The 72,089-nt window shown below is 35.6% G+C and overlaps 1 pseudogene; it reads right to left on the bottom strand.

Annotated features, from left to right (window-relative positions):
* Nucleotides 1-31,610: 31,610 nt before the first annotated feature.
* On the bottom strand, nucleotides 31,611-33,593 carry LOC145597173 (adenylate isopentenyltransferase pseudogene; annotated as a pseudogene).
* Nucleotides 33,594-72,089: the final 38,496 nt, after the last annotated feature.

Below are 72,089 nucleotides of genomic sequence, written 5' to 3'. Positions count from 1 at the left end.
CTAAAGTTCGGGATATGGTTTAGTCAAAGAGGGTCCATGGTTAATTGTCCGGATGCACCGCGCAGAAGCCTAACCGTGAAGGGTTGGCGCGAGTGGATGGGACACCGCGAGCTTTAGAAAAAACTCGCTTCCATGGTTTGGTGAATTCAACATCTCGGATGTACCCTTTGTTGCACGGAGCGTTCAATCGGGTATATGGAGCATGAATTACCAGAGGGTTATGTCCATATGTAGAACACATATGGGTTTCAGAAAAGTAAGAAAAAATTCAATCAGGAAGTAGGATCGAGCAAACAATACGAAAAACCGGTCGAAATTAGAACGCATATTTCTGGCTCGGTATTGGGGGAAATTGGCGCCAGCAAACAGAGACTGGCGCCAGCTTTTAACTGTAGCGCCTGGCGCCAATACTGGTGTCTGGCGCTACGGTTAAAATTCTGGCGCCAATGCTCTGGCCCCTGACGCTACTTCCCACATGCCTCAGCAGCTTTCTGTGCTCGATAAAATTTTCCAGTTTCGCGCGCTGTTATTTCAGTCCTAGTTGTGAAAGATATTTCTCAAATTTCCTACGTGTAAAATCCTATGTTTTTAACTCATTACGGATGGTCTTTCCAATGAGATCATTTTTATGCATATGACAATAATGTTAATCAAAATTACGCACATGAAATACTTAGAACTTTTCGAGTCTCATCCACTCATTCTAAATCATTGTCGAAACAAATTCAGGAATTAAAATAGAAATCCTCCCCAGTGGAGTCGCCAAAAACTGTAGGGAATAAATTTCAAGCTTTAATCCCACTAGCTTGAACCCCACTGTGATCATACACTAAAGTACGGTGGCGTCCAAAAGGGAAGAAGATAGAGCAAAAGAGTCGCCAACAAGTTTTAGGAACTTGTAAACCGTTCACGAGGTGAAGGTTACACCCCTTAACGATCCAAGAGATCGTCAACTCCATAAGGTCTAGAACCAAATAAGGGTTCAGGGATGAAGGTACAAATCCAATCTAAAAGAGATTGAACCTGACCTTATAGTAGGCCTCTACTTTATTCTGATCATATTCATGTGCGCTTTCTGACTAACATGCAATCAATAGATTTAACTCTAAACCTGTTTATCTATGTTGGTTGAATATTAATGCACAAACAAACTATTATTGGCGATTACTTGAATTATAATCATAATTAACCCTAAACAAGATTATTAATTATCTTATTAAGCGTGATTACAAGTACCAATTCCCTTTAAACATGCATAAAAGGAGTGATCAAGTAATAACAAATAAATATCATCAAGCAACATAATAATAAAAAATAATAATTATAATCATCACAAATATAATAATAATATTCATAATCATCATAAATTATAACAATTATAATCATAGTCATATTCATGTTAATATTAAAGCATAATAATAGCAAGATCCTAGATTCCTAGGCATGATACTAACAAGATTAATAGCAAACCCTAGCATGCCACTAAGCAATAAAAATCAAATCTTTAGCCCTAACATGATACTAACAATCATAAATATTAGGAAGAACATAAAAGGCATCATAACAATCATATTTAATATTAAAACTACCCTAGACATGATACTAGGAATATCATAATAACAATATAAACATGATTTCTACATCATAATATCAATTAAAACATTAAAGTACTTACTTTGATGCCTCATACCTCTTTCTAATAACAAAATACACACGTTAGTAACTTCAAGGAAAATAATTAACAAACAATTAAATTAAATAATTGAAAGAGAGATTTGGGACCAAACCCTCAGAAATTAAACCTTTCACGTCTAGGGCGAAGGCAACTTCGAATATGGCTAGGTGTTTCTAGATCTAATGAATGCGGAATTTTGTATGAAAAAGCAAAGTTAAGAAGAAAGAATTGAAAGAATTGAAAGAAAACTGATTGTAGATGAATGTAGATCACTACTAGAAAACAAGCAAATTACGACGGACTTGAATTTCCGTCGCAAAAAGTGAAATTTCCGACGGATTTCAGACGAATATAAATTCCGTCGAAGCTTTCCGGCGAATTCAATATTTTCGTCGTAAATCCGTCGGAAATTGTAAATTCCGACGGAATTTTTCGTCGGAATTTACAATTTTCGACGGAATTATAGTCCGTCGGAAAGTTCCGACGGAATTTTCCGTCGAAATTTACAATTTCCGACGGAATTATAGTCCGTCGGAAAATTACGACGGAATTTTCCGTCGGAAAATAATTAAAAAATTATACTTAAATTCCCAAACCCTAAAGCAGCCCCTTTCCCCTTTTTCTATTTCCGCCTCTCTTTCTCTCTCTAAAGTTTCTGCTCTCTCCTTCTCTCTCTCTCCCCTCCTTCGTTCCCCCTTTCTCAGTCCTCTGTTCTCCTTCTTCTCCTTCCCTCTTCTCCTTCGTTCTCCCCTCTTCTCTTCTCTTTCTCTTTCCTTTCTTCTTCTCTTCACCGCCCTTCTCTCTCCTTCGTTTCTTTTCTCTTCACCTACATCAAACAACGACAACAACAATGACACAACACCGACCCGACCGACAACAACAACCGCAACAACATACCACCACCAACATCAATCGCAACAGATTCGCAACACCAACAACCGGGCTGCATCAATATCAAACCCAACAACCATCGTCTTTTTTGGTAGATCTTGTTTTAATTTAGGATAGATTCGTTGATCTAGTTAATTTTATATGATATTGTAATGATAAATTGTAAATTTAAATAGATAATTGTATATTTATATATTTGATTTAATTTTTTTTTATTAAACATCGTTTTATTTTATGAAATTTTGATTAAATATGTAGATCTACTGGTTTTGTGTGTTATTTCTTGCTTTAGTCGTGTAATTTTTTTTTTGGGGTTAATTTACGGTTTTTGGGGGTATTTTATGGTTTTTGGGGCTAATTTTTTTGTTGTGGTGGTGTCGGTGGTGGTGTATGGTGGTGGGATAGGGTCGGTGGTGGTGTGTGGTTGTGGTTGGGTCCGGATGGGGGGAAGACTGGTGGTGTGGGGTGGTGGTGTGTGGTTGTGGTTGGGTCTGGATGGGGGGGACTGGTGGTGTGGGGTGGTGGTGTGTGGTTGTGGTTGGGTCTGGATGGGGGGGACTGGTGGTGTGGGGTGGTGGGTGGCTGTTTTTTTTTGTTTTTTTGAAACATTTTTACGACGGAATTTCCGTCGAAAAATTCCGGCGGATTATATTCCGTTGGAATTTTCCGACGGATTTTCTCTGGCCTGAAAATCCCTGCCGATAGATGAAATTCCGTCGGAATAGTGTTTTCGACGGAAATTCTGTCGGAAAAGCTAGTTTTCCTACAATATGTATTCCGACGACCCGTTACGACGGAAATTCCGTCGAAAACCCCATTTCCGACGGAATTTAGGGTGTTTCCGACGGAAAAATTCCGTCGTTATTTGCATGTTTTCTACTAGTGGATGATTATTGATCGTGAAAATTGGTGAATGTAGATGAATGAGGAGAATTGATGATCGAAAACAAAGTTTTTAATACGATATTTATAGAGAAAATCAGCCAAAAAGATAAATTAAACAAAACAGAGTCAGATGCACAAAAAACAGAGTTGGCGCCAACCCTGGCTAGCTGGCGCCAGGCGCCAACACTAGCGCCAGGCGCCAGACCTGGTTCCAGGCGCCAAGGCCTGGGGTCAGGCGCCAAGCCTAATTTTAACGCGTTTTCGAAAATCCGATAAGTTTGCCGTACTGGAGGATAAAATCATATAATTTCCTCAAAAATGCTATTTGATTTTAATTAAAACTCTGAAAAGTCAACAAAAGTCAATTTATCAATGCTAATTTAATTAGGAATAAAAAGAACCTTCTAGAAGAATCTAGAAGACTAAAACCATTCCTAATTGCATTAGGAATGATAAATCATATTAGGCCCTCCCCTAGATCATTGGGCCGTACATAAAGCTCAAACCGAGCCCAGTTTAGTAAATTGGCCATAACTTCCTCAATATTAATCGAAATTGGGCTCATAATATATCGTTGGAAAGGTCTTTGCAAGCCTCATCCAACTACACTACTATTGGACCCATATCATGGACCAACCAAACTGGATTGACTGTTTTCTTAAAATAAGTTTTAAAAAACAGAGAGAAGAGAAAAGAAATTAAAACTTTCCGCAACACTAGACTTTCCACACTTTCGCTTCATTCGATTATGATTCGACGTGAAAGGTACTCATCACTGGGTTTGGTTTTGGGGAGACACATTTGGGTGTCTACAGTAACACTTAAAAAAACACGGAGGGAGTATCGTTTTTAATCATGACCCAAAAGTTACCTTAGCTGATATGCAAGAGGATTATGAAACAAAGTCATGGCAATCAGTCTAGCAAAGCATACACTAAGGGAAGGAAGGAAATTGAGATACATTTTGAAAAGGCTCAGGGTAAGGGAAAGGTTGGTTCCAAGACTGGGAAGGTAACACCCCCGATTTACTAAAAAATAATAAACAAGAATTAAAAGAAAAATAAACAACCTTTGAATAAAATTACGGAAGCATACACTTAAATCGTAGGTATTACTGCCACACTCGACAACTCATCAAGTGATAAGGCTTACAAAATCCTAATAAATCTAAGTGATCTATTTTGATCTATTTATACAACTTTACAAACTCATTATAGCATACTAATCAAAACACTTGAGCTCCTTTAGCTACGATCACTTACTTAACATGCTTAGAAAATCTTGATAGCTCACCATTAAGGACAAATTCCAAAATAGATCGTCGCAAGGCCACCATAAGAAACAGACATGGCCGCAAACACAAGTAGCACAACAAAAACAATACACACGTCAGCAAAAAGCTGATGTAATACCCCTCATGATTACTTTAAATGAGTTTGATATACTACTCATATCAACAAGATGCATCCTCTTTTTAGGGAGCTCATAAGCTAAGATACTCCATAGTTAAGCGTGCTTGGCTGGGAGTAGTCTTGGGATGGGTGACCTCATGGGAAGTTTTCTCGGGGTGCGCATGAGTGAGGACAAAATGCGCTGGAAGGACTTGTGTTGGTTTATGGGGACAGTTGTTGCCCTTGAAGCGAATTTCATGACAATAGGCCCCTCCTTAATTCATTTGGGGTCGGGTGTTACAACTGAGTAATCATCACATATCAGAATACAAAGTTATAATAGGATAATCAACATTACTAGCCCAATTAAATAATATAGTTTGAAACTACGTTACACATTATACTCCGGAAGTAACCTTTGTCAAACCCAACCTCGAATAATAATACAATCCTTCACTCAATTAACTCATAACAAATAAGTGTGCCATGCTCTTTGTTTTATACCTAGCCTTGGACATGGGTAATTTGAATAAATAAACCAACAAGTATAAAAGCTTGAGTACTCTCAATAGCCAGAAAACACCTTGAACCAGACCACATACGGGCCAATTCCTACTGTAGGGGACCATAGAAAAATAAATAAGAAAGATTGTACCTCATTCTTAATTGATCATGATCATTATCTCTTTACCAAAATTCCAAGGACTAAGGTAATTAACATCGAGCCTCAAATTAAGAATAAGATAATAATTCTCAACATTTTGATCTCATACTTAATAAAAAATGTATTCACATGATAATAAATAATATCTCAATATTGGCACAGGTTCCCATTTCATATATGACGACATATTCAGTTTATAAATATCTCAACTCTTATAGGGCTAATACTAGTACCTAAAATTTATTAAATCTCAACCCAAAATAATAATATTAGTAACCCTAAACCTCGATATCAATACTCCCTATAGCAACAACATTGAAACTCTAGGAAACTAACACGTTAAATCAATGCGATAATTAAATCATATAATACCTCACACTAATCATATACTTATAATGTTGATCATACGAATAGCAAAATAAAATTTACACATGATAATATAGAGTACCACCAATAAACAAATTATAACATTACAACTCCCATAACAATCAAATTATAAACAAAAAACTCCAAAACATTGATAGTGTGATTACATATAATAAATAATACAATCAAATTAATCAAACATTATCAAAGAAGTTTGTGTGATTACATTCCGATTAGTTACAATCAAACGACAACATTCAAGACAAAGTATATGCAGTGTCGTTTGGATAATCCAATGGAGTTTGATTTTACAAATCCAATGGAGTTTGGAGAATGAAATATTGAATGGAGATGGGAGAATAATAATGAAAGAAAAACTTTAATGAAATATCAAGTTTGGAGCTAGATCTGGAATTCACGCACAAAAAAGATTTCGGCAAACTTTTTTTTTTTTCTTTTAATAAAATATCTTTTGAGGGTTAATAATATTTATAGGGTTTAAAATACTTTATGTATGCTTAAAATTGTAGAGTCCTATCTAAAAAAAAGGAAGAGTTTTTAAAACTTTACGAACTCTAAATAAAAATATGAGATTAGGAAAGTTATATAATATATAAAATTAAGCTATATTTTTATAAAATATATTTTATAAAATCATAAAATATTCAAGTATTACAAGGAATGTTAAGGGTAAGGAAAAACAACCAAAAGAGGTAGGTACTGGGAGTGACAAGGGTAAGAGAAAGGGGCAAACAATTAGTGTTAGTAGGTTCTGGGAGTGAAAAGTTACCCCCTTCTCCAATTTCACCACAAACTGTCTTCATGACTCAAACATTTCAAATTTTGTTGAGAGTTTTAACTTAACACTTGAAGCACACAAATGCAGGCTAGCTTAGTATTTAAATTACTTGAAGGTAATGTTTCAAGTTACTTGCATTTCACATGAGATTTGAATGAGTAATGTTTTAATATTTGCTCTGTTATTGTAGGTACAAAAAGAGTTTGCATGGTCAGGATAGCTTCAAGGCATGAGAATTCAAATGACCTTGAGTGATGATGAACTCTGCCCAAAGATAGCAAGGTTGGTAAGAGACATCAGCAAAGCCACTACAACCTACAGAGCTTACTAGTCAAGCCTAAGGGAGTATGAGATTCATGATGGTAAATCACAGTTCCCTCTTAGCTAGCTTAAACAACAAGGTTTGCTCATGTGAAGCTTGGAAATTGTCTAGCATATTACTTAGTAGACATTCTTTTCGAGCAAATAACTCATGCTAAAGTTGACCCTCACAAGTATGTTAGTTCTTGGTACTCTACAAAGACCTATAAACAAGTTTACAGTCATTTCATAATTCATATCCCAGATATTAGTCAATGGCCTCCATCTAATTCTAAGAACCCCTATCATGTTAAACCACCAAAGATGAAAAAGGGGGGATGGTAGGCCTACCAGAAATAGGAAAAGGGAAGAAGGAGAGGACTGGCCAGGCAAAAGATCCAAAACTATGTGCTGCACTAATTGTGGATGTTTTGGACATAATTCGAGTATTTGCAAAGGAGGGTTGATTGGAAAATATTTAAGGGATGAAGAAGCACATGTGATACAAATTCCAAGAGCAAGAGATCAAACATATGCTGCAAAGTTAAGGAAGCAAGAGCAAAATCAAAGGGTGAAGGGTCTGGTGCAACAGAGCTCACAAGCTCACAGTTGTCAAGCTCGCCACAAGACTTGTCACAATCCCAAAACTGACATCTAAATGCACTTATGACATATCTAGATGTTTTAGCCATTTTTGAATTATATTAAACTAAGTTCTATGAAACATTAGCCATAAGGTTTAAATACTTTTGATGTAGCTTTATTAAACAATATCCATAAGTCAGTATTCTCCTTTGATGTAACACTTGCAAACAATATGCTTGGGTTGCTTTGTTTTCGGTATAAAAGTTGTTATATGCAGTTTCTATATGGCACTGACTTTTTGATGCATTTTAATATGTGATATTGTTATTGCACTTTTAATTGTTCATACTTACATAAACAGGAAACGGTAATATATTCATAATTCATAAAGCAAACCATTTATTTAGATCAATTGATATTACATCTCAAAACTTAGTTCTCATTGCATCTCACAAACTCATTCATTTACGCATCTATTTCAAAACAATAACTAATAAGACCAAACACATAACAATAGTAATTTTTATAACCATATGAACAAAAGCAACAAATTCATCCGTCTTCTTCATGAATTCAGTTAATGCCCTTAAAAGTTGAACAAATGCTGCTTCTGACATGTCATCAGGTCTGCACCAACATCCCCTACAATATGTTCATGAGTCACCCACAAGAAGAAGTCACAAAGCCTGCATTTGTAGTAAGGCCTTCCAAGATTTGCTGCTGTAGACACCTAAAAATGTCTCCCCAAAACCAAACCCGATGATGAACAACCTTTCACCGCCACTATTGGTCGGGTTCAGTATTTAATCCCGAGAGTGCTTAGAAAATAATATTTGATTAAATTCAATTTTTGAATAGTCCATGGATTAGTCTTGATGTTTGGTCAAAACATAGGTTTAATTTCAGCCCAAACCTTTTTTTTTATTATTTATTTTGGCCCAAACTTTTTATTTATTTTATCTATTTTAGCCCAAATAATAATAAAATCAGAAAATGGCCCGAAATTATCAATCGGCACTTAAAATGCTGAACGAAATTAGGGTTTAAAATGAATTTAGACGGAAAAGCGGACTGAAAATTCCCGCGTTACGGCAACAGTCCACCGTGTCACGGGAAACTTTCCCGTCTGATGGTGGGGTTCCCCGTGACACGGGACACCTACTGTGACACGGGGGTTTCAGTGTCCTTTCCGCGTAAACCCTTAACGCGTTTTCTCCTCCCGTTCACTAAATATTTCCCGCATCACACAAATTTGTACCGTGTCACGGGAAAGTTTCCTGTCTGACGGTGGGATTTCCCGTGTCACGGTACACTTTGCCGTGTCGCGGGATACTTTTTTAGGGTTTTTATCATTTTAGGGTTCCGTGTGTTCCCTCAGCACATTTTCTCTATAAATACCCCCTCATTTATGATGTACGGGGGCATCAATGAATTCTCTAGTTTTTTCTCTCTTCTATGCTCTAGCCTAAACACTAGCCTACCCATTATTATTTCAAATTCCTTCTTCAAGCACTCCAAGGAGTCCATACTTTACTCGTGGTTCTGTCCTTAAGCCAAGGCGTGAAAGGTAGAACTGTTTGAGAATTTGGCCCCAAATCAATTCTATTTAATTTAATTTAATTTAATTTAGTTATTGTTTTATTATTATTTCCTTGAAGTTACTAACTCGTTTATTATTTTGTAGTTGCAAACAAACAGAATCAAAGTAAGAATTATGTTCCTTTTATTTCTATTATTTTTCTAACGATTTTGTATTGTTAGAATTATGGTTAAATTGCTTCCAATGTTAATGTTTATTTTATTATATTTATTCATCACTATTTTGCATGTTTAAAGGGAATATGTAATTGAAAATCACGTCTAATAAGATAATTTGGACAACCGGTTTAGGTTCCTTTTTAATCTTGTTATTTAATTCAAATGATCACAAATATTTTAGAATTATATGTTGCATTAATATTCAACCAATTTAGCTAAATAATAGTTTGGAGCGAATTGAATATTTTGTTTGTATGCCTTTGAGATCGCAGGAATCACTTTTCACTATAAGAATTGAGTAGAGGCCAATACGGGCGAATGTGGCTCCATGACTCACTTCGTACCATCATCCCCGATCCTCCTTTCGTGGTTCCGAACCATATGGAGTTAGTAATCTCATGGATTATGAATGGGGTGTAACCTTCACGGGTCAATCGTTGTTGTCTATCGTTGTCCCTTATTTTGGTTGCCTTAAATGATCCGTGAACGGTTTACAAGTTTCTTAAAAACTTGTTGGTGGCTCCCTACTTTCCTTGTCCCTAATCGTATATGTCAATTCCCACTTCCTATGAGTGCCAAGCATATTCACACCATGCTTTAACGTAGGCGCACTTCGAGCGACGCCTACAGCTGCTGAGTATGAGAACATGATGTCTGCAGATCTTGGAGTATTAGAGTTGCAGGTAATGCTTTTGAACCACACACCTCTTACATTTCTGTTTCTTGAAATAGATCTTGTGCCAGAGGAAGCCATTGCAGATTTGATAGTCAAAGTGACAAAGCAAAAAAATAAAAATAAAAATAAAAATAAAAAAAACGAAAGAGAATGAAATTAGAAAGGAAAGTGTGGAGAATAGCATGTATTTATAAGTGTTAATGTGGTAGGAATTGAGTTTTTATTCAAAAATAAGGAGAGAAATGTTGGAGGAAAAGGTTGGAGGGAGATTAAATGGGAGGGCATTGAGGTCTATTTTTTTTCAATTAAAAACGTTTTTTATTAACTAACTTAACGTTTTGGAAACTGTAGTAAATTAGTGATAATTATGAGTGTACAACTAATAGTCAAAACTTAAAAAAATGTATCAAAGATAAAAGTCAAAACTTGGATTACGTGTACCGGTGATGGTTTCCCCATTTATTTTTATTTTTTTTTATATAAAATATAACAATCGATGACCAATATATATTGACTAATTATCGATTTAGTTATTTATATAATCCTTAATGTAAAATCTAAGCATTTATACTACTGGAGAGGGCCCCCACTCTATCACAAGAATGGGATTGTGCGGAGTCGAACCCCGTCACTTGGGGGAACCATCCCTCCATCTCTTCACTCCTCTAAAATCTAAGCATATATATAGCTCACACATGAACTGGTTTATTTAAAATGGGAGTTTGACATTGTGCCTTTGTAGGTTATTATCCAATTTTGTATGGTGGGACATCTATACTCCTCCAAACAAGTGAGTTATAGGGAATGGACCTAACCCTATGATTGACCTTCGATAACTCCTGACTTACACTATATATTTCCTTTTATGGAAAAATATTCCAGTTATAGCAGTAATTGACACTATTTCATTCCTTCTAGACTTTTTAAGTATTACGTATTAGGAAACTTTGTCTTTATGTGTCTCAGTCTTCAATATTGAAAGAGACCTTCATTGTTCTGGATTTAAAAACATGTACCTCCAATTTCTGCTGTCAGCAACACTAAATGAAGTACTCCTATTTTCTTGTAGATGTGTTTTAGACTCCCTCCATAGTCCACTCCACAATAAATGGCATATACTCCATTGGCTACAAATGTTATTAAAAATCGAGTATTAAATATTAAATCAATAAGTAAATAGATTTAATACTCAATTGAATCCTATCAATTGAGTGTTGGTGTACTGGTGATTGAGACTACACTTGGTAGGAAGGATCTGTGTTCGATCCCCCGGTGAACCGGGTAGAACACAAAAAAAAAAAAAAAAATACTCAATTGAATCCACCTTAATAGAAACCTAAGGCTGAAATTTTTAATTTGCTATAATTGAATAATTATCAAATAGGGAAAAAAATATAGGCATAATGGTAAGAATATATAAAATCAAAGAAATTTAACTCAAATTCATAATATATTACAAAAATGCCATTAATAAATAATATAATCAATTTCTTTTATTTATTTATTTATTTATTTATTTTTACATGTGCTCAATTAACAGAATAAAGATTATAAACTGCGGAAAGATTTCATCAAATTACTCAAAGGAGAGCTTTACTAACTCCATTGTTACAAACAGGACAAACATAACTAAAGTACAACATCATTAATACTATAAATTGACAGCTTGAAAACACAAGTATACAACAATTACATTTTAGAAATTTTCCTTTTATTTATATAACATAATTTTTAATTTATTCTTCTATATACAACTTGTGTGTTGTACAAGCCAAAAGCCTATTATTATTATTATTATTATTATTATTATTAGGAAAATTATCCCTGGTACACTCCAGCTTTTGGCTTTTATCTTTTGTACACCTCATTAAATTTTCATTATCAGCGGTACACTCATAATTAACACATTAATACTACAGTAACTAAACCGTTAAACAAACGTTAAGTGAGGGTAAATGACGGGGATTTTGTTTAAACTTGACTTGACTAAAATGCCTCCCACTCAATAACTCTCCTTCCAAGCCCAATTGTATTCATTTACTCCAAGGAGTTTCAGGCTTGCTTTGTGGATTTAAAAAGGTTAGTGGTTATCTCTGGTTGTAAGTTCTGAATTTTTTGGTTTAAATTGCTAGGTTTTAGATGAAATTTGTAAATTCTAGTGAATGGTTGAATTAAGTACTGTGGATTGGTTGAATTATGCTCTAATGTTGCTTATTAGCCTTGGTTTATGTTTGTTTTGCATATGAATATGTATGCTTGCTTATTTTTGTACTCTTTTACTAACTTTATTCAAATTGATGACTTTAGTTTGCATGCTATAGTGTTAATGATTTTTGATTATTTTAGGTTTATATAAGGAGGCAAATGTTGGAGGGAAAGGTTGGAGGGAAATTAAATGGGAGGGCTTTGAGGTCTTTTACTATTTTTTTTTCAATTAAAATGTGTTGTATTAACTAACTAAACGTTTCATTAACGGTGTAGTTGCTGCAGTAATTAGATGTTCATTAAGAGTGTACCGCTAATAATGAAAATTTAATGAGGTGTACCAAAGATAAAAGCCAAAAGCTGGAGTGTACCAATGATAATTTCCCTTATTATTATTATTATTATTATTATTATTATTATTATTATTATTATTATTATTATTATTATTATTATTATTATTATTATTATTATTATTATTATTATTATTATTATTATTATCTCAAAAACAAAAGTCATACAACCTACAATAAATTAGTGGGAAGCCGAGATACAATCTGGGCCCCCACTCCTCTAGCTATTGCAAATCCTACCCTAGTGAAGATATGAGTTGCAGCACGAGCCCCAATGTCTTGCGTCGTCGAGAACCTCTGAATCCGCTTCAGTAACGCAACAGCCTCTTTCTCCAATTCCCCAAGCGAAGAAAAGGAGAAGGGAATGAAACCATATCTAATCGCTTGACATCGAGCTTCATACTTAACCCGTTTCCGATGAGTTGCATCAGCAACAACCCGCCCAGGAAAGAAGTCAGATAGCCCTGACTGAGTCAAAGGAGAAGACCCTGTCAAATCAACACAGACATCACGACCACGATCCCATGAATAAAGTAACACATCCGCGGGTCTGAGGGCCTCGTCGTTCCCTCCGGCCAACCCAATGTCAACCTCTTTTCTCGCTGAAATCCCAGAACGATAGCAAACATCAACAAGGGTATCCCGAACAATATTATGCCGATGTTTAATACCCACAATACCAGCACAAGACACCGCGTGATCACCAAAAATATCTCCAGCAAAAACCCTCGAACAAGCAGAGCACAACGTCGAGATAGAGAACAATGGAACACCCAACCGATAGGAAAACACACAACGATAAGTCTTGGCATTCATCGTCTGACCCAACCCTGAAATAGGAACCGCCCGAAGCCAAGCAGAGGTGTGATCACCCTGCTGTGATTTCCATAATGCTGATTGTCGAGGAGTTAAAGAATAAGCAGATTCTGCAGAAGCGGTAACCTTTGTGAAATATATATCTGCCAATTTCTTCATGAGTTTAGGGGCAGCGACCTCACTAGGGTTACTCAAAATGTCAGACTCCACTGTTCCATTAAACAGACTCAACGCATCCTCAAAGGCTCGTCCAAGACCAACAATGCCAGCATGCCGAAGAAGTTGTGTCTGCAACCCAGCTGACTGTAACCGAGAAGCAAGAAAAGCATAGTGACGAACATCACCTGCAGAATAAACACTAAGCCCTCCAAACGCAAATGGTAAGGTGGCAAGTCGCCACTGCTAATCACCAAACCCAGGCCCCGAAGCAGTAACAATACGCTCCAAGGAAGATCGAAGAGCAGTATCAAAAGTGCGCTGAGCCACCTCAAAAGTACTAGGAGGACAAGTACGTAACGCAAAGTAGAGTTTTGAAACTCCAGTACATGCCCTAAGTAACAACAGCTCACACTGAGGATCATCGAGCATAGCGACCTTATCCATAAGGGCAATGGTCTTGGTCACCCTCTGCATCACAAGCTCACCACCAAAACCAGAATCGGAACTAGCGGGACCTCCAAGCAACCTTACACTACGCAAAGGTCGAGCAATATTAGGTGGAAAGACACCCACCAGCCTGCTTCGAGGGTCTTCTGTAGGCCAGAAAACTTCAGTTTTTTCCACATTAAGACATAACCCAGAACAAGGTCCTTCCTCCATAATCAATTGCAGAACTTGCCCCACCACCAAAGTGTCACCAATAATCGTGCCATCATCCAAATACCAAGCCTGAAAACATACATTAAAAGTCTCTCTGATTTACACACCAGGGGTTGTAAAACCAAAGAAAAAAGCAAAGGACCAAGGGGATCACCCTGCTGCACCCCTTGAGATGACCATAAGGTATGGTCCCCATAGTACAACCTGGCTGGATTAGAATAGCAGAATTCTACCCATCGCGAAATGCCCGGACATCGACGACGTACCTCACGTAACATGACCGAACGATCAACCAGATTGAAAGCATTTTGAAAATCCACTAACAACATAGATAGACCAACATCAGAACCACGGTCCTCAATCAACCGATTCACCGCATGAAGAATTGCCTCACCACCTGAAGAAACCCCAACACCAAATTGAAGGCCATCAAAGTAACTCCCTAAAGACTGACCAACCATAACAACACCCACCTTCGAAACGAGACGCCGCCAAACCGTACCCACAGCAATAGGACGGATACCACCACCGGGCTTGACAAGTGGCGTAAGAGGAGCACTAGCAATGTACTCTCCTAATTCCATAGGACATCTCCCAGCTAGAAAGAGATTAACCACCCCAGTAATAGAGTCAACCAACTCATCTGAGACTGCCACAGCTGCACCACTCAAGCAATCCATAAGATGTTGAGCACGCAAACCATCTCTACCACATGATGTGCCACGAGGGAAACTCCTTATTCGATCCAAAACAACAGCAGAAGTTGTAACGAGATGAAGCTGATGAATAGGTATATCAGGCAAGGATGGAGCTGGAGATGAAGGGTGCTTTGACTGTAAATCTGCAAGAGTGGCGTCATTATAAGGTGCAACGCCTGAAGAAGAAAGAACCCGAACTGCAGCAGTGTAATGGCCATCGCAAATCTTCCTACGACACTGCTTTATATTACGCTCTTCCAAGTCAATGTCCTTATCATCAACCGACGACAAAGTAGGAGAATCCTCTGCCAAAATTTCCCTCACAAGCTGCAAATTACCACCCGCTACACTCCAAGAACAAATAGCACGGGAAATACTCTCTTCTTGATGCCGACGTCTAACCGAAGACCGAGACTCACGACTACTCCGCGGGCGAAAGATTTTAAGGATGCAAAGAGGTAACACCAACAAAGAGACCCAATTAGAAATGTCATCAGGCTTAGAGATCACCTTATCAAGAGCACCTTTCAGAACCCGAGAAAACCCCAAACGACACTTGGGAGGGATAGACTTAACAGTGCGAAACCCCTTAGAGAATAAACAATCAAGGAGAGCCACATCAAAACCACCGCTTTGATCTCGCACCAATCCATCCCTACGATCAACTCGAGCAGGAGAAGAAGAAGATTGTGGCTTGGTGAAATTATGAAGCACAAAACGAACAACACCATCACCTACATCAGGGGGTGACACATCCTCATCCCCATCATGACGACACTTAATACGTACCGTGTGCGTTTTATAGCAAACTCCACATAACCAAATCCCCATACGCCTAAAAGTAACTTCTGCCTCATTATAAACAGCCAAATTAGAAGTAAGAGAATGTCGGGTGATATCTCGCTCACCGATACAACAATGGCGATCACTAAGATGTTTGATTAGAGAACGTCGAGTAAGGCCATTTCCACTCCCATCTTGACAACCACTAAGTCCCACAAAGGGACAATGAAACTTCACAACGGCAGCCGACATAACTAACTTGAACCACCCAAAACAACACCCAAAACAACACCCAAAACTGCACCCAAAATTGCACCCAAAACAGCACCCAAAACTGCACCCAAAACTGCACCCAAAACTGCACCCAAGAGCTGCCGAAACTGCCGCAAAACAACACCCAAAACTGCACCCAAGAGCTGCCGAAACTGCACCAGAAACTGCTGTAAAAACAGCACCTGAAAATCGCCTGAAATTGCACCCAAAAACACCCCAAAACTGCCCAGAAACTGCACCAGAAACCAGCCTGAAAATCGCCTGAAACCAGCCTAGAAACTGCCAGAAACCAGCCCGGAAAACGCTTGAAAACTGCCCTTTGCACGCCTGAATTACACCCAAAACTAAACCGATTGTTGGCAACCAGAATACCCCATGAACACGACCAGAAAATTGCTTGAATCGAGCCCTGAAACGCTGCTTGGAATAAACGCGACTGAAAACCGCAAGCAAAAAGGGTTGATTCCACTCTACGTCGATACTAATAACCACCGGAAAAGCTGACACGAAACCCACCAGATTATTGACGTGGAAACTGCCGGATTATTGACGTGGAACTTGCCGGATCATTGATGAGATCGCAGACTTTGTCATTGACGAGATCACACCCTAATCGCACCCGGATTATTATTATTATTATTATTATTATTATTATTATTATTATTATTATTATTATTATTATTATTATTATTATTATTATTATTATTATTATTATTATTATTATATCTCAAAAACAAAAGTCATACAACCTACAATAAATTAGTGGGAAGCCGAGATACAATCTGGGCCCCCACTCCTCTAGCTATAGCAAAACCTACCCTAGTGAAGATATGAGCTGCAGCACGAGCCCCAATGTCTTGCGTCGTCGAGAACCTCTGAATCCGCTTCAGTAACGCAACAGCCTCCTTCTCTAATTCCCCAAGCGAAGAAAAGGAGAAGGGTATGAAACCATATCCAATAGCCTGACATCGAGCTTCATACTTAACCCGCTTCCGATGAGCAGCATCAGCCACAACCCGCCCAGGAATAAAGTCAGATAGCCCTGACTGTGTCAAAGGAGAAGACCCTGTCAAATCAACACAGACATCGCGACCACGATCCCATGAATAAAGTAACACATCCGCAGGTCTGAGGGCCTCGTCGTTCCCTCCAGCCAACCCAATGTCAACCTCTTTTCTCGCTGAAATCCCAGAACGATAACAAACATCAACAAGGGTATCCCGAACAACATTATGCCGATGTTTAATACCCACAATACCAGCACAAGACACCGCGTGATCACCGAAAATATCTCCAGCAAAAACCCTCGAACAAGCAGAGCACGACGTGGAGATAGAGAACAATGGAACACCCAACCGATAGGACAACACACATCGATAAGTCTTGGCGTTCATCGTCTGACCCAACCCCGAAATAGGAACCGCCCGAAGCCAAGCAGAGGTGTGATCACCCTGCTGAGATTTCCACAATGCTGATTGTCGAGGAGTTAAAGAATAAGCAGATTCTGCAGAAGCGGTAATCTTTGTGAAATACATATCTGCCAATTTCTTCATGAGTTTAGGGGCAGCGACCTCACTCGGATTACTCAAAATGTCAGACTCCACTGTTCCATTAAACAGACACAACGCATCCTCAAAGGCTCGTCCAAGACCAACAATGCCAGAATGCCGAAGAAGTTGTGTCTGCAACCCAGCAGACTGCAACCGAGAAGCAAGAAAAGCATAGTGACGAACATCACCTGCAGAATAAACACCAAGCCCTCCAAACGCAAATGGTAAGGTGGCAAGCCGCCACTGCCAATCACCAAACCCAGGCCCCGAAGCGGTAACAATACGCTCCAAGGAAGATCGAAGAGCTCCATCAAAAGTGCGCTGAGCTACCTCAAAAGTACTAGGAGGACAAGTACGTAATGCAAAGTAGAGTTTTGAAACTCCAGTACATGCCCTAAGTAACAACAATTCACACTGAGGATCATCTAGCATAGCGACTTTATCCATAAGGGCAATGGTCTTGGTCACCCTCTGCATCACAAGCTCACCACTGAAACCAGAATCGGAACTAGCGGGACCTCCAAGCAACCTAACACCACGCAAAGGTCGAGCAATATTAGGCGGAAAGACACCCACCAGCCAGCTTCGAGGGTCTTCCGTAGGCCAGAAAACTTCAGTTTTTTCCACGTTAAGACATAACCCAGAACGAGGTCCTTCCTCCATAATCAACTGCAGAACTTGCCCCACCACCAAAGTGTCTCCAATAATCGTGCCGTCATCTAAATACCAAGCCTGAAGACATACATCAAAAGTCTCTCTAATTTTACACACCAGAGGTTGTAAAACCAAAGAAAAAAGCAAAGGACCAAGGGGATCACCCTGCTGCACCCCTTGAGATGACCATAAGGTTTGGTCCCCATAGTACAACCTGGCTGGATTAGAATAGCAGAATTCAACCCATCGCGAAATCCCTGGACAACGGCGACGTACCTCACTTAACATGACCGAACGATCAACCAGATTGAAGGCATTTTGAAAATCCACCAACAACATAGATAGACCCACATCAGAACCACGATCCTCAATTAACCGATTCACCGCATGAAGAATTGCCTCACCACCTGAAGAAACCCCAATACCAAATTGAAGGCCATCAAAGTAACTCCCTAAAGACTGACCAACCATAACAGCACCCACCTTCGAAACGAGACGCCTCCAAACCGTACCCACAGCAATAGGACGGATACCACCACCGGGCTTGACAAGTGGCGTAAGAGGAGCACTAGCAATGTACTCTCCTAATTCCATAGGACATCTTCCAGCTAGAAAGAGATTAACCACCCCGGTAATAGAGTCAACCAACTCATCTGAGACTGCCACAGCTGCACCACTTAAGCAATCCATAAGATGTTGAGCACGCAAACCATCCCTACCACATGATGTGCCACGAGGGAAGCTCTTAATCCGATCCAAAACAACAGCAGAAGTCGTTACGAGATGAAGGTGATCAATAGGTATATCAGGCAAGGATGGAGCTGGAGATGAAGGGTGCTTGGACTGTAAATCCGCAAGAGTGGCGTCATTATAAGGAGCAACGCCTGAAGAGGAAAGAACCCGAACTGCAGCAGTGTAATGGCCATCGCAAATCTTCCTACGACACTGCTTTATATTACGCTCCTCCAAATCAATGTCCTCATCATCAACCGCCGACAAAGTAGGAGATTCCTCCGCCAAAATTTCCCTCACAAGCTGCAAACTACCACCCGCTACATTCCAAGAACAAATAGCACGGGAAATACTCTCTTCTTGATGCCGACGCCTTACCGTAGACCGAGACTCACGACTACTCCGAGGGCGAAAGACTTTAAGGATGCAAAGAGGTAACACCAACAAAGAGACCCAATTAGAAATGTCATCAGGCTTAGAGATCACCTTATCAAGAGCACCTTTCAGAACCCGAGAAAACCCCTAACGACACTTGGGAGGGATAGACTTAACAGTGCGAAACCCCTTAGAGAAAAAACAATCAAGGAGAGCCACATCAAAACCACCGTTATGATCTCGCACCTCACCATCCACATGACCAACTTGCGCAGGAGAAGAAGGAGCTTGCGGCTTGGTAAAATTATGAAGCACAAAACGAACAAAACCATCTCCTTCATCAGGGGGCGAAACATCCTCATCCCTATCATGACGACACTTAGAACGAAACGTGTGCGTTTTATAGCAAACGCCACATAACCAAATCCCCATACGCCTAAAAGTAACTTCTGCCTCACTATAAACAGCTAAATTAGAAGTTAGAGAATGACGGGTGATATCTCGCGCACCGATACAACAATGACGATCACTAAGATGCCTAATTAGAGAACGTCGAGTAAGGCCATTTCCACTCCCATCTTGACAACCACTAAGACCCACAAATGGACAATGAAACTTCACAACGACTCCGGACATAGGCTGCAAATACTCTCCCAAGAGACACTTGAAAACTGCCAATTAAACCCCTATAAAGCTGCCTGAAAACTGCACCCAAAACACACCAAAAACACCACCAAAACGCACCTGAAATACGCCGGAAAAAGCACCAGAAACAGACCATAAACTGCACCCAAAACTGCTACAAAACACAACCTAAAACTGGAGCAGCACTAACCTGAATTATGCCACAAAACAAACAGAATTTTGCCAGAAAAACAGCCCGCAAACAGCCCTCAAACTGACCCAAAAGCCGCCTGAAATATGCACTAAAATGCTCCAAAAACGCAACTGAAAACACGACTGAAAACAGAGCAGAAACAAAGCACCAAAATCCTCAAAACAATGCCTCAAAAACGACCAGAAAGACGCCTGAAACCAGCCCTCAAACAGCACCAAAATCACACCCAAACTGAAACAGAAAACTGACCCGAAACCTGCCTGAAAACCGCCTGAAAACAGCCCCAAAAACACCTGGAAAATACGCCTCAAAGTCGCCGGAAACAGGGGAAAACAAGCAGCAAAACACCGGACTGAAAATCGCCTGAAAATTGCCTGGAAATTGCGCCTCAAAACTGCACCAAAAAAGCCCAAAACCACCTGAATTTTACCCCTAAAATAGCCGCCTGAACCACCGGAACCACCTAACGCGAACACGCCTGACCTGAACGACCCTAATCGCCGGAAAATGCGCCGGAAAAGGACGTGGAAGCCTGCCCTGCCCTACCCTAATCGCCCCTAAACGAGAGAAATTCTATTATTATTATTATTATTATTATTATTATGATTATTATTATTTTATGGTTGGTAAGGAGAAGGACCCTACCGGACCGGAACTTCTCGCAAGTCCTCCCGGCCCGGGTTAGCGGGCTAGACAATTTGGAAGAGTGAGGAGAAGATACGGGAATCCTACTCTCTCAAATTGTCACTAGTGGGGATTGAACCCCTAACCTCATGGTTGGAAGATACTCTCTTTCCAGCCTATTATTAGTTGTACATAATGTAATTAAAATTGAATATTATAATTTAAAGGATTTTTTTGTCAACACCTACCTTTTATAATATCACTTTTGTGAATAATTACCTTACATTTTTTTTTTTTTTGGGGACAGGAATTTTTATTTCGGCTATTTCATTAAATGGCACTGAGCACTTTAATAATTCACCAAATGCCATCAAGGTTCGAGTTTTTAAGAAATTCACCGAGTGTCATTATTAATGATTAACGATCGTTAACTTCGTTAGTCATTAGGGTTTAAGCATGACACATGTCGATATGATTGGTTCATTTTAATCATTTATTTAAATTAATAAAAGTATCATTTTTTTTCTTGATTTTGTGGCAAAAATTGTTTGGGTAAAGTTTTGGGGGTTATTTTGATCTTTCATGGGTTCAAATTAAGCTCTAAATTGGAAAAAAAAAAAAAAAAAAAACGTAAATGCCTCGTTTTGTGTTTCGAAAAATATCTCGAGTAACGAGTCATTTTTTTTAACCATGAAAATTGATAGAGTAAGGTTTTGGAGGTTATTTTGAACATTTATGGATTCAAATTAAAATTAGAATTGGCAAAAAAAAATAGCGTAAATGCCCCCTTTTGTGTCAAGAAATATCTCGATTAACGTGTTATTTTTTAACTATGTAAAGTGTTAAGGTAAGGTTTTGATGGTCATTTGAGCTTTTTATGGGTCCAAAATAAGCTCGGAATTGGAAAAAAAAAATGTAAATGCCCCATTTTGCGTGTTAAGATCGTAATTTTTTTACCGAAAAAATTACAAAACGGGGCATTTACGTTAACTGTTTGCAAAATATGAACTTATATTAAGGATTAAAATGACGCCTAAAACCTTAACCGGTCAATTTAATGGTTAAAAAAATGACACGCTAATCGAGATATTTTTTGACACACAAAACATGGCATTTACGTTATTTTTTTGCAAATTTCGAGTTTAATTTGAACCCATAATGAATCAAAATAACTTCCAAAACCTTACATGATCAATTTTCATGGTTAACCCGTTAAAAAAAATTCATGGTTAAAAAATAATGAGTCGCTAATCGAAATATTTTTGACACACATAACGGGGCATTTACATTATTTTTTGCCAATTCTGAGCTTAATTTAAATCTATAAAAGGTCAAAATAACCCCCAAAACTTCACCCAAATAATTTTGTCACAAAAATTGAGAAATTTGTTTTTATATTTATTAATTAAAATGAAGCAATCATATCATGACATGTTTCATGATTAAATCCTAATGGCTAACGGAGTTAACGACTGTTAGTCATTAATGGCACCCGGTGAATTTTTGTAAAACTCGGTTACAGTTGGTGAATTTTGAAAATTTTGATGATATTTGGTGAATTATTAAAATGCTCAGTGGCATTTGTGAAATAGCCGTTTTTATTTTGGTACATCTACCAGTTGACAAATTATGTCAAAAAAAATTTACTTCCAAATTGGGGGTATAATAATTGAAGAGTTAGAGAAATTTTTTTTGGAGAGAATTCGATGTAAATTGGGAGTATAATAAGCACACTGAAACCAAAAATGCATATTCGAAACTTAGAATTATATTATATTAGCCCCAGATTGAAACCCTTCATTGAAAGTTTGATAATTTACCCCAAATTGAAAACCCTATTATAATTTGGGTGTAAATTAGGCAAATCAAAACTTAAAAGCATTAATATGGGCTTTAAATTAATTAGGTGTAGCATGATTAGGTGCTTAAAATAGGTTTTAATGTGGACTAATCTATGCAATTAAACTTCCTAAAGAAAAAACTACATAATAAGAGTTAATTTTGTTTGAAATTGTTCAATAATGTGGGTCCCATCAATGGAAATTTTGATGGAATCCGTCAAATGGTAGTGGTTCCAAAACAAAAACTCAATATAAGATAATTGTTTGCAAACTTTAAAGTAAAAAGTTATTGTTCGCAAAAATCAATCAATCAATAACTATATACTAAAAGATACACTAGTGATGACATGTGCTATCAACTGGTGTGTCCTTAATTATTATTATTATTTTTTTTTTATTTTTTTTGTAAAAAGATATTTTAAAATGATCTTATACTAAAAATATGACTACATGTAATTCATTTAATTGTAATTACTTAAAATAAAAGATTTAATATACTCCATATTTTTAAAAATACACTACTAACAGCTAAAAATAAAAATATCATAAAAAGATTTTAGACATATTTTGTGACATATTGTACTATAATAAATATTTTATTATTGATATGTTTTACCAAAGATTTACCTAATTATGTATAATTAACTTCATAATAAAAATGTGGATTTTTCTTGTCAAAATAACTTATTTCAATATATTCTTTTTTCCATTTTCATTTACTTCCTATTAAAATTATGAACATCTTAACATATATGGCACGAATCATTATTAAATTTCATTAAAACAAATGTGACTTCATACTATGATTTTCACTTGCCAATTTCCCTATATACATTATTTTTTTTATTAACTACATAGATTGGGAAAATAGTTTATCTTATAGGAGTAAATTAAAGTTTGAAATCATAAATATTTATTTTATTAAGGCATCTATTTGGACATGAATTAAGGTATTTTTGGATTATTATTGTTTCCTACAATATTATCCTTTCTAGATAGGGGTTGCTATATGGATTTAAATAAAAAGTTGTATTAAGCAGTTGCTTAAAATACGCAAACCTTTAGTCAATCTGGTGTATGTAATTAAATTGTACAAAAGTCAAATTGAGAGAAGTGACAGAGATTTTTATATTTACTTGGGGTAGGTTCAGCGTATAAATAATCAAGATTATTTTTACATAATTTGATAAATATTGTTCATTTAATTAATTATCATCGAGCAAGAAACACTTTTGTGTATGCTTTGCACACAAATGTATACAATAATATTTTTTTTTTTTTTTGGTATTAAAAAAACAATAATCTTCATAAAACTATAATTAGTGATATAAAGATGTTTTGTTAAGTCAAAATGATTAATGATAGTTTTAATAGTACAGTAACTGTGCATGGCCTGGCACGGGATCTAAACTAGTATTAGTTTAAAAGGTAGTTGTTGACATATTTTCCTAATTCAAACACCCACCAACATTTTTTTAGAAGATACATAATACAAGAATTAAGGATAGTTTTCTTTCAAGACTAAACTCTAAGGGCCTGTTCTCATACGTTGAAATTCAGTTCAGTTCAGTTCAGTTCAGTTCATTTTATTTCAGTTCAGTTCGGTTTATGTCTAATGATATTGCTAATGATATAAAGCCAAATTTCATTCTTTTAAGCTCTTATTACAACGACGATAATAATAATAATAATAATAATAATAATAATAATAATAATAATAATAATAATAATAATAATAATAATAATAATAATAATAATAATAATAATAATAATAATAATAATAATAATAATAATAATAATAATAATAATAATAATAATAATAATAATAATATTGATAAAATTCATTGTTCAAATGGTTCTATTTTTTTGATACACATTTCTACTGTTAAACTCATTGAGAAAATTAGAGTACTACACAACTTAAAACTAATTTTCATAATCGGTTAGTTATTCGTCTTCTTCTTGTCCACCAAGCTCCTCCATTACTTCGGCATTCCTCTTAATTGACTCCCATATCTGATCAATTATTTCTTGTCGTACAATATCCATAGCTGCTTTTCTGTTAGGATCGTACATAGTATGATCTTCTCTTTGCTCCATGACTTCAACTTGGTGCGTGAATGGAATCCCTAGTTCATGTAAACGAATAAAATTGTGTAGATTACAACAAGCAACGATTATTTGCAACTGAAAACGTAATTTTATTTTATTTTTTATTTATTTTTATTTTTTAAAAAAAAATTAAACAACAAAGTGTTTTGTGTTCTTTTGTCATAATACTATTTTATTTTTAAATTATATAGTACATGTGTTTAAAATGTTTTGGGGTTTCATGTTTATAATATATTTTCCAAAAATATTATAATTATAAAGTATATTTTTCATAAGTATTTTAATATGTACATATGTATATACACATATTTATAGTAATAAATAATCAATAAATAATCAAAGATCACTAATCCGTAGTTAAAAATCACTAATTACTAAGTTCAGTTCAGTTCAGTTCAGTTCAGTTCAGTTCAGCTCAGCTCAGCTCAGTTCAGTTCAGTTCAGTTCAGGTCAGCTCAGTTCAGTTCAGTTCAGCTGATTTCAGTCAATGAGAACATGCCCTAACTTATAAACAGCCATGGACTATCTAGATACTTTCGGAGGCGATGAACGAAACCCTAATTAAATTTGTGAGTTTGCACTCAGCTCATTTGGCTTGAGATCCATGGATGAGTAGTTGTTTGGGTGAAAAAACTCATATGACTTAACTTTGTAGATACATTCGAAGACGATGAAACCTTAAAAAAAAAAAAAAAAAAAAAAAAAAAAAAAAAAAAAAATTTAAAAAAAGGAAAAATCTAGCAAAGTAGGCTAGAAATACCGTCCCAAGGGAAATCCTAGATGGAACAAAAAAAAAAAAACCCTCCCAACCTAATAGCCACCGACTCTACATAAGCAATATGTGAAGAATATTAGCAAGTAAGAGATGATAGCTAGAATTATGCTTATTATCTGATTGATGTAGGTTGTATTTTGTGAAGAATGTTGGGTTGCCAAGAACATTTCATCTCTTTTCGTCGCTCTCAAGCCTCAAGTTGTCGTTGCTGGCTGAGGTTAAAGGCCAATGAGGTGGTGAAAAATCAAAGCAAGGAAAAGAAGCTGAATTAGATGCTAAAAACCATAAACATTACTTTTTTTTTTTACTTATCTTGTATTAGACTTAAATACCTTCTTATATATAAAATGATGCATAAAATATTAAAATCCTAAGAGTATTATCGTACACTCAAAGTAGGTTAATTTTATTAGTTGCATATATACTTATCATTTCATATATAAGGTCTAATCACTATACTTAAATTGTTAGTTGTAATTAAATGGCATAGTAGAGTGACGTTCTCAATGTAGAAAAAAAAAATTGTGAGTTAGTTAATGGTAAATAATACATTTGACATCGCGAAAGTGAAAAATAAAATCAAGAGTTCGTTAGCTTGAACCCCCTAACACATGCTTAAGTTGTTAAGTCCCTTCATAATGTTCATTCAAATTAAAAGAAGAAGATATATGTCCATGGATAGTAATGGCAAAGTGTTAGTGGACCAATTCAATCAAAATCTTAAGCTTATAAGTTTTTGGTTGAATTGGTATGATATCAAGAGCCAGTGTAATACAAAGGTTACGGGTTCAAATCTCACCCACCCCTCATTTCAAGTGATACATTAAGCGTAGGGTATGACTTATGAGGAGGGCTTATGCTGCATCCATACATCAAGCCCGGCCAACGGGCCCTTATATGAGAGAGCGTGATAGAGTATAAAACATATTTCTATGCCTCAACCATTAAATAATATGTATTATACTCTATCACAAAGTGTATTTTGGACCGTCTATGTTAAAGTTGTGGTGAATCTTAGTTACTCCCTCCTTTTATGTTTTGTTTGTTTTATTTGGAATGTTGAATTTGAGATGATAAAAGCTTTACTTATATAAGAATCGATAAATTAAGAAAAAGACATTTATAAAGCATTTTATTAGATTTTTCTCCATGTGTAAATCTTAAAATTTAACTATTTTTTAGCTACAAATTTTTATATGCGGCCTGTTGTTCCGTGCGGCAAGGGTTACTTGAGTTTCTCGGTCAGGGATTACTTGAGTTTTCGGGGTTACTTGAGTTTCTCAGTCAAGGGTTACTTGAGTTTTTCGGTCAGGAGTTACTCGAGTTTCTTGTTTAGGCCGCATATAAAAAATTGTGACTCGAGTAACCCCTGACCAAGAAACTCGAGTAACTAACCTCTGATTGAGAAACTCGAGTAACCCTGACTGAGTAACTCTTAACCGAGTGAATCCCTCGAGTAACCCCTAACCGAGTAATTCAAGTAACCCCTGACCGAGTAACTCAAGTAACCCCTGACTGAAAAACTCAAGTAACCTCTAAATGAAAAACTCAGGTAACCCTTAACAACAACAAAAAAAAAACTCGGCAACCCCTGTCGCATGGTGTGGCCTGCTACACCAAAAAATTACTATTTTTTAGCATTTGAAAATAATGAATATAAAATATGTGAATAAAATTAGTAAGAAGAAAAATAGAACTAATGGAACAAAGAAAGTACTTTATTTTATAACCCTACAAAGCTCCTTTACATATATTCGACAAGGGGTTATTGGAAACACTTCTGAAATAAACTCAAATCTGAATCTTTTTTTAATTCATATTTAAACGACATTTCTACCCAACTCTTACACTATGGAAATAATAATGAACTTATATTACAACAATTGATTTATAATTAATCAACTAACAGAATCAAGAGGTCAATTAACTTTATTTTAATTAGTTTCAACTAACTACTCAATGCCAAATTGCACCTTTCTCTTGGTAGCATAGTATTAGTAAAATTAATTAATACCGAAAGCTAACTTAGCTTAATTAATTGTTGAAAACAACATATTAATTAAAGTCATATAAGCATCTCTTAAGCATCTTACTATGCCCCATTATATCTCTTTTTAGTTTTCAAAAGATGAATTTCTTGGACTTTAAAAAAATTTAAAGAATATACTATCATGATAATTATTTTTTTCCATAGTATGTGTCCCTAAAATATAAATGGAGTTCCTTGACTAGCTAGGCCTACTAAACAAGTGAAACTACTGCATTCATGCATTGTCACCTCAATTACTACTAATAGCTACACGTTGGAATCTTAATGTTGTAATTAGCCCATATACTATTATTTTTAAATTTTCAATTTGCAGAGGAAAGAAATATTAATCAAAAATACATGTGAAGCATTTGTCCTCTAGATTCTCAATAACAAGAATCTCTTTTCCAAAACAGCCCAAATTCATAATTTCTTCCTCAAAAATGACAAATATTTTCTCTTCTGTTTTTTTTTTTTTTTTTTCCCCTACTCACTTCCCATTTAGTAGAGACATTTTTTTTCCTTAAATACCAAAAAATGTAACTATTTTTAAACTAACTACCTGTTTAATTTTTTATTTTAAAAATTCGGTGGATTTTCCGTCTGTGGGACCCACCCAACGCTTATTTTGACCCTTTAGACTGATTTTTCCACCTATTTTTCTCTTTAAAAACGCTCTCCTAACTTCAATTCACATTTTTCTCTTTGAAATTTGGTAGGATTTGGTGAAGGAAATGTGAATTAAAGTATTGAGAGCATTTTTAAAAAGAAAAATCGGGGAAAAAATCAGTCAAAATTAAAGGGTCAAGTAAGTGTTAGGTGGGCCTACAGACGGAAAATCCACCGGATTTTTAAAATGGGTGGTAATCTGAGCATTTATTTAATTTAAGGGGTGATAATTTAAAATTAAACGAGTGGTTAGTTCGAAAATGGTTACATTTTTGGGTGGTAATTTAAAAATTAACCTTTTTTAAATTTCAATTTACCCAATTTTTTTTTCCACCGATAACAAATGTTTATAAATTTAAATTTTATTACCTCACTATATTTACATACTAGTTTTGTGCCCCGTGCGATGCCCGTATTGTTTATGAAGTCTATTTAAATCTAACCAACGTGGCGCGACACTCAAATTATATTTTATCCAAAATAAAACTTTAACTAAACAATTTTATCCTAAAATTCTATTCAAAATAGAATTCTAAACTAACCTTTTTATCTTATGAAGTCAATTTGAACCTATCCAACGTGGCGCGACACTTGGCGAAAAGTTAGAATGCCAAGTGTCGCTGCCTCGTGACCTGGCTAAAAGTTTAGCTTTATATATTAGTTATATGATTTTCACTTACACTTTTTATTAACATATAAACAAATGTTGGTCAATTGACCAGATTGGTAAATAAAAAAGACCCTTAGCGACAATTTGGTAAAAAAAACTTACTCCGACGACAATTTGGTAAAAAAATCTAACCTTAAGCGACAATTTGGTAAATAAAATAATCTCAGGTGACAATTAACCCAAAAAATACAAAAATTTCCGATAAATTACTCGCGAATGCTTAATATAGTTCGTTTTTCTTGTTATTTTACCAACCCTTTTTAACGGAAATAACAATTTGAAGAAAAAAAACGTTAAGTATCAATTTTCACTTAAGTTTCATACCCCTTATTAACGAATTTTTTTTAAAAAGGGGTTGGAAATAAAAAGGGATGACATGTAAATTCAAAATTTTAAATGGAAAAGATAAATTTAAGAACACAAAAACAAATTAAAATAGGATTTTTAAAGAGTTTGTCGGGAAAAAATAGATTTTTTTGTCTAAATGTCGCCGGAGTTTATTATTTTTACAAATTGTCGCATATTGTTAGTTTTTTTTACCAAATTGTCGCCGGAGTAAGTGTTTTTACCAAATTGTCGCTAGAGGTTTTTTTTTTATTTACCAATCTGATCAATTGGCCAACAAATGTTATCATATATATAATGTTTTTAGATTTTCTCAACATAAGTTTTAAAATGAAATTTTAAAACATAATAAGGTATAAAAAACAAAACCTTAAATAGAGTATGAAATTAAAGGTATGTTTTTTTTGGACATACAAACAAATACTGAATTTATGGTTGGTCACCGATCCAACCACAAATTTATGAGCATACCAAAATTTTACAAATACAAGATTTAGAGACTAGATAAGTTATGCAATAGTGATCGAAACCAAACTAGGCTAGACCAATAAAACTAGTCAAAAACCTGGATCAGGACCAGTTTGGGCAAATTTTAAACTATTTCTACATTCAATTTTTTAAAAATATAATAATATTTGAAATAAAATATAAAAAAATAAAATTAATTTTAAGTATATAGCTCTCAATGTAAAAATCTTCCTAAACTATTAAAGGTGAAAATTCCTTTTCTTAGAAGTTATACATTATTTTAAACTAATAATAAAATCGAACCAAAACTAATTTATACAGGAGACTAATTAAAGACTAATTCTTTTCACCTAAAAAGGTAATTTGGTTTGAACATTTTAAGGTCTGGTCCGATTTAAATAATTTGATTTGGTCTCTGATCTTGTTTGGTTTGGATTTTCTATCATTGCATTTGTTAACAAATCTATCTTATCTTATCTACATTTTTCTTATTTAATTTGAACATAATCTGAAATAAGTTAAAGAGAATAAATCTAAACTGAAACAGATTGGAAACTTTTCCAATGACTGAAATAGTTCTCTTCAATCCGATCATGATATGAGGTCCATTTCTCCGTGTTTTTAAATAACTCTTATTTGAATTTAACTTTACAAGTCCTTTTCAAATTTGTATGAAAATAGAAAAGTTACAATTATCTTAATAAACTTTGTCCTACCCCCTACGTGCTCCTTCTAAGTTCTAACATATATACCCTTCAATTTGATGACATATCTTATTTTTATGATCGTTCTTGTACTAAAAAATTATTTTGTGGTACCAAATTGTACTAGGAGAATTTTCGTTTTGTAATAGCACAAATCGCGTCGTCCTAAGCCCGCTAACTTTCCTCATTTTCTAAGGGGTGTGAAAAAAATTGATGCATAGATGTGGGATAAAAGTTTATTCTTCATTTTGCTATCACCAGGCTGGAAAAAAAAAATGGAGTATTTATTCTTCTATCTAAGATGCCAATGTTGATTTAGACCTAAAGTATTGTGTTGAGAAGAGTACAATGAGATGTATTTGGCTTAATGTAATTACTTATAACTTTAGATGCACGCTACCAATAGATGAATCTATATGTATGTATTGTCACGTCAAATGTGTATGCTATAATATTGGTCCTCATTTATTTGTTATCATTAGTAATATCTTGACGCAAAAGATCTCCAAAAGTTTTGTTGTATATGACAAGAAAAAAAACAAAATACGTTGTCTAAGAATTTTACTTGTTCGAACCTCCTTATACCAGCTATAAGCATTAGACTTTCAATTCATGGTTGGTTATGTGTTTCATGTCTCATATTACCTAGCATACTTGTCTTGAAACAAAGAATGCATTGGGAAAGAAAATGTACAAGAGAGAATAAGGTTGAAGAGTAAAAGTTTAAGAAAGTTTGCTCAAAAAGGAAACTGCACACATTATTTATAACGACATAAATAAACAATAAAACAAGTCTATATAATAGGACTATAGGAGAAGGACCATTCAATAGGATTCAAGGCCTCTCCAGTTCTCCTATTCTCCTAGAAAGTAAACATACAATAACTTTTTATGCTTAAATGTATCTTCAACCCTAGCTAATTCCTTAAAATATCACACTTACCATTTTGAAGAATATTAGTTATGGTGTAGGCTTATAGCTAGCTATGTTAAAGATATAAATTCCAACAATAGGATTTATATAGTACGAGTATAGTTTATATGTCCTTTTCTCAAACTGTTTTTTAATTAATGGTTATGATAGTAAATTATTATGGAGTAGTAGTAAGTTGGTATATATTGGTATGTAGTTGTATATTTTAAAGGGTATATATAAATACATGGAGTAGCACATCAAAGAGAAACTCCAAACCTAAACTAATACACTAGGATCATATTTATATGTTATGCTTATCCAATGTATTAAAATAAAAGATGGAATAATCATGTAACACTAGAAGATGTTAAAAAAACTGTTGGTTAATCGTCTCACAATGTACAAATGGCTGTCAAAACTCAAATGAAGGTAAAGGCAAAGATACAAAGGTATAGATCATCATTTACATGGTGGGATATTAACAAATCAAACAGTAAAGTTTAAAAATAGAAACCAAAAAAATGTCCACCAAGTAAAAGATTTTCTTATAATTTTTGTAGGTACCCACACACAAATGCATTATCGTGTAGACAAGATTTAATCTCAATTCGCGACACACCACCGTAACAACACTTAACGCAACCAATCCGCGCCAAGTACATTACAGAGAAACTAAGGAAACCATCATACATTTCAAAATTTTATCTTTTTTTTTTCCTGTGTTTTGAATTTATGAAAAACCAAGGTCAAAATTTTTTGAAATTATACTAGCCTCCCTAAAAAAAAATAATAATAAAAAAAAAAAAAAAAAAAAAAAAATCCTTTCACGTTTCACCCACCATATATACATGGTAGTAGTTAATATTCAGGGGAAAAAAATTAAGATGATTATTTTTTCAAAAAAAAAAAAAAAAAACAAAAAACAGAGGAAAAAAGCTGTAAAATATAAACCTACTCACTCCTCTAAGAAGTTCTTCACGATTTTAATGCTTGGATCCACTACTTGTTTCTCCCATATATCACTCCAATTCTTACTCCCATCCAAAACCGCTCTAAACGTATCAGTACCGTCGATTCTATGTAGACCCCACCCGGCATTTCGCAGCCGTTGGATTTTCTCCATCTGTATTTTGGCAAGCTGACACGTGTTGTCCTTGATATTCTTCACTGCTTCATCGTATACACCTCTCCGCACCTGATCATCACACTTGAAGTACCGCTCAAATTCTGGTACACCAATTGCCTTCGTTAGCCCTGTATTAGGCGCCAACTCATCAACTTCTGACTCGTAAAAATCGGCTAACTCGTTCACCATCCCCGAGTCAAGCATATCATCAACTCGTTTTATCAAATACTCGTTTAACACTGGCAATGACACATCAATCCAAAGAAAGCAGCATTTGTATCTTAACTCTGAGCTAACCGGATCTGGGTCTGACCCGGAAAACGGGTCTGAATCCGGATTTACGGATAAAAGAGCGTGGATTAATGAGTTTGAACCGCCGACTAATAACGGTAGTTTTCGGCGAGAGGTGATGCTGGAAATGATAGACGATGCTCGAGCTCGATATTGTAATGGGGTTAACTCTGGTTGTAATTTAGGGTCGATTTCACCGAGTAGATGATGAGGGATGTTGAGTCGGTCGATTAATGGGATTTTGTTGGTAGTAATGTCGAGGCCTTTGTAAAGTTGGATTTTGTCGGAGTTGATGATTTCGGAAGGAAAATAAGTTCCGAGTTTAATTGAAAGGCCTGATTTTCCTGAACCAGTGGGACCCATTATGACGAGGAGTTTTTGGTCTTTATCCTTAACTCGGCGGCGTCTAAGGCAGGAGAAGGTGTTCATTTGGAGTGTTGTTGGTGGTGGTAAAGGTGGTTGGTGGTGGTGGTGTTTGAGTAGAATGGGGTTGAAAAGGGAGAGGAATGAACAAGTGTGTTTGTAATGATTGCACAGTATTGTTCGGAAGGGAAGTCTCATAGGAGGAGAGAGAAAGTTAGAAAAAAAATAAAAATGGGGATTTTGTTTTTGTTTGTTTATGGGTTGAGTTTGTTTTTATTTGAAATTAGTACGGTAATATAGGTGGATTAGCTGGAAAATGAAACACACACAGAAGAAATGAGAGAGAGAGGAGAGAGAAAGGAGAAATTTAAGGGATGCAGAGAAAGAATGAGGATTCAGGAATGAAGAAGAACAGTATGACTAATATAAAGTATAGTTCGAGTATTTATATAAATAGAAGAAGAAGAGGTTGATGATTATGAGTTTATGACTGTGTATATTTAAATGGCAGGAGGAGTAAAAAAATAATGATGGTGGTCTGGGGAGAGAGTCAGGCGTGACCTTAGAACGAGGACGATGGAATGTTGTATAGGAATGTGGAAGATGGTCTTTTTGGTTTTGGGTTGAATCATATATATATATTGTACGAGAAAGCTTATTTTTGTAATCGATTTTATACTATCCCGGCTGAGGTGAGGTTGGATTTGGAGAACGACGTCACTTTTGTAAATTGTGAAGATTTAATGTATCTTTTTTTAAAAAAAATTGCACATTTTATTCAAAAAAATATGCACATTGAAAATTTTATGCTTCTCATTTTAAGAAACTTTTCATTTGACCACATATATATATATATATATATATATATATATATATATATATATATATATATATATATGGATTTTATACTAAAACTGTTGACGTCACATTTGTAAATTGTGAAGATTTAATGAATCTTTTCAAAAAAATTATATATATATAAATATATATATATATATATATATATATATATATATATATATATATATATAAATATATATATATATATATATATATATATATATATATATATATATATATATATGGGGATTTTATACTATCCCCTTATATATGTAATCGGATTTTATACTAAAACACTTGACGTCACATTTGTAAATTGTGAAGATTTAATGTATCTTTTCAAAAATATTTTGCACATTTTAGATTAATTTTGCTAAACGTAATTGTTTTTACCATATTGAACTTATTTTTTACTATTATTTTTAAATGAGTAGTAAATATGGCCTTATACTACCTTTTTTTTCTAAAAAAAAAAAAATCTTTAATATACTAACATTAAAACATATCCCCACAAACTATCCTTTATATAATTATAATATTTCTGCAACCTATACTTTACATTTTAACTGACAATTTTTTTTTTATTAGATACTTCTTCCATGTTTCTCATTTGAAATCTTGTCATTCACGTATTTGGAGGTCAATCAACGTATGCTTTTTTAGCTAATAAACCCTAGGATCACGCCATCTTAAATTATACACAGAAAACTAATTGATTAAAATTCTAACCATAAATTATTCAAGGGAGTAACAAAAGTATACAAAAGTATCATTTGTTGATTTGATATTTACATTTAATTGTTTAAGCTTGTAGTTTCCATATTAAATAATTAAAAAAATCAATATATATATAAAACTAATAAACGTATGTAGTAAAATGTCTTATCTAAAAAAAATAAAAAAAGTTTATAACAGATTTTGTTAAGAAAATTTTTATTTTTTATTTTTATTTTTGCTTAACTTTATAGTTGTCAATATGTTTTATTTTGAAAAGATACATTAAATCTTCACTTGTATGTAATTATTACTTTATATATGTACAAAGATTTGTTTCTTAAATGAAATCTTTTTTCAAAAAAACTTAAGGACACGCTTGAAAATAACACATATCATTGCTAGTGTGTCTTTTAGTATATATATATTATTGATTATTGATTGATTGATGATTATTGATTATCACAGAGTCTTATATGTGGCTGGCCACACCATGTGACCAGTCATTATAGGGATTATTTCACTAGTGTAATAGGGGTTACTTGGTTAATTAAGTATTAAAGGGGTTAATTCGTCAGTGTTATAAGGTTACTCAATCAATGTTATAGGGGTTACTCATTCAGTATAATAGGGGTTACTTTGTTCTTTTATAAGGCCCTGTTCTTTTCACCTTAAGAAAATAATATTAAGTAAAAATAATTTCAGTTCAGTAAAAATAAGTTCAGTTCAGTAAAATTAATTTCAGTTCAGTAAAATTAATTTTAGTTCAGTAAAAATAATTTTAGTTCAGTAAAAATAAGTTCAGTTCAGTAAAATTCAGTTTTCTTAAAGAAGAATTATAATAGAAAATCAGTAAAAATAATTTCAGTTCAATAAAAATAATTAAAGTTCAGTAAAAATAATTTCAGTTCAGTAACATTAAGTTCAGTTCAGTAAAAATAAGTTCAGTTCAGTAAAAATAATTTCAGTTCAGCAAAATTAAGGTGAATCAAACAGGGCCTAAGTGTCACACGGTGTAGCCAACAACACACAAGACGGGCTGATTGATTATTGATATGTATTTTTATATAAATATAGTCTAAGATATTTAAGGTCAAATTAGTGCATCGAAATACGTATATAGTTAAAATGACGCAACTGTTATGAAATAGTGGAAATACTAGTTTAGAAACCGTGCTATGCACAGTTTAATAGTATAATAATACTTTCATTATTCTTTTATTAAAAACGTATAACACAAAATCATTATTAGTAAAAAAGAACAAAAAATATACAATAAATATTATATTTTATTAAAAGCAATGTGAGAAGGAAGGCGTACACGGAGTAATAATATTTTAAGTATTCGTAATATTAAAGCTTATTCTTATTCTCAATTAAGTTGTACTTATTATACAAATTATAGTATTATGTAACAATTTTTTTCTTCTTTAACTACACTTTTTAATTTTATCTAAATTATTATTATGGTTGTGCATCATTCCCTTTCATAGATATAAGGCTAAAACTTCTTTCAATAACCAAAAAAAAAAAAAAAAAAAGTAATAAACTTTTTAGCGGGAAATTTTTTTTTGAGGTAATGACACTTGTACTTTAGGGATAATTGTAGGGATTACTTTAGTACTCCCTCCGTTTTTAAATATTAGCTCCACTTCCTTTTCGGCCGTTTTTAAATACTTACTATATTTCTTTATTTGGAAAACTTTTACAATATTTAATTCATTTCTCTCAACTAGTGGGCCCTACACAAATCATATTTTATTAATTTTATATTCTCTCCTCTAATTCTGTAAATTACTTTTGCTTTTTACTCCGTATAATTTGTTATTCTTCCACCTACCCCATTACTTCCATATTTTATCACTTTAATTTCTTGTAAAACTCCACACATGAAAAAAATGGAGCAAGTATTTAAAAACGGAAGGAGTATATAGTAAGATTATTTTGTGCCCCTTTGCCCCCTTAAACTTATTTTTTTGAAACTCGGTTGAACTTGGTAAAGAAAGGCGTAACTAATCTCTTTGTGGGCCAAAGTATACAAATACTGATGAGTGATGACTAAAGTACTTGGGCCGGGCCTGATGGGACTTTTCAAGCTTTTGGATGGTCTTCGGGCTACAGTTGGGCTGACATATACGGCCACCACAGTTTAAAATCTATGCATGAATATGTTTTTACCATACACAGTACTCTCATAGTTGTTCACTTGTTCTTCCAATACTATTTCTTGTTCTTCAATCTTTACCTCAAAAAGATAGTTTAGTGTGCTTATCAAAAAGTATGTGTTAAAAGTGCAACATATAGAATAATTAGTCATAGAATATGTATGGCCTACAGAATAAACAAGCTAAGCTAGTACGAAAATTCAGGCAGATGTAATTTAAACTTTGTCTTCATACCTACAAAGTTGTGATTATAACTGCTACCTACAATACATATTCTTATTTGTGCCTATCTTCCACACTTACTTCTCTAAAAGCTATACCATCTTCGATATTCAAGTCAAATGTAATGTTCATTCAATTTTAAAATGATTACTTGTATTAGAGTTGACAAAAGTTAACATGATATAACAATACGATGTACCAGACACAAAATAAGTGGCTTAGTGAAAGATGGGACTTTTGAAAGTGGGAAGAAGGTACCCAAAAGCCCCACTAATCAATTAAGTAGTTAATTTAGTTATTGTAGTTCATTCCCACCCGATAATATCATCAACATATTAAATTTTCTTTATTGCAAATGCACGAGTCAACTATTATTGTTTACAACTTTATCTTCCCAATCATGCACTTTAGAGTTCATTGACTATCCTATAAAATACTTTATTAGTACTCGTATGTACTATGTAGGCCGAGGTTTTAAATAAAAATGTTTTTGAGTGCTTAATCTTTTCAGAAGTAACACTTCAAAGGGAAATTTATACAAATTTTGATTTAATAAAAATGTAATGGTTGTTTTATATTAAAACCAATTACATATCTCATTGCCCCAACTCATCATAGTTAGTAAACACATTACATAATTTTATAAAAAGATCTTATATACTTCAATTATAAAGTGTAATAGTTGGGTCTATCATCTATAAATTTTAATCTTAAAGACATTGTTCACAAATCAATTAAAAGCCATCATTATTATTAAGAAATATGACAGCTTATTCCAATTGTAAAGTATAGTGAGACTATAATATTTGGACGGAAAAAAAATATACATTTCAAATCTATAAGATAAATTAATATCCAATTACACTCAAATTTTGGGAGATAATATCCAAGACATGAGATTGAATTCCGTCTATATCATTATTCTTGCGATTCTCTCTTTACACCAATAAAAAAAAAGTTGCTATTCTTAAATAAATTAACAAATACCTTACCCTATTACACTCAAGCCTAACCTAAACACAAATCTATAATACCAAAAGTGCATAATTCCAACAAAACCTGTCTTATAGCTTTATCTATTTTTTATATGTTCAGTACCAAACTAATTTTCAAACTTCATATATTGACACTGCACAATTAATAATATTAAACTAACTTTGTCTTATTTATCTCCAATTTTAGGAAACCAACTTAAGTATGAGATGCTGGCAAAGAGTACAAAGACATATAATTAAGATACCCACCTTCTGACCTTTAGTGTGATGTTAATTGGATACACTGTATGTAGCTTTATCTTCGAGGTCATTAAGGTTTAACTATATTAAGCTTCATTAAAAACTTCAATTACAAACTGGATGTTGGAGATCCAATAAGCACTTCATTGTTGAATGTTTAAATTTGAAGTAGCATGGAATGTATTAATGACATGCATACCAGCTAAGCTCAAATCTTTAATGACATGATTTTGAGGATTTGATCTCTCAAATTAAGTTGCCTAATAATGGTTTAATTGGCAAAGATAGAAAGTGGTTGCCATGCGACCTCTTTGCCCTTTTTATTTTAAATTTTAAATAAAAGAGGTACTACTACCTCCGGTGTATATTATTTGCAACGATTAGACATTTTTCCTCTCTATTTTATGTCAAATCGTTGCAAATAATATGTTACGGAGGTAGTATTAAAGAAACTCTTAGATTGACAACTTTTTTTTTAGGGAACTTGAAATTACACTTGTCAACCCTCGAGGGTTTTTTTTTAATAGGCGGTCGACATAACACATAAACAAAAGATGTATCATAAGGTAAGTAGAAGAAATAGAAGGGTAAATTCCACTAAAGAGCGACTTAAATAATCTGACATCTAAATTTAACTAATTGCTTACTTAGGCCCTTTTGGTTGAAGGGATTTGGATGGAAAAGAAAAGAAGAGGAAATTGTTTTAATCAAATTCCTATATTTGGTCGAATAAATAACATAAAAATCGAAAGGAAAGGAAGGGAAGTGGGAGGAAAGTCTCTTAACAAAATTTTGGCTTTTCTTTCCTTCCAAAATTGAAGGAATTTGACTGGAAAGAGAAAAATAAAAGTAATTTCCTTTCTCTTCCCTTCATTTCCTATTCATCAACCAAATATTGGAAAATAAAATCACTTTCCTTTCCCTTCTTTTCCTTTCTTTTCCCTTCCCCTCCTTTCTCTTCTTTTCCTGTACTAATTAATGATCTATCAATGAATAGTGAAGGGATTAACAATGTGATAAAGGTGAAAATGTTCGTGGAACAATTTTGCCTCCTGTAACACCAGATCTTAGGACGCACCTATAGGGAATATTTCAAGCATTATCTCAAACTTGAACCCCACTGTGATCATACATTAAAGTACGGTGGCGTCCAAAGGGAAAGAAGATAGAGCAAAAGAGTCGTTTACAAGTTTTAGGAACTTGTAAACCGTTAACGAGGTGAAGGTTACACCCCTTAATGATCCAAGAGATCGTTAACTCCAATAGGTCTGGAACCATGACTGGTAGTTCGGGGATGAAGGTACAAATCCAACCTAAAAGAGATTGAACCTGCCCTAATAATAGGCCTCTACTTTATTCTGATCGTATTCATGTGCGCTTTCTGACTAACATGCAATCAATAGGATTAACCTTAAACCTGTTTATCTATGTTGGTTGAAAATTAATGCACAAATAAAACTATTATTAGCGATCACTTGAATTATAATCAAATTAACCCTAAACAAGATTATTAATTATCTTATTATAATTAAGCGTGATTACAATTACCAATTCCCTTTAAACATGCATAAAAGGCGTGATCAAACAATAACAATAAATATCAAGCAACATAATTATCAAATTATATATAATCATAATAACAACTATTATAAGAATAATAATTATAATTAAAATAATCATGTTAAAGCATAATAATAGAAAGATCCTAGTCATGATACTAACAAGATTAATAACAAACCCTAGCATGTCACTAAACAATAAAAATCAAAGCTTTAGGCCTAAAATGATACTAACATGAATATTAGGAAAGAATACAAAAGACATCATACTTTTAATCATACTTGATATTAAAGTTACCCTAGACATGATACTAGGAAGATCAAAACGCCCTAACATAACATTAGGAATCATAATAACAACCTAAGCATGATTTCTACATCATAATAACAATGAATCAATTAAAGCACTTACTTGGATGCCTCGTACCTCTTTCTAATAACAAAATACACACGTTAGTAACTTCAAGGAAAATAATAATACAATTAAATTAAATAATTATTGAAAGAGAGATTTGAGACCAAACCCTCAGAAATTAAAACCTTTCACGTCTAGGGTGAAGGAAACTTCGAACTTGGCTAGGTGTTTCTAAATCTCGTGAATGCGGAATTTTGTATGCAAAAGGGTGGTTTAGAAAAGTGAGAAAGAAAGCTTTAGCTTTAGAGAAAAGAATTAGAGAGTAGGTGATATTTGAGAATATTTGATGATTGAAGATTATTGAAAACGGAGATTTTAGGAGGCTATTTATAGAGAAAATCAGCCAAAAAGATAGAAAAACAAATCAGAGTTCTGACGTGAAAAAACGAAGTTAGCGCCAGACGCTGACATTAGCGCCAGACGCTAACGCTAGCGCCAGGCGCTAATGTCTGGCGTTAGGCGCTAACCATATTTTTGACGCGTTTTCTAAAATCAGATAAAATTTAACCGTATAGGAGGATAAAATCGTATTTTCCTTAAAAACACTCTTTTATTCTGATTAAAACTCCAAAAGTCAACAAAAGTCAATTTATCAATGCTAATTGAATTAGGAATGATAAGAACCTTCTAAAAGAATCTAGAAGACTAAAACCATTCCTAATTGCATTAGGAATGATAAATCCATACTAGGTCCTCCCCTAGATCATTGGGCCGCACATAAGGCTCAAACCGGGCCAGTTTAGTAATTTTGCCATAACTTCCTCATTATTCATCGGAATTGGGCTTATAATATATCGTTGGAAAGCTCTTTTCAAGCCCCATCCAACTACACTATTATTGGACCCATATCATGGACCAACCAAACTAGATTGGCTGTTTTCTTAAAATAGGTTTTCAAAAACAGAGAGAAGAGAAAAGAAATTAAAACTATCCGCAACACTAGACTTTCCACACTTTCACTTCATTCGATTATGATTCGACGTGAAAAGTACTCATCACCGGGTTTGGTTTTGGGGAGACACAAATGGGTGTCTACAGCACCAAACAAGTTACTACGGGAGATTGACTACCCACAAGTCTACAACCACACAGATATATCTCTCTAGACCGCTAGAGCATCTCTCTCTAAACCACCCCCTTACACAAAGTTTTTTCAATTCCACCTTTTCAACAACCCCCTCACTCCACCTCTCTTCACCCCCCTACAGCCCCCCTAACCCTTGCCCCCCCCGTCTTCCTCACCAATTCCCATGTCAGATTTGGAGGACTTTGCTCCCCCAAATAGAGACCTGTTTGCCTTCTTAAATATTCGCCAAATGGGCCCGATCATACGACCCACAACTACCGAGAAACTAAAATCCCATGTCGATGTTGGCCACATAGTAGTGGGAAAATTCAAAGACTGGAGAAATAGGAAATTTACAAGAGAAGAAATCCAAGCATGGGTTTTCTCAAATTAGAGAGCAAAAGGACTGGTAACTGTTGAAAAGGTGAAAGATGTGTTTCTTTTCAAGTTCACTAACCAGGATGATTGCAAAGCCTTGGCAAGACATGGTGTAACTACTTAGAAAGGAGCACTTCTAGTTCTAAAGCTCTGTTTCATTGGACATGCTCTTCGTTCTATGCCATTCGATTCAACCTACATTTGGGTCCGAATTGAGGGCTTACCCCTATACTACAATAATATCAAAATTGCAAGCAGAGCCTTTGCTAGAATTGGGAAGGTAATGTTCTATGATGAGGATTCCCTAAAAAATCCAGTACGATGTGATATTCGTGCAAGAGTATGGGTGGACATTAACAAACCGCTCATTTTGGGATTCTACTTCGAGTATGCTATAGGTAACTTAGAATGAGTAAGCTTCAAATACGAAGAAGTATTTGTCTTTTGCGATGTATGTGGCAGAGTAGGCCATAAGGGTAGCCACTGCAAGTCGTCTCCATCCAACACTAGTAGGGAGATAGAAGAGGTTATGATGCGGGTGTGCAATGGCGATGGATGTCTGAAGATAAGCCCTTCTTACAAGCCCCTATTCACGAGGAAACTTGTGGGATTGAAAAGCATAGAGCGACATAGAACAATGTGGATTGATCTCATAGATGATTACCTTGGACGATACTGCGATAGATCAAGTGATTCGGAAGGAAACTGAGACTCGGAATCATCGTTGGAATCCGATGAGGATACGGAAGATAATCCCCCAAAAGATGATGATGATGATAGCATGGAAGATGCAGAGGAGTCCAGTGAAGATAGCTCTGACTTGCTAGATGATAAGGGTGGTAAGGGTACTGGTGATAACCCAAAACCGAAGTTAGACCCGGCCAAGGATAAAGGAATGGGATCGGAGAAAGAACTAGAGAAGAAAGGGGAGGCGAGCAACAGAGGTCACAAGGAGAAACCAATTGCTGGAACCCAGTTGAGCCTTTGTGTGTGACGGCGGTTCACTGTTACGCTGGTGATGTGCCCGGAAAAAAAGGAAGTGGAGCCCGGACCTGTTCTGCAATGAGGACGGAAGACAACTAGGTGGTTGGAAGAAGCTGAGAATTAATGGAGCATTAATGACAAGAAAACGCGGGGGATATTTTTTCCTCTTGTTAGAATCGTAAAAGAAAGATTCAACTGACCTAGAGTGGATTTGACAATTCTACCCCTGGACCCGCAAAGAAAAAACGGGTTGATAAGGGATTTTTCGTCTTTCACTCTCCTTACTCAACCGCCTTTTCAGTTTATGCGAAAACAGAGAATATCATCAGACAGTTTTATTACTGTTTTCAAGCAAAAATAAGAAGTTCTTAAGGTATAACAATAAATTCTTCAAGCTTCCCATAAATAGTATTAATGTCGTTCCAACTACCCAGGTTGACAGTCCTCTCCCTCATGGCTTTCCTTATTTATACAAATCAACCCCACCCCCCTCCCCTTTTCATCTGAAACTTTCAAATAAAAAAACCAATCAAAAACCCCACTCCTTTCCAATGCACATGGAACTACTAACCTACATTGTTGAGTTGTTCGACTTGAGCTCCCCTATAAGCAACTTTGACCCGCTCCCCTCAACCAACTCAGATGTGGATAGTTGGGATAGGGTGTTGTTGTCCACCTTTGATGATGCTATCATTTCCAAGAATGGAAAACCAAACTTTGCACTATGGGAGATAAATGCTGAGGTGTTATAACCCAATGATGTCATGCAAGGTGGTCCATCAAAGGGAGGTAAGCACTTTACTGCTCCTTCTTTCGATTTTTTGGAAGATTTGGATTCATCTTTCGAATCTTGGGACGAGCTTGGTAGGATAGTTGAACCCTACCTTAGGCCAAAAAAAAAACCGACCCAAAAAGTAGCCCAATTTGACACATTAATTACTATCCCCCAACAACCCCCATTTTCATCTATTAAAAACCCAACTAGTACCCATAACTCCCTTGATTCTTTTGTCACGACTAGATCTAGTTTGGATCAATCACCAAGAATTTCTTTAGTAAACCAAATGGCCCGAATCAATGACCTGAATATCTCTCCTAAGTCATCAGATTCGGACAGGGAGGGCATCACTTCTGGTAGGCCCGGCCCAGGCCTCGTGAGGAAGGGAAAGAAGATTGTCAAATCTAGGCCGGGCTTAATAGGCCATGGAAGAAGGAATGGAAGTGTAGGCTCGGAGAGGCCCACAAAAAGCATTTACTGAAAGCCTAGTGGGTTCCTAATGGAGAATCTGAAAAAGAATGAAGATGCGGGTGGGCCGAGTGGTGTGAAGCGACCCTTAATTTCGATGCTGGACCTCAATTTGGATCCGAAGGAGGAAGCATGCAACGAGCCCAGTTAAGAGAAATAAAGGGTAGAGAAGAGAAAGAAGACCAAGGTATACAGGGGAGCTGCTACAAAGAAGCTGGGATTGTCTGACGATGATTCGCCCTCAACCTTGTTGCTAGAGATCGAGAGGAAAATTGTTCAAGGTGTGGCTTCTGAGAATGATGGAATAAAGCGCGAGGTGCCGATCTTCTTCAAATGTTGTTGTTCTTTCTCAAAGGGTGACATGGATACCCCTCAAAGGGTGACGTGGCTACCCTTGGAAAGCCACGGGGGGCCAAATGAAGCTATGGTGTTGGAACTGTAGGGGTCTAGGCCTCTCAAACTCCCCTACAGTTCAGTTTATTAGTAGTAGTACTAGATTTTTTGCAGTTGTTTGTATTTTTATTTAAGAAACTAAGTGTCCGTTGTCTGCAATTATCCCAATTTTCTCTAGGATGGGATTTAGTAATTGCTCTGGGGTTGATGCCCAAGAGTCGGCCGGGGGGGAGGGGGCTGTTTGTAGGGTGGTCTAAGTTGTTCTCTGTGGAATGGCTTTTTAGCTGTCATTTTTTCATTTCCTGTAAGGTCTTGGACCAGTTTATAATTACCTTTGTTTATGGCTAGCCTTATATTGAGGAGAGACAGCAAGTCTGGGATATGCTCACCATGCATTTGAGGGCATATCCTAGAAAACATCTGTTAATTGGAGACTTTAACCAGGTTGAATGGGCATCACAAAAATTTGGTGGAGTTCCTAACATTAGAGGCGCACAATGGTTTAGACAATGGAGAACGGATTGTGGACTGCTAGACATTCCTTTCAAAGGGACCCCGTTTACCTGGAAAAACAACAGAGAGGGGGGTGACACAATCATGGAACGGTTGGATCGGGCTTATTATGATATTGGATAGGCTGACTTATACCTAAACGCCATAATTTTGAACTTCCCATGGTTCATATCAGATCATAGCCTTATTTGTCTTGACACAAACCTCTCTGAGAAAAGGAAAAGGAGGAGGAATTAAAAAATTGATGCATGGGTTCTATACTTTGAAGAAGCCATGGAAATACTCAAGGAGGGATGGCAAGTGAGACAAACTAGTTCAATGATGTACCAAGTCTGCCGCAAGCTTCAACTATTGCATCAAAAGCTGTTTAGTTGGTGCATGGAATGGAAAAAATCTCATGGAATGCAATTGGAAAGTATGCAAGGTAAACTTCAAGAGGCACATCTAGCATTTGGAATGGATTCAACCCAGCTCCCTTTGGAAGCCCTAGCATCTAAGGAGAGGAAACTAAGACAAGAGCCGCTTACAGAAGCACAGGTTCAATTGATTTTCTGGAAGCAACGAGCCAAATCCAAATTGGACCAGCTTGGGGATGCAACCACCTCTTTCTTATTCAAGAGTGTAAAAGAACGTAAGACTATAAATGTAATGCAGGACAGGTGCTAGAAGAAGAAGAGCAAAGGAGAAGCATGATATTAGAAGATTGGCTACAACATGACCCAGTTCTTTCAGACTCGGAGGAATCTACTGTCCCTGGAGTTTACAAAGAATACATTAGAGATGTAGTATTTGGCATGGCTCCTTTAAAAGCTCCTGGCCCCGATGGATATGTCCCCCAATCTTCATCCAACAATGCTGGAAGACAGTTGGAGGAGACATATGCCAAGCTGTGAAGAGATTCTTCCACAGTGGTAATCTTCTCAGAGAGTTAAACATGACTCACCTATGCTTAATCCCAAAAACAACAAATGCAAGCAAAGTTTCTCAATTCAGACCTATTGGCCTCTGCAACACTCTCTACAAAATCATCTCAAAGTGTCTGGTCAATAGGCTAAAACTCATCTTAGGTGATCTGGTAAGTTAATACCAGAATGCCTTCATTCATGGGCGATTTCTAGTGGACAATTTCTTAATTGCTCATGAACTGATGCACACAATAAAAAGAAGAAAGAAGGGATTGTCCTTTGCAGCAACTCTAAAGGTGCACCTCAACAAAGCCTATGACAGGATCAGATGGGATTTTGTGGAAGCAGTCCTAAGGAAGATGAATTTTCCAGAACAATGGATAAGGTGGATCACGGAATGCATTACATCTGTGTCTTATTCCATTTTAGTAAATGGTGAACCATCCAAGTATTTCAACCCTAAAATGGGACTAAGACAAGGGGACCCCCTCTCCCCATACCTATTCATCCTCTGTATGGAGGTGCTATCCAGAAGGGTGACTTTTCTCCAGGAAAGGGGGGACATCAAAAGTATTAAAGTACATATATGCTCTCATGCTATTTCTCACTTTTTTTTTTTCGCAGATGATGCTCTATTCTTCTTCAGATCCACCTTTGGTTCTTGTGCTACTGTAAAATCTTGCCTTGAGCAATTCTGCACCATAAGTGGGGAAATGATTAGTAAAGAAAGGTCTTATGTTATCTTCAGCCCCAGCACTCTTACAAGATTACAGAGGATGCTCAAGAAACCCCTTTCAGTGAAGCAAGAGAAGAAGCTAGGCACATATTTAGGGTGCCCTATAGAGATTGATGGGAGAAATACTTCTGACTTGAATTTTCTTGTAGAAAGGGTCTTGCAGAAAGTCATGGACTGGAAATTCTTGTCCCTATCACAAGCTGGAAAGTTGGTCTTAACCAACTCTATTATGATAGCCATCCTGAACCATGTCATCTCCATGTACCTTCTTCCTAGTAAAATACTGAAAAAACTAACCTCGACCTGCTTGAAATTCTTCTAGGGTAGATCAATTGAGAAATGGCCTATCAACTGGACAAAAAGAGAAATATTAGAACTGGGGAAATCTCAGGGAGGGTTTGCTCTTATGAACATTCCGATGCTAAACCACTCCCTTTTGTTCAAGTAAGCATGGAGAATTCACAAGGAGAAGGATTCACTGTTCAGAAAGGTCCTGATAGGGAAGTACCATGCTTCTCCTGTCACTCATGCACTCCACAACAAGCCCTTAAGGGCTGCATCATGGGCGTTCAGAAGCATGACCAGGGCAGCTATAAAAATGAGGATGGGGATTGGGAAATGCATTACATATGGGAAAAGCACTGACATTCTAGGAGACTTGTGGTAAAAAAGAGGAAGGATTTGCTTCAAATCTTCAGCAACAGATGGGGATAGAATGAATTACACAAAAGTAGCTCACCTTATGAACCCCTCTGGACAATGGAATTACAGACTTGTTTGGAGGTTGTTTGAATTTGAGGTGGCAAAGGACATCCTATCCACCCTCATCTAGCAGGGTAGGGAGGAAGATGAAATAGTTTGAGCAGTGGGAACTACAGGAGAATACTCTACAAAATTAGGGTATGAATGATTAATGAAGAATAGTGAAAAGCATGTCCCCTGGCCAAGTGAGGTTTGGCAAATGCTTTGGAAGAGTGAAATCCCGGGAAGATGGAAAATACTGGTATGGAAGAGTGAAACACCAGCCAAGCTGTAAGTAAGGACTGCTAACTTTAGGAAACCAATAACCTGTTTCAGCAAGCACTGAAACAAAATGGTAACTTTCAACGGTTCTTGCCTCCTAACCTGTGTGCATAACCAACATATACCATCAAAAGCAAAGAAACTACAAGGCAGCACGACAACAAGTGACGAAACATGATTTGCACCTCTAACATCTTAGCAGGACTTATAATTGTAGGGAATATTTCAAGCATTACCCCTAGCTTGAACCCCACTGTGATCATACGCTAAAGTACGGTGGCGTCCAAAGGGAAAGAAGATAGAGCAAAAGAGTCGCCAACAAGTTTTAGGAACTTGTAAACCGTTCACGAGGTGAAGGTTATACCCCTTAACGATCCAGGAGATCGTCAACTCCAATAGGTCTGGAACCATGACTGGCAGTTCGGGGATGAAGGTACAATACAACCTAAAAGAGATTGAACCTGCCCTAATAATAGGCCTCTACTTTATTTTGATCGTAGTCATGTGCGCTTTCTAACTAACATGCAATCAATAGGATTAATCCTAAACTTGTTTATCTATGTTGGTTGAACATTAATGCACAAATAAATCTATTATTGGCGATCACTTGAATTATAATCAAATTAACCCTAAACAAGATTATTAATTATCTTATTAAGCGTGATTACAAGTACAAATTTCCTTTAAACATGCATAAAAGGTGTGATCAAGCAATAACAATAAATAAGCATCAAGCAACATAATAATAATTATCAAAATAATCATAATCATAATCATGTTAAAGCATAATAATAGCAAGATCCTAGGCATGATACTAACAAGATTAATAACAGACCCTAGCATGTCACTAAGCAATAAAAATCAAAGATTAACCCTAATATGGTACTAACATGAACATTAGGAAGAAAATAGGACGCATCGCAGGAAACACAATTGTCATATTTGATAATAGAAATTATAGTTGTTGATATTAGGAAGATCAAAACGCCCTAACATGACACTAGGAATCATAATAACAACCTAGACATGATTTCTATGAACCATAAAATCAATAAATCAATTAAAGCACTTACTTGGATGCCTCGTATCTCTTTCTAATAACAAAATACACATGTTAGTAACTTCAAGGAAAATAATAATCAAACAATTAAATTAAATAATTGAAATAGAGATTTGGGACCAAACCCTCAGAAATTAAAACCTTTCACGTCTAGGGCGAAGGCAACTTCGAATTCGGCTAGGTGTTTCTTGGTCTTGTGAATGCGGAATTTTGTAGAGAAAGCTAGAGAGAAAGAAGAATTCTTTAAAAAACTAGAGAATAAGAAAACTAGAGAATAAGAAAACTAGAGAATTGATGCTATTTGATGATTTTTGATGAAAATTCATGATTGAAATCGGAGGTTTTAGGAGGCTATTTATAGAGAAAATCAGCCAAACGGATAGAAAAACAAATCAGAGTTTCGACGAGAATAAAATAGGTTAGCGCCAGGCGCCAGGCACTAATCCCTGTCGTCAGGCGCTAACAATTATTTTCACGCGTTTTCTTAATTCTTATAAAATTTAGCCGTATAGAAGGGCAATATCGTATTTTCCTTAAAAACACTCTTTTATTCCGCTTAAAACTCCAAAAAATGTCAACCAAAGTCAATTTATCAATGCTAATTGAATTAGGAATGAAAAGAACCTTCTAGAAGAATGTAGAAGACTAAAATAAATTCTAATTGCATTAGGAATGATAAATCCATATTAGGCCCTCCTCTAGATCATTGGGCCGCATATAAGTATCAAACCGGGCCAAGTTTAGTATTTTGGCCATAACTTCCTCATTATTCATCGGAATTGGGCTTATAATATATCGTTGGAAAGCTCTTTTCAAGCCCCATCCAACTATACCATTATTAGACCCTTGCTATAGAGTATAGACCAAACTAAACTGGATTGACTGTTTTCTTAAAATAGGTTTCAAAAACAGAGAGAAGAGAAAAGAATTTAAAACTATACGCAACACTAGACTTTCCACACTTTCACTTCATTCGATTATGATTTGACGTGAAAGGTACTCATCACCGGGTTTGGTTTTGGGGATACACAAATGGGTGTCTACAGACGCCTCCACTTTGACTGAGTTTGGAGAAACGTAAGTTTCAAAAACAAAAGTCAAAGTATCGATAAGGACGGAGAATGATTCAGAACGTTCTGCGATCCTAAATTACTCTTGTAACGTCGATACCTGCTGTAGATACCCATTTGTGTCTCCCAAAAACAAAACCCAGTGATGAATACCTTTCAAGTCGAACCATAATCGAATGAGGTGAAAGTGTGAAAAGTCTAGTGTTGCGGTTAGTTTTTGTTAAAATTCTTTCTTTCTGTTTTCGAAAACCCACTCTATTTTATGAAAACGTCCATTCCAGTTTAGTTTGGTCCATGATAAGAGTCCAATAATTGTGTATTTGGATGGGGCTTGAAAAGACCTTTCCAACGATATATTATAAGCCCAATTCCGATGGATAATGAGGAAGTTATGGCCAAAATACTAAACTGAGCCCAAACCGGATTTTACCTACGACCCAATGATCATGAGGAGGGTCCAAAGGTTTAATCCTATTCCTAAACTAATTATGATTGATTAGAATCTTCTATAAGTTTCTAAAATATCTTAATTATCCTTTTTTGAAAATATAAGATTAAGGAATTTGATTTAAATATAAACTTTCCTTTTTCTATAAAACTTTCCTTTTTTAAAGTCCTAATTCTATTCGGATTTAAACATGTTCAAAGACAGTCAGATATTATTTTCGTGCCTCATATTTTTATCCAAATTTTATATGGTTGGATAGATCTTGAAATTATCTTTCCAATGATATATTATAATAATAATTCCGAGCTATAACGGAAAAGATATGAATAAGATATCAAACTCTATCCAAAACTGACACCGTCTCACTATTTCATTCATATATTTTATTCTACAACATATTTTAATCTGATTCTAATTGGGTTAGAATGTAGACTTTAAGATATTTCCAACGACATCTTATTCATCTTATTCCGATTCCTGGATCAAAAGATATGATAAAAACAAAATCCGCAAAAACTGCTGTCTACGAGTTTTATTTCGATTCGAATTTGGATTCTTTTCTTAATTCTTCGACCCTCTTTTTTCCTATAAATAGAGGTCATATCTCCCCTTTTTCAATTCACCAACTCTCATCAAGATTTTCTTGATTATTCTCTCTCTTTTCTAAACTTTGTTTTCACATACAAAATTCCGCATTCGCAAGATCTAGAAACACCTAGCCATATTCGAAGTTGCCTTCGCCCTAGACGTGAAAGGTTTTAATTTCTGAGGGTTTGGTCCCAAATCTCTCGTTCAATTATTTAATTTAATTGTTTGTTTATTATTTTCCTTGAAGTTACTAACGTGTGTATTTTGTTATTAGAAAGAGGTACGAGGCATCAAAGTAAGTACTTTATTGATTTATTGATATTATGATGTAGAAATCATGTTTAAATTGTTATTATGATTCCTAATATCATGTTTAGGGAAAAGGTTATAATATCAAATATGTTTATTATGATTCCTGCGATGCTTCCTATGTTCTTCCTAATATTTATTCATGTTAGTATCATGTTAGGGTTAAAGATTTGATTTTTATTGCTTAGTGACATGCTAGGGTTTGTTATTAATCTTGTTAGTATCATGCCTAGGATCTTGCTATTTTTATTATGCTTTAATATTAACATGAACATGATTATGATTATAATTGTTATAATTTATGATGATTATGAATATTATTATTATAATTTTATGATGATGATTTTATGATGATTATTTTAACATGATTATTATTATGATTATTTATTATTATCATGATTATTTCAATCTATTTTTATGATGATTATTTATTGATTATTTATTATGTTGCTTGATTATTTATTCTTTATTGCTTGATCACCTTTTATTGCATGCTTAAAGGGAATTTGGTACTTGTAATCACGCTTAATAAGATAATTAATAATCTTGTTAGGTTAATTGTGATTATAATTCAAGTGATCGCCAATAATAGTTTATTTGTGCATTATATTCAACCAACATAGATTAAACAGGTTTAGGGTTAAACCTATTGATTGCATGTTAGTCAGAAAGCGCACATGAATACGATCAGAATAAAGTAGAGGCCTATTATTAGGGCAGGTTCAATCTCTTTTAGGTTGGATTTGTACCTTCATCCCCGAACCCTTATTTGGTTCATGACCTTATGGAGTTGACGATCTCTTGGATCGTTAAGGGGTGTAACCTTCACCTCGTGAACGGTTTACAAGTTCCTTAAAAAACTTGTTGGCGACTCTTTTGCTCTATCTTCTTCCCTTTTGGACTGTACTTTAGTGTATGACCACAATGGGGTTCAAGCTAGTGGGATTTTAAAAGCTTGAAATTATTCCCTACACCTGCAAACTAGCGTTAGTTAAACAGATAAAAGAGTTAAGAAACGCGTATCTTGCATCGTCGAGCACACGTCTCTGAAAGTAACCGATTTGTTGTTGTTTTTGCATTGTTGATAACCTTCCGCAAGCCAGGGAATGCCAACCCGCTGTTTGTTTTGACGATCTTCTGCAAGCTAGAGAATACCGCTTGAAGACTGCTACGCTTCTAACTCCCTCCAATTCCGCCATGATAGACTTTTGCAAGCTAGAGAACCCCATCGAAGATTGCTTCGCTCGAAACCACCTTCTAGCGCTTTGTGACCATCTTCCGCAAGACACTAGACTTTCCACACTTTCACTTCATTCGATTATGATTTGACGTGAAAGGTACTCATCACCGGGTTTGGTTTTGGGGAGACACAAATGGGTGTCTACAGAAGCCCCCCCTTTGACTGAGTTTGGAGAAACGTAAGTTTCGAAAACAAAAGTCAAAGTATCGATAGGGACGGAGAATGATTCTCAACGTTCTGCGATCCTAAATCACTCTTGTTACGCCAATACCTGCAAACTAGCGTTAGTTAAACAGATAAAAGAGTTAAGAAATTGTAGGTGTCGCTCGAAGTGCGCCTACGTTAAAGCATGTGGTGAATATGCTTGGCACTCTTAGGAAGTGGGAATTGACATTACGATTAGGGACAAGGAAAGTAGGGAGCCTCCAACAAGTTTTTAAGGAACTTGTAAACCGTTCACGGATCATAAAAGGCAACCACGATTAAGGGACAACCATAGGCAACAACAATTTACCCGTGAAGGTTACACCCCATTCATAATCCATGAGATTACTAACTCCATATGGTTCGGAACCACGAAAGGAGGATCGGGGATGATGGTACGAAGTGAGTCATGGAGTCACATTCGCCTGTATTGGCCTCTACTCGATTCTTATTATGAAAAGTGATTCCTGCGATCTCAAAGGCATGCAAACAAAGATTCAATTTGCTCCAAACTATTATTAAGCTAAATTGGTTTAATATTAATGCAACACATAATTCTAAAATATTAGTGATCACTTGATTAAACGATAAGATTAAAAAGGAACCTAAACCGGTTGTCCAAATTATCTTATTAGGCGTGATTTTCAATTACATATTCCCTTTAAACATGCAATATGGTGATCATAATAACAATAGAATATACATTAATATTGAAAGCAATTCAACAATAAATAGTGTTAGCCAAATCAAATAATAATAATAATAACAACCCTAATCATGATACTAGAAATATTAAAAATAAAATAAGAGTAATTAAATTAATTAATTACTTACATTCTGCGCGTTCCTTTAAATTGCTACATCATGAATAAACTGTTAGTAACTTCAATAAAAATATAAATCAAATGAAAATTAAATTAAAGTAGAGTTGTGTAGACACCTAAAAATGTCTCCCCAAAACCAAACCCGATGATGAACAACCTTTCACCGCCATTATTGGTCGGGTTGAGTATTTAATTTTTGGAGTGCTTAAATCCATATTTACATTTCATAAACCAACCCAATTCTTAGCCCATTTCCCCAAACCATAACTCATTTTCCTCTTTTTGTGCCTTTAAACCCAAAATAATTCATTTCGTGTCCTTTAAAATCAATCATTTCGTGTCCTTTTTATAAAAACGTTTATTCCAGTTTATTTTGGTCCATAATCAGGGTCTAATGATTGAATATTTGGATGGGGCTTTAAAATAGCTTTCCAACGATATATTATAAGCCCAAATCCGAGTTATAACGAATAAGTTATGGCCAAAATATTAAACTAGCCCAAACCGAACCTAAGCCCACCTTACCTACGACCCAATGATCATGTGGAGGGTCCAAATTATTTAATCCCATTCCTAAACCAATTAGGATTAATTGGAAGCTTCTATAAGTTTCTAAAAGATCTTAATTATCCTTTTTGAAAAGATAAGATTAAATAGTTTGAAATTGAATAAAACTCCTTTTTTTGAAAATCCTATTTATATCCGAATTGAAAGACGTTCAAAGATAGACAGATATTATTTTCGTGTATTATAGTTTTTATCCAAATTTTATATGGTTGGATAGCCCTTGAAATTATCTTTCCAATGATATATTATAATATCAATTCCGAGCTATAACGGAAAAGATATGAATAAAATGTCAAACTCTATCCAAAACTGAAACCGTCTCACTATTTCGGCTATATCTTTTGTTCTACAAAATATTTTAATCTGATTTTAATTGGGTTAGAAATTAGACTTCAAGAGCTTTCCAACCATATCTTATTCATCTTATTCCGATTTCTGGTTCAAAAGATATGATAAAAACAAAAACCGCAAAAACTGCTGTCTATCGCAAGCGTTTTATCCGATTCGAATTCTTATCTTTTCTTGATTCGACCCCTCTTTTCCCCTTATAAATAGAGGTCATATCTCCCCTTTTTTATTCATCAAAAAGCTTGATCATCAAATCCTTCTCTCTTTCTCTCTTTACACCAAAAATCATTCTCTTCTCTCTCTCACATATTCTAAGCCTTAAACCTATATTTCTAATTCTATCATTTCTTCCTTAAGCACTCCAAGGAGTTCATACAATACCCAAAGTTCTATACTTAAACCAAGACGTGAAAGGTATAATTGACTGAGGGTTTGGACCAAATCAACTCTACTTTAATTTAATTTCCATTTACTTTATATTTTTATTGAAGTTACTAACAGTTTATTCATGATGTAGCAATTTAAAGGAACGCGCGGAATGTGAGTAATTAATTAATTTAATTACTCTTATTTTATTTTTAATATTGCTAGTATCATGATTAGGGTTGTTATTATTATTATTTGATTTGGCTAACACTATTATTGTTAAATTGCTTCCAATATTAATGTTTATTCTATTGTATTTTTTATGATCACCATATTGCATGTTAAAGGGAATATGTAATTGAAAATCACGCCTAATAAGATAATTTGGACAACCGGTTTAGGTTCCTTTTAATCTTGTTGTTTAATCAAGTGATCACAATATTTTAGAATTATATGTTGCATTAATATTCAACCAATTTAGCTTAATAATAGTTTGGAGCAAATTGAATATTTTGTTTGTATGCCTTTGAGATCGCAGGAATCACTTTTCACTATAAGAATCGAGTAGAGGCCAATACGGGCGAATGTGACTCCATGACTCACTTCGTACCATCATCCCCGATCCTCCTTTCGTGGTTCCGAACCATATGGAGTTAGTAATCTCATGGATTATGAATGGGGTGTAACCTTCACGGGTCAATCGTTGTTGCCTATCGTTGTCCCTTATCGTGGTTGCCTTTTTATGATCCGTGGACGGTTTACAAGTTCCTTAAAAACTTGTTGGCGGCTCCCTACTTTATTTGTCCCTAATCGTTGTCCCTAATCGTAATGTCAATTCCCACTTCCTATGAGTGTCAAGCATATTCACAACATGCTTTTAACGTAGGCGCACTTCGAACGACGCCTACAAGTTGATTTGGTCCAAACCCTCAGTCAATTATACCTTTCACGCCTTGGTTTAAGTATAAAACTTTGGGTATTGTATGAACTCCTTGGAGTGCTTAATTAGGGAAAGTATTTTGAGAAAATAGGATGACTAGTATTTAGGCTAAAGAGGGAGAAGAGAATTATTTTATGATCAAGATTGTTGATCATTTAAAAAGGGGAGATATGACCTCTATTTATAGAGCAAAAAGAAGGTTCGAAAAAACAAGATAAGAATTCGAATCGGATAAAACTCTTGCGATAGACAACAGTTTTTGTGGTTTTTGTTTTTATCATATCATTTTATCCAGAAATTGATATAAGAAAAATAAGATATCGTTGGAAAGCTCTTGAAGTCTACTTTCTAACCCAATTAGAATCAGATTAAAATATTTTTTAGAATAAAAGATATAGCCGAAATAGTGGGACGATGTTAGTTTTGGATAGAGTTTGAAATTTTATTCATATCTTTTCCGTTATAGCTCGGAATTGATATTATAATATATCATTGGAAATATAATTTCAAGGGCTATCCAACCATATAAAATTTGGATAAAAAATAAGAGGCACGAATAATATCTGTCTATCTTTGAATGTCTTTCAATTCGGATAGAATTAGGAATTTCAAAAAAAGGAGTTTTATTCAATTTCAAACTCTGTAATCTTATCTTTTCAAACAGGATAATTAGGATCTTTTAGAAACTTATAGAAGCTTATAATTCATCCTAATTGGTTTAGGAATGAGATTAAATAATTTTGACCCTCCACATGATCATTGGGTCGTAGGTAAGGTGGGCATAGGTTCGGTTTGGGCTCAATTTAATATTTTGGTCATAACTACAAATTCTTGGCTGCATTCTAGTGCAACCAAGCTAGCTGCAACAGCAATAAATATGAACATATAGTACGTTAAAATGAACATACTTTTTTTTTCTTCCCTATATCTTAATTTTCTTTCTTCTTCTTCCTAAGCTCTATTATTTTTCTCTCTCTTCAGTTTTCTTCTCAATTTAAAATTTTCTCTTTCCTCTTTACCTCAGTTCCCTTCAATCTTTAAAGTTTTCTTCTTCTTTATATAAAATTTTGAGTTAGTAATTCGTGTTTTGATGGGTATACTCCTTTCTTTCTAAATCTATGAGTTTCAGATTCAATCATTTGGCTTTATCAAAGAGGAAAGAAAAAAATAGAGGAGAGAGAAAGTTGAGGTCAAAGAAAACAATGGAGGTTAGATTTTATCAATTTGTAATTGTATTTTGTATGATTTCGTTGATCATGCATGATGATTTATTGTTTGATTATTTGAAATTATTATGAGTTTGTGATGAATATCAATTAAATTGCTTAATTGTTAATGAATATCAATTGTATTACTTAATTTGTAGTTATTTTGTCTCTCCCCTATCTTTCTCTCTCTCTTTTGATTTTTTTTCTTTTGATTTCTAATCATGTTACAAATCAATAATTATTTTCTCTATGATGAATCAAGATTAGATTTAAGGTTTATAATCAATTTTTTAGAGTTTCAATAATTACAATCGATCTTGAATATAATTTCTGTAAAAAAAACTGAATACGTAGGAATTTAAAATGAACATCTTTTACAAAATGAGCATTTAGTACACCGAAAATGAATATTAAATACATAAAAAATGAACATATTTCGACAATTTATTTTATCTTTATTTTTCATTAATAATTATGTACAATGAATTTGAACCTTTATGAAAATCATGTTCATTTTAATATCCTAAATGTTCATAACTTTTTGTTACATATTCATTTTATAAGTGTTCATTTTTTAATACTAAATGTTCATTTTTATTAGGTTGAAAGTAAAATATAATACGTTGAAAGTTAAACTATCTGAACATTTATGTTGAAAATCTGAACAATTTATTATGAATATATATTTTCGTTATTCTTTACGAACATATCTGTTATTGATTATGAACACATATGACATATAGAGTGAATATTATTTATATTTTTAAGTATTGTATTGATGATTATATATTATAAACATTCTAAATAATTATTATGAAGATATTTTGTGATGATTATGAAAATTCTGATTATTTGTTATATTTTAGTGAGTACAGATTAATTGTATTTGTAGAAGACAAAGACTCTGAATTAGTGAAGAAACAACTAAGAAGTGATGAAGAAGTACATGATATGTACAATGAATTTGCCTTTAAGTTGGAGAATTTCCAATGTATATGATCCCAATTTTATGGTTGTATGATAAAGGTTCATTTCTAATATACTAAATGTTCATTTCTTTTTTTTGACATGTTCACTTTTTATTACTGAATGTTCATTTTTATTACTGAATATTCTTTTTTTTTATGTGTTCATTTTTCTAACTAAATGTTTATTTTTAAGGTCGTGGTCTAGCAAATTTATGATTATATGATGATTAGATTCATTTTTAATAAATTATCATTTCCTTGTAACATGTTCACTTTTTAGTATTAAATGTTCATTTGTTTTACGTGTTCATTTTTTGTTTTTATATGTTCATTTTTTTTCATGTTCATATTTTTCAACTAAATGTTCATTTTTTATTTGGGTCGCGCGTTTTGGACTTCACTTGTTGTAGCTATCTTAGCTGCACTAGAGTGTAGCCAAGACCAATTGGGTCATAACTTATTCGTTATAACTCGGATTTGGGCTTATAATATATCGTTGGAAAGCTATTTTCAAGACCCATCAAATTATTGAATCATTGGACCCAGATTATGGACCAAAATAAACTAGATTAAACGTTTTTATAAAAAGGACACGAAATGAATGATTTTAAAGGACACGAAATGAATTATTTTGGGTTTAAAGGCACGAAAAGAGGAAAATAAGTTATGGTTTGGGGAAATGGGCTAAGAATTGGGTTGGTTTATGAAATGGAAATATGGATTTAAGCACTCCAAGATTAAATACTCAACCCGACCAATAATGGCGGTGAAAGGTTGTTCATCATCGGGTTTGGTTTTGGGGAGACATTTTTAGGTGTCTACAGAAGCCCCCACTTTGATTGAGTTTGTAGAAACGTCAGTTTTGAAAATGATAGTCAAAGTAGTCGATAGGGACGGAGAATGATTTAAGACGTTCTGCGATCCTACATCACTCTGTATACGCCGATACCTGCAAAAAATGTTAATCTACAGATAAAAGAGTAAAGGGATAGAATGTGTATCTGACACCAGTGTATCGGTGACAAATGAGTTTGGTAGCTTCCTATGCTTGAAGGAATCCACCGGATGACGTATGTTGAAATGCTTTCCATGCTTGAGGAAAACCGACAGATGAGTTTGGTAGCTTTCTAAGCCTAAAGAAACCTACCGGATGACACTTTCCATGCTTGAGGAAAGTCAACATATGATTTTGGTGTTTTTCTATGCTTGAAGAAATCCACCGATAATGCTTTCCATGCTTGAGGAAAGCCGACAAAGGAATTTGGTGGTTTTCTGTGCTTGAAGAAATCCACCGGATAATACTTTCCATGCTTGAGGAAAGTCGACAGATGATGATATTGCAAGTCTCTGTGTATCGAGAACCTTGCGTCATGAAATGATGGTGGTTCGATTGTCCCCGAACATGGGCTGTAGATGGTCCGCTTGTCCCTGGACGTGGGCTGTAGTTGGTCCGATTGTCCCCGGACGTGGGCTGTAAATGGTCCGCTTGTCCTCGAACGTGGGCTGGTTGTAAATGGTCTGCTTGTCCCCGGACGTGGGCTGTAAATGATCCGCTTGTCCCCGGACGTGGGCTGTAGATGGTCCGCTTATCCCCGGACGTGGGCTGGTTGTAAATGGTCCGCTTGTCGCCGGACGTGGGCTGGTTGTAAATGGTCCGCTTGTCCCCGGACGTGGGATGGTTGTAAATGGTCCGTTTGTCCCCGGACGTGGGCTGTAGATGGCCCGTTTGTCCCCGGACGTGGGCTGTAATTGAGACCTGCAAAATAAAATTTGCCAGGGGACTCGTATAGACTATGATTGACTTGACCAACTGACTTGACCAAGTTTGACTTGACACGACATGACATGACATGAGTATGACTTGTGATTGTGTGTGTATAGTTTGAGTGTGTGTGTGTGTGCAGACACAAGCAACCAAAAATGCAAAAGCAAAAATTTTCCATCATTTTTGTCATGAGACGAGTGGAGGGTACCGACTTTTTTCTCGAAAAAGAAAGGCCTGAAAAATGAAATTTTATTTTCGAACTTCCCTCGTTGAGAAAATTTTGAAATGGTTTTTTGAACTTCCTTACAAGGAAAGACATGAAAAAGGGAAGAAGTTTTGAACTTCCTCGTTGAGCAAGACGAAATGAATCGTATGGATTGAATTGCTTGTCCTGAAAATAATGTATGCATGATGCATGTTCTTAGGCTAGGAGGCTAAGGACAATTATATCATGTGACACGATAAATGAATGAACTTAAGTCATGGAGCTAAGCATAATATATGGTGTAAAGAAGCGATCTTGAACGTCACTTAGGTCTGGAAGCTAAACACGTATAAAGATGAAGTGATTATTGCATAATGAACGTTGCTTAGGTCAAGGAGCTAAGCACGATATGCTTTGTATGATTAAAAATCATTGATATATAAATGTTTCTTAGCACATTATGCGATGCATGAAACAATGAATATTGCTCAGGTCAGGAAGCTAAGCAAGTATACAATGTTTCTTCTAATGAATGTTGTCTTTAAATATGATGAAACATGCACAATGTTGAAACTAAGATTTCATGATAAAGGGCTATTAAAGGGAAGGATGATTGATATGGATATGGATGTGTGAGTGAAGTGTGTGAATGTGATACTAAGGCTGGCTGCAAGGGTTATGACGATGGAAAGAGATGTGAGAAGAGTTAAAGATGATGACTCTTCAGGCTGGGTAAGCTAATGTGATTTGGGTTCAAGCCCCCAAGTCTATCTCTAAATGGGTAGGGATATAGAGATAAGCATTGGATATTCTTTTACTCAATCATGCATAGATATGAATATGAATGTGGCCGCACCTCGATGTGAGGTTGCCTACGTATCCGTTAGGAATCAGGCCGAACGTAGCTCTAACCGAACTTTGCACAAGTGTATGTACACCTTAAAGAGGTCTTTCATGGGTTGTAATGTGGTTAAGTTGATGGTTTAAGGAATAAAGGGATAAAAGGCTCAAGACCCGAGAGAATCCCCAAGATGTGTAATTTTGAATTTGAAAATTTTGAATTTTGCAAGTTTATTTTCAACATTTTTTCTTCTTCATTCTTTTGAATCAATGTAGGCAATCTCAGATCATGCGGTCCATCACTCACTTAGCATTCATGTTTTTCAGGCACGGTACCAAGCACTCGATGAGATACGCAATTTGAGACATGTTCATATCAAAGACATTGGAACACTTTCCTTTAGACATTGTTTTATTGTTGCTTTGCCGCTTTTTTTTACTTGCTTTTTGAATGTTATACAATTACACATCTTCCAATCCCAGGGTTAAGTGAATGTGGCTTGAAGAAATGAAGGCCAAACGTTAGACGAGGCTCAAAGTGGTTGATGAAGAAATGGAATGTGATTGAACGGGTAAAAGGGAATGACAGGGTTGCAAAGGCGCCTCAAGTCATTGGTGTACCTTGGGTTTAGTTCGGTAATTGATTTTTTTTTTTTTTTTTTTTTTTTTTGAGAATGAATGAAGGAATGAAAAATTCTATAATCGAGATGTAAAGGAAATTTTCTCATTTTATTAATGGAAAAGGTGAACGAAACACATGAAACATATAAAAATTCAAAATGGAAAACCTATGCTAGACATGAATAGGGGAATGGAGATGAATGATAAAGAAAGAAATCATGAAATCTTGCACGAAGGATCTGCTGTGCGCCTTGTGTTCATTATTTCTTGCCGCCTGGAGGGACAGGAAGTTTGTTTGCATCCATCAAGTCTTGAATGACGTCCTTCAAATTCCAACATTGCTCCGTAGTGTTGCCCCTTCCTTGATGGTACTTGCAATGGGCATTGGGATTCCATTTGGCGCTCCTTTCTTCAGGTTTTGGCTCTAGAAATGGTCCAATAGGTGTGATCAAGCCTTGACCGTAAAGGCGATCAAAGGCCGCATCATAAGTCATTCCTAAAGGAGTGTAAGTTCTTTTCTTCTTGGGTAATGGAGCATCAAGAGCTAACACTTCATTGATATCAACTTGGCTTATATTGTTGGTAGTATTTTCGTGCTTAGAAGACGAAGAAGAAGGATGGTTGTTCTTCTTGTTTTTCCAAGTGTTATTATTGTTACTACCAGCAGTCTTTATTAGCTCATCCTTGATATTGATGCCGATGTCGTATACAGCTTCGAAAGTGTTCAGTGGAAGAAATTTGAGATGTTCCCTATATTTATGAGTCAGATTTTGAATAAAGAGGCGAACCATCTCTCTTTCTTTGGGAGGATCTACCAAGAGTGAAGCTGTTTCCCTCCACCTGTTCAGGTAAGCGGTGAAGCCTTCATTCTCTTTCTGTTTGAGAATGGAGAGTTCACGTTCAGAAGTTTTGGTTTGAATGTTACACTTGTAACAATTCATGAAACTGTCGGTGACATCTTGCTAAGTCGCAGTATGCTTGGCATCTAAGGAATAAAACCATTGTTGGCAACCATGTTCTAAGGAGAGAGGGAACACCGTAGGGAAGAGTGTTACGTCCAATCCCTTAAGAGCCATGGTTGCAGAGAACGCCTTCAAATGGAATATTGGATTGTCAGTAGACTTGAACTTTGGAATATCAGCAGTGGAGAACTTTTCAGGGAGTCTGTCCTTTACATCCAAAGGAGTGGGAGGCCGTTCCACATAAGTGAAATCCTTTGAAATCTTACTCATTTGTTCTTTTAGTTTGTCAAGGGTGGAAACAGTGACCTTGTTTTGTTCCATGGTAGTGACCCTAGTGGTAAGGGTTTGCATCATGGAAGACAGTGCCTCGATGGATTTGTTGATGTTCTCAATGTCTTCTTTAGTGGTCATTGAAAGGTGATAAGTAATGTGGAGATGGCAAAGTTCTCTTTGAACGCCTATTAGATCTGATAGATTGTTGCGATAACGACTCGAACCGTATTAATCTATTCCTGTTCCTTGACCAAGTACTGTGAAATAAAATAATTCACTTAATTGTTTGACTCATTGCTCAAGATAGGAAAGGAAGGGAAAAAAATAGACATTTGAAAACAGGTGAGAAAACTCTACTCATTTTTTTATTATGACGAAAAAGGGTGCATGAACCTAGTATACGATCATAAACGACCTGGTGCACGACTCGAGTCGGAACATAAAGAAAGTGTGTGGACTATACTTGACTCGTGAGTGACTAAGTGATGTTATAAGACTCGTGGTATGATCGTATGGCTAGACATGTGAACTGTAACCAAAATGACTGACGCGAGGACCAAATTAACACGGAAGACTTGACTGGACTTATTTCAAGGGCACCGTGACACGTAAAACTGTATTGTGTCACGGTGCCAACTGCCGTGACATGGTTTTTTTTTTTTTTTTTTTTTTTTTTTTTTTTTTAGGAAATCCACCGTGTCACGGCGGAAATTGCCGTGACACGGTGAACTTTCCCGTGCCACGGTAAACATTCCCGTGCCACGATGGATGCTGACGTGGCACGAGATTTTTTTTTTTTGGAAATCCACCGTGTCACGGTGGAAATTTGCCGTGACACGGTAGAGTTTCCCGTGGCGCGGCGACTTTTCTTTCTTTTTTTTTTCCCTTTTTTTTTGCTGCAGGTCCACCGCGCCACGGTGGTCTGTGCCGTGACACGGTGGACAGTCCCGTGTCGCGGCAACCCTTCCCTTTTATTTATTTATTTATTTTATTTAATTTTTAATTTTTTTTAATTTTTTTTTTGCTAATTACTAAGTGAGTACGGTCCATTGGCAATCGTTAGTCATCAAATAATCCACCATAGACAAAGAAAGATCGTTAAGGTTAGGATGAAAACGACCAAACATAAAACACGTAGGCACAATGATGCAAAGAATAGTTCGCAACCTAAGTTCAAGTTCTATGTTCGACTATGGTCAAGTTTATTTGGTGTCAATAGGGTACCATGGTTAAGAGTTTGGACGCGTTAGCAAGGCAGCCTCCCTTGAGGGTGTATGCCAACGGGTGGCTCCGCGAGTTCGTGATGAAATCGAACTCGACTCTATGGTTTGGGTGGATTTAATAATTCGGATGAACCCTTATTTCCATGAGCGTTTTTGGGTTGATAGAGCTTAAATCCCCCGGGGCTAAGACGTATGTAGAACACACACGTTTTTTCAGAAATATCAAAGGAAGTTGACTGTGAGAAGAGAAAATAAGCCACCGGACTGATTTTAGGACTACCGTGACACGACAAAGATAACCGTGCCACGGTACGACACACCGTCAGACGATGCACTGTACCGTGACACGGCAGATTTTGCCGTGGCACGACAGTCAGAAAATCTGACTGGTGCCCTGTTTTCCTTCATACGCAATCAAGTTATTCTATTTTTCCTACGGGACAGACCTAAATGCGACGTTAAAACGTCTATGCATATGCAAAAATGCCAAATTAATCACAAGAATATTTTTCAAGAATCTTTCAAGTCTCATCCACTCATCTTAATTAAATATCGATCACTCAAATCGATAAATAACCAAGAATCCTCCCTAGTGGAGTCGCCAAATTGTAGGCGTCGCTCAAAGTGTGCCTACGTTAAAGCATGTGGTGAATATGCTTGGCACTCTTAGGAAGTGGGAATTGACATTACGATTAGGAACAAGGAAAGTAGGGAGCTGCCAACAAGTTTTTAAGGAACTTGTAAACCGTTTACGGATCATAAAAGGCAACCACGATTAAGGGACAACGATAGGCAACAACGATTTACCCGTGAAGGTTACACCCCATTCATAATCCATGAGATTACTAACTCCATATGGTTCGAAACCACGAAAGGAGGATCGGGGATGATGGTACGAAGTGAGTCATGGAGTCACATTCGCCCGTATTGACCTCTACTCGATTCTTATTATGAAAAGTGATTCATGCGATCTCAAAGGCATGCAAACAAAGATTCAATTTGCTCCAAACTATTATTAAGCTAAATTGGTTTTGTAACACCCCGTATTTTCGAACCATTACTTTGTGTGTGTTTCAACCTATAAAGCCTAATTTTTAATTTAAATCTCAATTTCTAAATTAAAATGCTAATTTAATTATTAAGACCGTTCTTTGTTTTAAAGGTCATCCCAACCTTTTTAGACTCTAATTATAGTATTTTGACATAACGTTTGAAAGTTATTATTTAAAAAGGTTCTATATTTGAGTTTTTATCATTTCAAATGTATTTGACTTGTCTAAATTGATATTAGCCTTACAGGGTGATTTCTTAAGCTTAAGCATCAATTTAGTAAGTGCTACTAAATTATATGTAATTTTAATATCTAATCTATTGCGATTGATACAGGTCATCATGGGTGATTCCTTGACTAAAGTACCAATCTAATAGGTATAAAATGATTTTTGGAGTTTTAAAAACGTTTTACATGCAATCATACCAATTTCGATAAATAAAGTTGTATTGGGTGATTCCGTCAACTCGTTTATCAAATTGGTACTGTATTGTTTATAAAGTATTCTTTAATTCTTTTATTTATAAAACTCATTATAATGTCCGTTTATTAATTAGGTCATTATAAATGAATAATATTACTGATTTCACATTTCGTCTTTTATGTCGCTTTTCGGTACTTATGAACTTTATATACATTTTCAATATTGTGATTTAAATAGTTACTTTCATTATTATTATTGAGATATCAGTAATAAAATCTATATTATCGTTTTTGAACGCGTTTTAAAATGCCTTCCGTTACATTCCTTTTCTAGTCTAGTTTTGAGCCAACTAGCATTTATCTATGGGTCGGGTTTTTCCCTTAAAACTTTCATGAATAAATAGGTTAAGATAAGTAGCTTTCCTAATCTCATTCTTAAGCCTAAATTAATCATTCATTCAAGCCCATAAGTGTAGCTTAAGTTAGGGTTTATATGAAGCTCATTTGAAGCCCAATTTCTCTCCTCTCTCATGGCAGCCTTAAGGCTGATTATTAATCAGTTTTTAAAGCCTAAACTCCCTAGTTACTCATGTAATAAAACCCCCTTTACTCCTCTTTAAGTGGCTGTCCAAGACCCTTCTTCTTCCTCTCTTTTAAGCGTACAAAACAAGATGATTGAGCGTTCTTTTCGCTGCTTGCATCTCATCTGTTTCTCTCCTTCTTTCCCTCAAAATTTTTGTGTGATCTCAAGGCTCAAACATGGGGATTTTCGTGGTTAATTTGCTGTTGCTTTTCCTCTCAAATTCGAGCACTCAATTGTACTCAAGAACATCAAGACAAAGGGGTGAATGGAGCTTCGTTTGGGGCGTTCTGGTGAGCAACCCTTGCTGCACTTTAATCTGATTAAGAAAAAGGGGTATAAAAAGAATAAAAGATCGTAAAGTCATTGTTCAGACTCGAATCAGCCAGAAAAACGCGGTTTTTGGAAAAGCTCGTATGATAAGACACGTCAGCGCCATCTGGCGCCACGCGTTTTGCGTTAGCGCCAGACGCTAATTCTTAGCGCTTGATGCCAGGCTCTGGCGTCTGGCGCTGATGAGCGCTGACTCCAAATCCTTTTCGGATTGAAATTGTGCCGATTTTGTATATAAATAGCCCCCTGATCAACCGATTTTCTTCATAATTTCAGTAGATTAAATATAATCTTAGCTTTTGAAAAAATAATAATCATGTATTTAATCTCTAAGAGTTTTACCAACTTCACTCATGAATAGTGTCGGTCTCTAACTGCCAAGGAGAGAAAAGAATTAGACTTTTTCATATGTGGGGTATTTATGGTGTCAAGGGGGTAGATCTTGATATAGACTTTATTCATACCGCCTTAGAATATTGGGATGTGGATACTCATTGTTTTAGACTAGGGTGTGATGAAATTAGCCCTTTGCCAGAAGAATTCAATGCTATCTTAGGCTTCCCTGCATTAGATCTTGCCGTAATCCCTAGAATAAATGAATATTATTATAAGGATTTTGAGCGCTTCTTTAATTTAAAAGACAAAGATCTAACAAATATAGTAGATGGTAGCATAGGTAATTTGAAAGAATTTGCTCGCCATTATTTTGATAGACCTTATTCTGAGTCTTTTCATGTTTATAGAAGAAGGGCTTTTCTCTTTTGCATGCTTAATCAATATCTTCTCACTAGTGGTAGAATTAATGAGGGTCAAGCAATTATATCAACTATTTTGGAGCAGATTGAATCTCGGTGAAATCCAATGTAGCTAATCGTTGGAGAGACTATGCTTAGTCTTGATGAATTGAAAAGAAATCCAAAAGCACCTTTTTGGGGCTCTCCAATTTTATTACAGGTAGAAAAATAATATTTTTAATTACAGAAATCAAAAACATATTTTTGTATAGTAATATATATTTATTTGCATTGAATTTTTTTTTACATATGTGGCTAATGGAGAGACTAGAATTAATTAGTCCTCCCGACAACATTGAAAAATATACTCCAAATTGCTTTGTGAGAAGGAAGAAACACTTCTCTAAGATGGGGCCCCAAGAATGGAAGAAGGTCTTTGCCTCTTGCAACTTTGCCATCAAGTGGGTCATCCCTTGGTGGAAAATAGAGAAGATGGTTGGCGTTAACAAGCAACCCTTCTGCCGTCTTCCAAGCTTATCCAGGATGACTTTTTATTATCCCTGTACGGCCTACTTCAAACAATTCCTTCTGGGGATCTTCGTCGTCCCTATGAATTCCCTGTTTCACAAGAAGTAGAAAAATTTGATGCTTTTTGGAGCGCTAGACCTTTATGGGAAGTGATTACCCAAAAGGTTCCTCCTGTGATATGAAGAGGTGGCTTCTCAAGAAACCTTCAAAGGACATGAAGAAGAATCAGACTAAAACTGATGTGAAGAGTCGTCTAGGTGAGAAGGTGATTCCCGTTAAGGAACGCTTGGGTGAAAAGGTTGAATTAAAAACACCTACAATGCCTAGGAAGAAGAGCTCTACGAAGGATAAAGGGAGGAGAAAAGCTGACACTTCAGAGAAGAAAGCTTGGGTAGAGAAGAAACATGGAGTCCTAGCTAAGGGAGAAACTATTTACTCCAAAATTGAATGTAGGTCCTCTAGAGGATGCCTACTAGCTAAGGTCATGGATGATGAGGAGGATACAGAAAAAAATTGGAAGAGAGTAAAGAAAGAGAAAAAAGATTAAAGCATTGCTTAACTATCAATTATTAGACTTAGTTTTAAATTTAAAGTTAATTTGTTTAAGCTTTATTTAAATTCCATCAATAATGTAATTGTTAGTTTATTTTATTAATGAAATTTCAGCTTTTTAATTAAATCATCTTCTTTAAATTTAATTTATTAAAGCAATGAAAACTGAAAATTTAATTTTCTAGAAATTTTTTTGAGTACGGAAGTCGAAAATTTTCCGAAAACCACCGAAATATTCCGAGGTTTTCCAAGAAAAATGGCGCCGCTTTTTTACGACTGGCGCCAGCTGCGACAGTCTAGCGTCAGGCGACAAACACTGTCGTCTGGCACTAGAGTTAATCGGCTGGCGACGAAACTTTTTTTGTGACGCCGATGTTTCGTCGAATTTTTGTCAAATTTATTTTTAAGTCTGGGGTGTGAGGTTTGCAAAAAATAAAGTGGTCGCACCCGTAAAGGGTTGCCTACATATCCTTTCTTAAGGAATCAAGCCAAACGTAGCTCTCTTGAGTATCCTACTCAAGTAATTATGGGTAGTACTTTTTAAGTTGGTCAAGGTTTGCCATGTTCGAGAATTTATTGCCATCCATATCAGTTAATTTTGCTGCACCTCTTGATAGTATCGTTTCGACAATATAGGGTCTAGACCAATTAGGCCTAAATTTTCCCCTTGGATCTAAAACATTCTTCCTTAATGCTTTTAACACCAAGTTTCCTACTTCGATGTTTCTTGTCTTGACCTTCTTATTAAAATGCCTAGCCATACGAGTTTGATAGCATTGAGCATGATGTAGAGCTTCTAGTCGTTTTTCATCAAGTAGAATTAGCTCCTCATATCTCGCCCTACTCCATTCAACTTCATCGAGTTTGCTTTCTAACGCGATGCGTAGAGATGGTATCTCTAGCTCTACAGGTTGTACGTCATCCATTCGATAAACCAAGGAAAATGGCGTATTTCCTGTTGATGTGCGAATTGACGTGCGATAACCCCACAGTGCGAAATGGATTTTGTCAGGCCAATCCTTGTAATTTTCTGTCATTTTATCGATGATAGTCTTTAAATCTTTATTAGCCGCTTCGACTGCTCCGTTTTCCTGATTAGGTCTATAAGGAGAAGAATGATGGTGTTGAATGCCATATTTTTGTAACATTTCTTCACACTCGGCTTGAAAGTGAGTTTCATTGTCACTCATCATTTCATATGGGACTCCATATCGACAAATAATATTTCTTTCGATAAAGAGTGCTACATGTTTTGCAGTGAGTTTAGCATATGATTGTGCTTCGACCCACTTTGTGAAGTAATCAATTGCTACTAGAATATATTCATGACCTCCTGTTCCCGGGGGAGTGATTTTACCAATAATGTCAATTCCCCATGTAGAGAATGGCCATGGTGAAGTGTAGGTGTAAAGTAGAGATGGAGGAATATGTTGTAAATTGGCGTAAATTTGGCACTTAGGGCATGTTTTTACGTATTGATGACAATCCCTATTCATGGTAGTCCAATAATATCCTTCTCGCATTATCTTTTGGACTAGCATTTTGCCATTCACATGAGTTCCACAAACGCCTTCATGGACTATCCTCATTGCTCTTTGAGCGTCCTTTTTTCCTACACATAAGAGAGCTCGACCCTTAGGTACCCTTTTATGTAACTCGTTGTCTATGAGTACGTATTGGGAAGCTAAGAGTCTTAATGCTCGTTTTGCTCTTTTGTCAGCATGGGGGGGGGGGGGTATTCTCCTTTGGTGACATAATTAAGTATATCCGTATACCACGGTTCTTCTTCTTCTTCTATATCTTGGATTACTTCATCGTCTTCTATAGCTTGAATGTAAGCCGATTTATGCCTTTTTTCTATAGTTAGAGGCATTTGCTCGATTTCTAACCATTGAGGCTAGTCTTGTCAAGGCATCAGCAAATTGATTTTTCTCTGTAGGTAGATACGTGTATTCTACCTGCTCTAACTGATCAGTGAGAGTTTCCAGATAAGTTTGGTAAGGGGCTAGACTTTCGCTCCTTACTTTCCATCTCTTAGAAATCTGGTTGATGATCAATGAAGAGTCCTCGAATATTCGTAATTTCTTCACTCCCAATGCCAAAGCTATTTCAAGGCCTACCACGCATGCTTCGTATTCAGCAGCGTTGCTGGTAACGTCGAAATCTAGCTTTATAGAGATTGGTACATGCTCTTATTTAGGTGATACTAGCAATACTCCAACGCCACATCCTTTTTGGTTTGAGGCTTCATCGAAGTATAAGGTCCAAGTATCATCTTCTTTGACTATCAAGTCTTCGTTTGGAAATTCATTGCCGTGTATTGGCGTTGAATCTTCTATTGGAAAGTCCGCTAGAAAATCCGAAACCACATATCCTTTTATAGCTTTTTGAGGCATTAATCTTACATCGAACTGGGCTAAGTTGACTATCCATCTTGATATGCGCCCATTGAGTGTAGACTTCTCGAATAAATACTTGAGTGGATCCATTCGGGAAACTACAAAGACTGTATGCACGAGCATGTAATGTCTTAACTTAGTTGTGGCCCACACCAATGCGAGGCACAATTTTTCAAGTGGTGTATAGCGTACTTCATACTCGAGCATCTTTTTACTTGGATAGTAGATTGCATTTTCTTTACCTTCTACTTCTTGTGCAAGCATGGCTCCCATTGTTTCTTTGGTGACTGTTAAGTACAACTTAAGAGGTATTCCTGGAAGTGCTGGTGCTAATACGGGAGGATTTGCGAGAGAGGATTTGATCTTTTCAAAGGCTTTTTGACACTCGTCATCCCATATTACTAGTATATTCTTTTTTAGCTTTTTGAGTATTGGTTCACATATTGTTGTCAATTTTGATATGAACCTGCTTATGTATTGCAACCGGCCAATAAATCCTCGAATTTGCTTATCGGTTATAGGCGGTGGCATTGACATGATTACCTTGATATCGGTTGGGTCTATCTCTATTCCTCTAGAGCTTATAACATAACCCAAAATCTTGCCTAAGGTGACTCCAAAAGTACACTTGGATGGATTCAACCTCATGTTGTATTTTCTTAGCCTTTCGAAGAATTTTCTCAAGGCTACTTGATGGCCTAGGCGATCTTTTGACTTCACAATCATATCGTCCACATATACTTCAACTTATTTGTGCATCATGTCATGGAGCAAGGCAGTCGCTGCTCGTTGGTGAGTAACACCCGCGTTTTTCAACCCGAATGGCATTACCGTGTAGCAGTAAGTACCCCATGGTGTTATGAAGGTTGTTTTCTCCATGTCTTCTTCTGCCATGAGAATTTGATTGTACCCCGCGTATCCATCTATGAACGAGAGATGTGCATGAGTCGCTGTATTATCTACCAGAATATCGATGTTTTGTAAAGGGAAGTCGTCCTTTGGACATGCCTTATTTAGATCTCGATAGTTGACACACATTCTTACCCTTCCATCCTTTTTCGGAACTGGAACGACGTTGGCCACCCATTCGGGGTATTTAGATACCCTGATAAAACCTGCAGTTATTTTTTTTTGAACTTCTTCTTTTATTTTAAGAGCTACGTCGGGTTTCATTCGACGCAACTTTTGTTTTACAGGTTTCATTCCTGAAATTAGTGGTATGGTGTGTTGAGCTATTTCTCTATTAATACCTGGCATATCTTCATATGACCAAGCAAATACATCGATAAATTCTGTAAGTATATTGATTAAATCGGTTCTTTCTTTTTCATTAAGTGTTAATCCGATTTTAACTTCTCTTTTAATGGTTGAATCCTTCGAGATATCAACCGTCTCAGTTTCCTCAATTATCGGTGTTTTCTTTTCAAGTGTTTCCATTGCTTTAATAAGATCTTTGTCATTTTCATTGTTAGTTAAGCAATGCTCGTCATCTTGGGTTAAAGAAAAGCACGAGGAGTAAGAGGAAGAAGACATATTATTAAACTCAAAAATCATTACATCGAAAAGAGATATGTCCTCAGGGACTTGATTGCTAACTATTCTAGAGGATAAGAGTTCCCCAAATAGTAATCCCATGACATTAAAGTCAAAGCATGGGGGTGCTTTCTCCTTGAGGATAGGAGTTAGGATTTCATCTAGAAAATATCAATCTAGGAAAATTTCAAATCCCGGTTGGCTTATGCCATTCATGACAAAAGGTTCGGGAAATTCGTAGCAGGGATAGTCCTCTCCTTCTTTTATGAATGGTCCATTGAGAGTAAGAGGATAATGATCCATCGGGATTGCTTTCTTTTGGATGCGAGCGTTCCTACGTGCCTTTGACTTTTCCTGGGCTCGCTTGAGATCTTCCCGAGTCGGTTCCAAACCAAGTCCGAAAGTGTCTAACTTAGGGAGGCCAGGTAATTCCAGCGATTTTGCTATTCCTTTCTTCTTTCCTAGAGTCATTCCAGGAAAATGTCCTTGTTTCTTCAGAATGGTGTTCACTATCATA

This window comes from Chenopodium album, chromosome 1 (genome assembly GCF_948465745.1).
Source record: "Chenopodium album chromosome 1, dcCheAlbu1.1, whole genome shotgun sequence".
NCBI lineage: Eukaryota > Viridiplantae > Streptophyta > Magnoliopsida > Caryophyllales > Amaranthaceae > Chenopodium > Chenopodium album.
Note: the sequence above shows the minus strand (reverse complement) of the source record. Positions and strands in the feature narration are given on the sequence as shown.